Source organism: Rhineura floridana, chromosome 15, assembly GCF_030035675.1.
Source record: "Rhineura floridana isolate rRhiFlo1 chromosome 15, rRhiFlo1.hap2, whole genome shotgun sequence".
In the NCBI taxonomy this organism is placed as follows: domain Eukaryota; kingdom Metazoa; phylum Chordata; class Lepidosauria; order Squamata; family Rhineuridae; genus Rhineura; species Rhineura floridana.
Genome location: NC_084494.1, coordinates 28,058,812 through 28,127,929, shown reverse-complemented (window position 1 = coordinate 28,127,929; position 69,118 = coordinate 28,058,812). Strand labels below are relative to the sequence as shown.

At 45.0% G+C, this 69,118-nt stretch overlaps 2 protein-coding genes across 5 annotated transcripts; both read right to left on the bottom strand.

The window, feature by feature from the left end:
* Positions 1-616: 616 nt before the first annotated feature.
* On the bottom strand, positions 617-19,600 carry ETFB (electron transfer flavoprotein subunit beta). Its single transcript, XM_061596427.1, has 7 exons — positions 19,496-19,600; positions 15,791-15,949; positions 6,774-6,932; positions 4,696-4,758; positions 3,505-3,663; positions 2,921-3,108; positions 617-825 (listed from the first exon to the last, which is right to left on the bottom strand). The coding sequence occupies exons 1-6, from the start codon at positions 19,556-19,558 to the stop codon at positions 2,938-2,940; spliced, it is 774 nt and encodes a 257-aa protein (XP_061452411.1). The 5' UTR covers positions 19,559-19,600; the 3' UTR covers positions 617-825; positions 2,921-2,937.
* Positions 19,601-33,887: 14,287 nt separating this feature from the next.
* Positions 33,888-56,176, bottom strand: LOC133370360 (protein NKG7-like). 4 transcript variants are annotated; one of them, XM_061596566.1, is made up of 7 exons: positions 56,077-56,176; positions 47,089-47,235; positions 45,658-45,735; positions 41,448-41,682; positions 39,694-39,840; positions 36,992-37,126; positions 33,888-35,682 (listed from the first exon to the last, which is right to left on the bottom strand). In XM_061596566.1, the coding sequence occupies exons 4-7, from the start codon at positions 41,620-41,622 to the stop codon at positions 35,624-35,626; spliced, it is 516 nt and encodes a 171-aa protein (XP_061452550.1). In that variant the 5' UTR covers positions 41,623-41,682; positions 45,658-45,735; positions 47,089-47,235; positions 56,077-56,176; the 3' UTR covers positions 33,888-35,623. The 4 variants fall into 4 exon arrangements, with proteins under 4 accessions (XP_061452550.1, XP_061452552.1, XP_061452551.1 ...); XM_061596568.1 differs by lacking the exon at positions 56,077-56,176 and adding an exon at positions 55,773-55,994; XM_061596567.1 differs by lacking the exon at positions 56,077-56,176 and adding an exon at positions 55,668-55,753.
* Between the last annotated feature and the right edge of the window lie 12,942 nt (positions 56,177-69,118).

Below are 69,118 nucleotides of genomic sequence, written 5' to 3'. Positions count from 1 at the left end.
GGTACACTCCCGCAACAGTTTTAGCACTTTTTGCTGGTGCTAAGAATCAGGCTTTCATTGTAGCAACAGAAGCAGAAGCGACTCCCAGATACCAAATGCTAGGAGAGCTACGTCACTCTCAGGTAATCATTATTTAACGGTTGAGTCAAGCAGCACCTTTGAGACTCATTTTAAAAGAGCATAAAAGTTTGCACAGGCTGCAACCTCCTTCTTCAGATGCCAGAACTGTTGGCAACAGAAGGCAGTTAACAGAATGTCCTCAGATGCAAGAGGTATCCTCATGGAGGTGCAAGTAGACAGAGAAGAGGGGGCCTATGCGAGTTCTCCCTGTTCGGGGAGAAAGGACCCAACGCTGGGCCTAAACACACCATGCCTGTGAATACGAAGACAATGTAACAAAGGAAAGTTAAGTCAGAAAGTTCGACTAAGATTTGCAAGAGCAGATGAGCTATTCAAACGTCATTTCGACAAAGCACAGGCCATTAGAGACACAATTATACCATTCCAGATGCCCACGGCAGATCACTTCTAGCAGAGCGACCGAAGCAATTAATTGAGAATGCACATACACACACAAAAACCCAATAGCAAGGACATGACACTTGCTCGGAGCACCTCCAAAAAACCACAAGACATTTATTGCAAACTGACCCATCATTAATGCAGAAAATAAAATTAGATTCTCATTCAGCTTTCTTCGGCGGCCAGCTGGGCTGGAAGGCAGCATGGTTACGATCTCCGAGGGACCGGATCCCAGTGAGGTGGAAGACAGATACACTCTTCCCTGAGGACCTCACTCACCTTGACAGTTGCAGCTCCAGGCAGCTGAAAGGTGGAAAGGATGGGTAGTTTACATCTGGCATCCTAACAGCATTTGGCATAACACAAACCAGAAATTTGAGGTCTATTTCAAATGATTCCTAAGAACTTGTGGCTTTACTTTTAATCTTTGCAAAGTATTAAATATCGGCACTTTATAAACAGTATGTAGGCCGACATAGCAGGGCAGTCAAAGCATTCAAAATTTGACCTCTGTTCCAGTTGAGGTTCAACCAGAGCCGACGTTCTCTTTGGTTTGGTTCAGCCTCGTTGTACTAATTATAACCACATGCTTTCAAACTGGTTAAGGTCACAAGCTCTCACAACTGCAATACTAACTCTTTCAAAATATATACAATATCGAAGTAAAAAAGAAGTATTTCTTTGAAACATACTATTTGCTTGCACTAATACTACATCCTCCAGAAGTCTTGTTAGTTATATTTGACCACAGATAAGATCAAATTTCTGTTTTCATGTGTCCTTTCAAGATTGATTTGCACAGCAGAGAAGAATCCAAGTGTTCCCTCTCCCTCTCCCCTCAACACACCACACACACACGCAAAACACACACACGTGTCCCTGCTGGAGTTCAGCTATTATCAAGGGTGCTATGACCTTTGAAGAAGCATGAGTACAAGGTGAAAGGGACAAACGAGCTAAGTGGAAGGCACATCAAGCAAATCCTCATCACGACAGTCTTCCATCTGGAAACCTATGTCCTCACTGTGGGAGGCTGTGTGGATCTCGGATTGGCCTCCATAGTCACTTATAGACCCACCGTTAAAGACCTTATCTTGGAAGACAATCTTACTCAGTCATGAGTGATCGCCAATGATGAATGAATGACATATATGCATGAACACTGTACGCACACACCTGCCTTTCTGGCAAAGAACAGCAATCCTAATGCCATTTATTTAAATCTATGGTACAGTCACATTTGGAGCATTCTTGTTACGCAGTGTGAAAATCGTCTGGAAACCTGTGAAAGCAAGTTCCACTGAATATAGTTGAGAGGTGTCACTATATGCATCAGACTGGGCTCCACAATGACCAAGGGCTTGGAGCATTTTCCTGTGAGGGAAATACAAACTCCTAAAGGAGATCTAAACAATTGTGAACAGCTGGGGAGAGAGCAAGAGGGTGCACACAGGTATTTTGTTCCCTCACATGCAATACCAGCAAGTTGGAGCACTGCTAATTATTGGTAGTAGGTTCAGAACAGACAAAATAAGCTGGGATTCCCCTGCACACCCCTAGGAGATAACTTAAAACTATGGAACCATAAGATGTGATGGCCATTTGCATAGATGGCATTTAAGAAGAAATGGGTCATGGAAGACCAAGCTATCAAAGGCTATGACCTGCAAGGAGTTAAGTGGAACCTCCCTGTTCAGAGGCAGTTTAACTCTGAACACCAGATGCAGGAAGCAGAAAACGAGGGGCAGCTATTGCTGTCATTCCTTGCTTCCAAAGGGCAACTGGATGACTGCTGCTGAAAACAATGCTGGACTTGACAGATGTTGGTCTTTTCCAGCAAAGGCAGCTCTTATGCATTCTATTTTCACCTTTACTTGAGATGAGGCTCACTGGCAAAAAGAATCCAAGGAGGGACCAAGAACAAAGCATGTGGGCTTTGCTTTTGACCATGTGTCTCTTTTTGCTCGAATTCTCAGACGCAAAAAGCCAGCCTCACTCAGTTCAGATACAAGACCTTAGAAATCCCAAAGTCAGCCCACAGTTTTGTAAGATTAGCTTTACTGGTCCTCATCAGGAAGAATCTGCACCTTGCATGACGGTAAGTGCTAGAAAACATAGAACTAACCTTCTTGTTCCTAATCTCTTTCACCTCCCTCTCTGGGACGGAAGAAGAGAGACACTGTTTTCAGCATCCTCAGATAGATTTCCTGAGCTTCTGAGTAGCAGCAAGTTGTTTTGAACATGTTACTTCCTCCCCCCCCCCATTTCTATTTCAGGTTTAAGGCAATAGATTTTAGGTTTGGTTTCAGTTCCATCCTTTACTGTCGGTCATGCTGACTACGGCTGATGTGAGCCAAACTCCATCAACAACTGTAATTAACATGTACATTCTCCTTACCGGAACCATTTCAGGATTCAGATCCGCCCACTCTCTTTGAGCTTAGCAACCAGATCTTCTACTGTCTCTACTTTGAGTCCAGCCTTACGCTGAGGAGGGTCCTCCACGCTCACCGTCTTCACCCGCGGGGTAAGGTCGACACCGAGATCAGATGGCTTCACCACTTCAATCTTCTTCTTTTTAGCTTTCTGGGGAAAGAGAGTGGGGGAGAGAAAACCCCCGACACACTTTAAAAAAGAAAAACAATCAACCCTCCTGTGAAATTCAGGGGAATTTATTCCCTGCCAGTTTTATCATCAACTCTTGATGAAAAGCTGAATGACCAAACTGGTTGGACAGTCAAGGCTTTCGCACAAATTGTGAGCCACTATTTTGTTCCAAGAGTCCTATTCTTGTAGTCCATAGGGATGTAGAGATAGTTCCAAAAGGACTGAATGCAAGATCTAGGAGGCCATTTGGTTCCAAGAGTGCTCTGCCATTACCCAAGACAAGGGCTTCCCATCAGCTTAAGAGCTGCACACTCTGTACTTGAGAGTTTGCTGTACCAAATACACAATACCCTATAAACCATGTCAGGACCATACCATGATGTTTGGCAGGGTGGCATAGCGGGGTTCATTCAGTCGTAGGTCAGTGGTTACCACAGCTGGTAGCTTCAGACGCACTGTCTCTAGACCCCCATCGATTTCACGCTCAACCTTCAGCCAGTCCCCATCCACCGTCACTTCTGAAGCAAACGTCCCCTGCAAAATGGGGAGAGAAGGGCTGCTGGATGAAGAGCAGGATGGGTATTACACTACACCAAATTTTACAAATGCACCCTCAAAAGAGAGTTTTGAAAGTTGACATGCTAATTGCAAACACTTCAAATACTCATCAGCTGTTTAAAAACAACCAAGGTTAACAGAATATTGAAATCATATGGGGATTGGGTTGTTAAGAGGCTTATTATGCTGCCAATCACCTATGTACCCAGGGCGGTATATCAGGGCACCATCAGCAAACCCCAATGCAGAGGGGCAACAAAATACCAGATACACTAACTCATCTCAGGGAAACCTCTGGCACACTGAGGAATAAGCAGAGGCTGCCATGACTGGCTGATGCAGTCACAAGGCAAGCCCTGGGCATCTCTATTCTGAGTTACTGGCACCCGTTGCAGAACAGCCAGGGACGCACAACCCCAGGGCTTAGGCAGGGAGCCATTAAATCGTTTGAAGACTGCATGCTTGATATATTTTTGGAACCCTGGCCCAGCGGCCAGGGATGTGCATGCGTCTCCTGGGAAACGTGGCAACTTTGCGTTCGGAAGATTTCAGGCAGTCATTCCCTTCCTAGCCATGCCAGTGTCCCATCTGCATGTTAGTTAGGCCATTAACTAGGGGTGAATCAAACCAAACAAAAGCAGATTATTGGTGAATGGTTCATGTGGGATTATGACAACTAGACCAAAGGATTCCTTCCTTCAAGAGCAGGGTGGGCAACCTGCAGTCCTCAGCTTAATGTCGTGTGGATGGCAAGAAAGGGGAAAAAATGAGGCAGAGAAAAATGGGAAAGGGGAAGAGAAAAAGCAGCGCCCACCCACTTTGCCTCTGGATCTACCCACCACTGGCCAGCCTCAACCCTGGACCATACCATCACCATGGCCTTCTGGATGAAGGCCCTTCTTCAGGTGACGCTTCCCAGTGTACGGAAATTGATAAGCCACCTCCTCTCTGCCCACCTGCCCTGCTGCTCACTTCCATCTGTTCCTCATAACTCCCCCCAAATAGTACCTGAGGCCAGTCAAGAAACGCTGCAGTCATCTGCCCTGTCTGGTTACAGTCGTCGTCGATGGCCTGGAGAAACAAGCAAAGTGGGGGAGGTGGGACAGGACAGTGTCAGTAGAAGAAAGCTCTGCTAGTTTCCCAATGTTCAGAGAAGAGGGTCTTCCCCGTTCAGGAGACAGGATAGGCTGAACTCAATCTGGGATATTACCCAGGACTCTGCAAAAGTGCCAGCTGGCCCAACCATCACAGCCAACATACAAGTGGAGAACAGCTATATCATGGGACGGACTGGCTGCACTGCAAAAATTCTCGCAGGGAGGCTCACGTCAATGCCGGCTAAGAGGACGCACGGCCACAAGGTGGTGATGTGTGGCCACTTCGGCCTTGCAGCAATGGCAAAACTGTCCCCCGAAGTGGATAAAGTCCTTGCTGCAGCATGAAACCAGAGCAACAATCCTTTTGTCCAGCCCCTTCAAAAGGAGACCTCGCATCCTTCAGGTTGAGGAGACATGGAGGTGGGGAACCTCAAGAGAAATGTCTCTATCATCACTCTCCACAAGCCCTGGAGACATCTCTCACTGCCCCTGTCCTGCACCATCCTCAGCTGCTTTTTCCTGGCTGAAATGCCTTCTTGAACTATGAGAATGCCTCTTGCTTAGAGATGTGAAGCCCCAAGGGAGAAAAAATGGAAAATCTGACAGAAACCCACCCTCCAAAGATCTTTTTTCTTGTGAATTTTTCTATCCCCCCCTCCCCGGCCTTGACATCTCTACTCTTGCTTGCCTAGATGGAGGAGTGTGTGCAAGTGTTCATCTAGAAACCTCAAACCTTTGCATGTGTGGAATGCAGCCAACTGTACTATATGAGTCACAACGTTTGCTCCGTTGACTTTTGCTTTGGGTCCAGCCCACCGCTGACATGCGGCCCCGGAGAGTTGCCCACAAGCGGCCCTCAGGGTGGAAAAGATTTCCCACCTTTTCCTTAGCAGGGGATCCTGAAGCAGCAGCAACTTTTCCACATATAGTTGTTCCGCCTCTCGAGTCTAAACTGTCTCCCAGCCCTGCCTTCCAATTGGCTCAGAGGACGCTTCATAAACTTCCCTGGATCAGCTTTGGTGCAGATATGATGTCGGCAACCTGCCACTGGCAACTCAGACCTTTGCTCCCTTTGGCCTCTGTTAACCCTGGCAATGCTCTTGCCTGTTCCTTTCCCTCTGCCTATGTGCATTGAATTATAAGAGGCCATGCTTCTTCGGCTATGCTAACTTCCTCACCCTGGAGAAGGGCTGCAGCTTAGCGAGAGACCATTTGCCTTGCACAGGTAGGGTCCCAAGTTCAGTATCTGGCATCCAAAGCTAGGGCTAGGAGGTAGGGCTATGGAATTTGCTCCCAGGAGAGGCAGTGATGGGCACCAACTTGGATGGCTTTAAAAGAGGATCAGACAGATTCGTGGAGGAAAAGACTATCAGTGGCTACTAGCCATGATGGCTATGCTCTGCCTCCATAGTCAGAGATGGAAAGCTCCCGAATACCAGTTGCTGGCAACCACAGGAAGAGAGAACACTCTTGCACTCAGGTCCTGCTTGTGGGTTTCCCATGGGCATCTGGCTGGCCACTGTGAGAACAGGATGCTGGACTAGATGGGTCACTTGCCTGATTCAGCAGGCTCTTCTTATGTCCTTGAAGCCCACTCTGAAACCCTGGAGAGCCTCTGCCCGTCAGTGTAGACCATATTGAGCTAGATGGACCAACAGTCTGACTCAGTATAAGGCAGCTTCCTATGAAAACGGTGTGACAGATACAGGACTCATCCAGCTCAGTCACCACCCTTTGTGCTGCACCCATGTAGAAAACTGTGTGCTGTGTGAGTCCCGATGCAAAACGGCACAAGTTGAGACTGGAATCTAATAGATGCCAGCCTGTTTATTCGTCTCTGAAACCTTGATGGCTAAAAACTTGTTGCTGGGGGCAAAGGCCAAGATTCATAAGGACATAAGGATTCATAAGGGTTTGCATGCATTTCTTTCCATACTGCACTGTTCACCTGCGCAAGACCACAACTGTTCCCCCTCCAGTCTCTCTCACCTGCTTGCCCAGCAGCAGAAGGTTTATGCCCTCTTTCTTGGCCAGTGCAGCTAGGATCTTTGAAACCTGAAAGGGCCCAAGATTTTCATAGTCCTTTGCAGGGATCTCCACATGCAGGCCCCGGTCAGCCCCCATTGCGAGGGCCGTGCGGATCGTCTCCTGTGGACAAAAGGAGTGTTGAAGAAGCAAGCCTTGAAACTGACACACACATCTGCATTCCACGGAGTTTTAAGCATAGTTTATTCATTGGTATCCTAGAAAAGCCCCTGAGGAAGGCCCATTTGGGCCAAGATGCATTGGACATTAATAGAAAGTATGTTACTTTCCCTCCCCTTAAATGTTAGACAGGTGCCATATCTTTTCAGCACTTTTTGAAGACCTTCCTCTTTCAACAAGCCTTTTAAGTAGAGACCTTATCCCAGTCTGTGTCTGTGTTGGAATTGCTCTTTAAGGTGTTTTTAAAGATGTTATATTATGTTTTTAAAGAATTTTTGTTTTAGTATGTTTTGAAGTCTTGTTTTTAAGATGTTTTAAGAGTGCTTTTAGTGTTTTAATTTGCTGCCCTGGGCTCCTTCTGGGAGGAAGGGTGGGGTATAAATTACTTAATTAAATAAATAATCAGCATCTTTGATGTTGGCTCTTTTTTGTCACCATCCTCAGAATAAGGGCCAGCCAGGAGAGAACCTTCCTCCTGCTGTACCTACTGAAGCCCAAACATGGGCTTCTCTCTATGCTGATCTCGCAGCAAAAGCAAGAGTCTGACAACAGCTGATGGCATACAGCAGAGAAATTCTGGAACTTGTACTAAGCTGATTTTGGATATATTTTCAGCTTGGCCATCAACCAGACTGAATGACAAGGTGTTTTTATTCCAGCTAACCTCTGGATGGACAAAGACAGGAAAGGGTAAGGCTATCACACTGGATCTACCATGTGCCCTTCAGATGAGGCAAGCTTCAAAAGTCCAGTCTAATACAACAACAAGAAGGATCATTTTATCATATGTGGTGGTTGTGTAAACAGGCAAAATCATTCTGGGCACAGATAGGTACGATGATGCAAAAATTTTTAAAGATAAATATTCAGTCAAAGCCAGAATTTTTTTTATTGGGTTTTATGGATAAACAAACAGAAAAGAAATATGGAAGAATAATATTGTATATGATTACGGCAGCAAGATTATTATATGCACAAAAATGGAAAATGGAATCAACACCAACAATGGAAGAATGGTTATTGAAGTTAATGGACTTAGTAGAGATGGATAAATTGACATGCTTAATTAGAGAAAAATCGACAGATATATTTCTTAAGGAATGGAAGCCTCTCTTAGACTTTTTGTTGAAAGATAAAAATGAAATGATGATAATGGGATTTGACGATTAATTAAGATAGCCTATGGAGAAAAGTGATCTTGTATGTATTAATGGACAGGTTTGATATATATTATATACTTATAGCTGATCTGCGACAAATCGGAAGTCAAGAAGATTTTTTATTGTATTATTATGTTTTTGTTGTTTGATTTTGTTTTGTTTGTCTTCTGAAAATTTGAATAAAAATTATCAAAAGTCCAGTCTAATAAAAGACACACACATATACCATGAGTGCCCTTGGACAGTTGATATCCGGCAGCTCAGAGTCCCTCATTTTTAAAATAGAAGCAGTGGCCTGTTCCACTAGGCTTGATTTAACCCACACTTCTGCTGAGACACTTAAGGCAGCATGCATGGAGCAACTCCCATTTTGTCTTCACAACCACCCCACAATGGAGGTCAGGCTGAGACATAATGACTCCCCCCACACCACCCAGTGAGCCTTGGGGCTAAGAATCTGAATCCTGGTCTCTTTGGTCCAATGGGATCGGACACCACATTGGCTCTCTTGTAGCTGGATGCTTGCAAGCACTTGTTTGGCCATTTGCATAAGGCTTTTAACATACAACCAGCTATGGAAGCATCACCTAGTATCCTTGTGCTTGCAAGTTTTATGCTAGTATCCAGGAACATCCTAAATATCCCCTAGAACAAAGGTGGCTGGCCTTACTGGACCCAAGGACTGCATTCACACTTAGCCAACCCTCCAGAGGCTGCGTGCCCATGGTGGGTGTGAACATCTTGCAAGCACATACATTACATGCACGTATACACGACACATAGCCCCCCACCCCCAACTGATCTGATGACTGGGAAACAGGCAATTTGCATTCCCAGTGTATAGCCTACTTTATATATATATTTTCTTTTGGCCAATGCTGCCAAAATTGCTGGTGTCCTGGGAGGAAAAGCGGAAATCAGGCCACCGGGCTGGGAGTTGGCCACCCCTGCTCTACAGGTCTGGAAGATTCATAGTAAAAGGCAGCTTCCTATATTCCTGAGTCAGACAGACCATTGGTCTATCTAGCTCAGAATCGTCTAAAATGATGGGTAGCAGCTCTCCAGGGTTTCAAGGCAGGGGACATCCCCCGCCCTACCTGGAGATGCAATTGAACCTGGGGTCTTCTGCATGTAAAGCAGGTGCTCTGCCACTGATCTATAGCCCTTCCCTGTATGTCTGCATGTTCTCCTCCTCCTGAATGCTACTCTGGATGGGAGATACACCACCAGAAAGATGAAAGAGGGGAGCAGAAGGGAATCGAAAGCCTTTCACTTGGCAGCAGCGATGGCTGGTGCCCCTTGAGACTGGTGGGGCAGAAGGCAGGGAGCCCAAGAGTAGGTGGAGCCACAGCTAATGACCGGTGGAGCCAACCAATTCTAGTTTTGTCCCCATCCTCTGCTTTGCTGCGTTCTGTAAGGGCAACACTGAAACAGAGGAGGAGGATGAAACTGACAGCCAGTGCCATCTCTTGGACTGGCTGTAAGAAGGCAGGCAAGTAGGGGCTAGCTGACGGCAGACAGAGGTTGGTGGGGCTGTGCTCCACTAGACCAGCTTCCACTGCTTGGGAGAACCCCCCTCCCCAGTACCCTTCTCTCCTAGGAACTGCACACCAGAATATCCCTGCTGGACACATATGTAATATCAGCTGCCACTACACCAGTCTCCAGCCTCATCTCAGACCTATTTGCTTGTCCAGCAACCAAACATACCTTACCCCAGAGGCCATCCAGACATTGCTGGATGACAACCGCCCCCATCCATGACAACTGGCCATGCTGCTCAGGGCTGGTGAGAACTGGAGTCCAACAGCAGCTAGGAGGGCCATAGTTCTGTGGTAGATCATAATGGTAGACTTGCATGTGGAAGGTCCCATGTTCAATGCCCGGCATCTCCAGGTAGGGCTGGGAGACTCCTTCCTGAGACCCTGGAGAGCCACTGCCAGACAGTGCAGCAAATATTGACCTAGATGAGCCAGTACGAGGCAGCTTCCGATGTTCTGAGGAGGCCACAGGTTCCTCACCGCTGCCTTACGCCAAGACTGTGAAGCTCAAGAAGCCCGGCAGCAAAGCTCAAGAGTGAACATGGCCATCAAGAGGTCACAACCAGCGCACCTGCTCCATACACTTCCTTTATTTGTTTGGTGGCAATCCTGGAATATTTATCCTATCCCTGTGCAGGACAGGTAACGGAAAGAACCTCGGATGCCGTGTTTTAATTATACACGATCCGGGCACAAAGGAATCAGAGAGCTCTTTTCCACTGCTGTTAATAACAACGATAATAGCCTCTATAGAGAAGGGCGGGGGGGATGCCTGCCCCACTGGGAACAGAGCCAAGGCACTACACACACCCCATCAGACGCAGCTGCTGAGTTAGCAAGAATAAGCCCATCTCAGCGCCAGCCAGTCTCCTTACACAACCGGAGGCAGAAGCTGGTAGAGGGAGGGCTGAGGGGTGAAGAGAATCTGAGAAGAGAGAGAGAGAGAGAGAGAGAGAGAGAGAGAGAGAGAGAGAGAAATCCCACATTTCCCCCCCAATCTCCGAGATTGAGGAATGTCAGCAGACTGCTGCTGGGGGAGGGGAAGTGCTGGGGAAATAAAAGAGGGGATGTGAGAGCAACACAATGAGTGAAGGTCACCAGGAAGCGGGGGCAGCGGTGCAGAAAATAGCTGGCGAAGGCAGGGCTGTCAGGAAGCCGCAGCTGAGAGAACAGAGAAGAGAGGCAGGACTGGGGTGAGGCAGGAAGAGAGGCATGTCCAAACCGGTTATTTGCCCAGGATGGAGCTGCTTACGGATGCAGTGTGTGGGATCAGGAACAGAGCAGGAAGGGTCCACCTTGTCCTGCCAGCCCCCCATGTACCTTTTGGGAGCCATGCAACAGCAGATCAGAACGCTGGGTTTGGCTGTGGAAGGGCCATGCTCCAATCTGTGCCGAGCCATGAAACTCACCCAGGCGGCCATTATCTGGGAGGAAGCCCCACTTGAACACAACAGGATTTACTTCTGAGCAAAGACGCACAGGGCTGCGCGGTCAGCAGCCTTGAGGGAGTCATGCTTCCCAGCCTTCTCCCTCAGGAAATTCCGAGAGGGAACTCTGGCAGAGGATGCGGATTCTCATTTCTTGTGTACGGCAAACTGCATCCGCTGAAAAGTCTCTCTTCTGCGCAACTATTAATAATGCAGGGGCCTTTTTCTCGCTCTGCCTTTAGGCTACCCCAAGATCAGGAGTGGATGGGAGATACATTAGGATCAAACTGTAGATTGCTCAATGATTTTCAATAGATTGGAAAGTGTTTCCAATTTGCAATTATAGCAACCACAACCCCCCCCCAAAAAACAAAACCTCACACATCTACTATAGACAGTAAGAATTCCTGCTCTGTAGTAACTCAGATGCATACTTGCATATGCAGGTCATCCCACCATATGGCTCCTGGCTGCAGGAGCTAATTGCCTCTGCGCCCAAGCCATCATTGGGTCTGGTCCTACCCACAGGGCACTCTTTTGTGCCTAGCTCCAGTTGGTGGCCCTCAGGGTAAAAAAATAAAAAACAGAAATGAAACTTTGCAAGCTTGAAGTCTATTCTTGCCTAGCCTTGTCTGATAGGCCTTAACACACTTTAAACACAGCCCCTGTGCTTAGCAACCCAGCACAGTGGCCAGATGCGTAGATAATGGGGTTCATGCACCTTTAACAGTGTAACCTGCTGAAATCCCCTCTTCTGCACAACTATTAAAGGTACAGGAGTCTTGTCCTCTTTTGTATCTGGCCACTTGACTACCCAGGCCCTTACTTCTCTCTCAGCTGCCAATAAAACAAGAAAACCACCATTCATGTCCACACTGACCGTGCCCTAATCCAGATGAATACAAACCACATCCTACCCCTAGCAGGCTATGAAAGTCAGATTTCTCTGCTGCTTCAGATGTGAAACGGTTTTAGCTTCAGCGGCTTCAGCACACTGCTCTCAAGTGGTCCACAGAGCTCTCTGGTGGGCTACTGGTGCCGCCTGGTGGCCACTGGCCTCTTTAACAGCGGTTAATCCAACCCTGTCTCGTGTCTCTTCATGCTCAGCCTCCCTGAGCTATATAAAGCCCTTCATTTAGAATTATTTCGATCACAATCCACTCAGTAAGTTGGCAGAGAGGCAGAAAGGAGGCTGAGCACCAATTTCCCCAACAGAAATTGGAGAAAGGAATTTAGGGCAAGCGATTAGGAGGCTGAGCACCAATTTCAAACACAGACTGAAGAAAGGAATTGGGGACAAGTGATTCTAACCACCAGAGGAACTTTTAGTTAGAAAGGTTCAGAAAGCTGTCCTCGGTGTCACAGGTCACACAGGACCTGTGAGGTGTCTGCTTTGCTGTGATTTGTTTTAAACTGTTTTTAATATTGTATTTTAAACTGTTGTAACCTGCCCTGGGACGTGATGGTGAAGGGCGGGTAATAAATTGAAGAAATAATAATAATGATAATAATGATAATGATAATAATAATAATAATGATAATAACGTAAGCCTGTTGCAGCAAAATTATGAAGAGTCTTGCAGCACCTTAAAAGCAAAAAAATATATTATGGCATAAACTTTCCTGAACAACAGTCCACTTCATCAGATGTATCATGCAGTCAGACAACTGCAGTCCATTAAAGCTTATGTTACAATAAATGTGTTAGGTGCCACAGGACTCAAATTTACTCAACCTGATTTTTTTTTTGGGGGGGGGGATTTAGGATTTATTCACCTCACCTCCATCCTCCCAAGAAAAGGACACTTCTAAAAAGACAGCTCAAAGGTGCAGTAGAGGTGCTTCCGAGAAGACCGTATTTAACAACCAGCTTTTCCTCCACTGGCCACATTTGCACAATCGAACCTCGGCTTAATAAGTCGAGATGTCTGCAAGCTTCATGCAACTGCGCACAAACCCTTTGCTTCCGATTTCATCCTCCTTTTCTACAAACAAACCGTGGTTAATCCAAGCTTGCCTTTACATCCAGACTGGGAACTTCCAATGACTTCCTAATTACGTCAGGATCTGGAAGCTAGCTTTAAACCACAGCCTCATATTCCCACTTGTCTGGAAGCTGCTAACCATACTTTCCAGTTTTGACTGAGCAGGAAGCTACGGCCACCTGTGGTTTCCTGGCTTGTTCTGCCACTCACACAAAGGGAAGAGTGAAGTGGCTGCATGTGGATCCCTGAAGTTCAGGTGTCTCTTGGCTTCTTAAGCCAAGATTTGATTGTGCACATGCCACCTATTTGTTGCAGACAAGTTACAAATACAACCACTGCTTGGTTGGCTCAGACCCCAGCATTCTGTTTGGAGTTATAGCCAGCCAGGTGCTCCAAGGAGGGCATGAAGGCATTGGCTGCCCCCTGCACCCAGTATGCACAGGGCTTATACTGGGTGCACTCTAGGCAGGAACTAGGTCATTTGTGCTCTCAGCACAGCCTTTAACACACTGCTGGAACAGGGAGCAGCAACGGAAGAATAAAGAGGCACATGTAACAAAGCATTTGAGTCTCCTTGATTTGCCCAAGTTTTCAGCTCATGCTCCTTATGTGTTTCTACATGTAGCTCAGCTGAAGAACAGGTCTAGTTCTGTACTGGATCTGATGTTGTCCAATAACACCACCATCCAACTGCAAACTATTAAGATCTTCAGTTAATTAAGAGCAGTACAGTAATACATCTTACGAAGCAAGCTGTTGCCAAGGTGGTTAAGAACTATTTAGGAGGTTGCTCGTTACATTTTACAGCCTCTAGAGAGCTCCCAGAGAAAAATTACTGGGTCCTTTTTTTTCTTTTTTGGACAAAATGGTAGGCTGGTCATTGCTGAAGAACTTAATAGATTCTTTCAATGAAACAGATAATGACACAATCATTTTAAAAGTTGCCCAGTTTGCTCTTTTCAGCAGCTAAACTTAGATAAAGTATGATGGACAGGAATATAGAAAACTGCAATTGTTGGGATATCTTTCCTTCACCACTACCACCTCAATTCTTTTTGTTTTTGAGCTAACCTGTCATTATAGAAAACAATGTGTATCGCAAAGGCTTAATTGTTCGCAACAAACTATTGACAGCCAATGCATAGCTCGACAATCATAAAGAGAAGTCATCAGACTTGGGGCTCATCCAGACGACTGCAAAATGTGTGACACGCCCGCTATGTGTGTTCATTATTTTTCAGACATCCAAATGACGTCTCGCGCTGTTGCGCATTTTCGCGAGTTAAATCCACTCCTTGCAATACCGGCAAAAATGCAATTTGCTCTTTAAAATCGGGAATCATCCGCTGTGCCTTCAGGAGTTAGGATGCAATACCGGGAATTTACAGCTGATGGGCGGTTCTTGGGCATTTCCCCTTGCCCCTTCTCCTCATTCCAGCCAATCACGTATCTGCACTTTTGCGCATGTGCGAGAATAAGCCTGGGAAAATTGAACCAATCATCGCAATGGTGGGGTGTTGGGGGGGGGTCTGCAACTACTGCGCAGATGCATTTTATTTTTTGCCAGCCTGCAAACTGGGCGGCCGCTCTGGGTGAGATCTGCAATGCACAGCAAGCGAGAAAGGGGCTGCTGTCAGTTTCACGTCTGCCTCCAGAAAGCTTTGTCAATTTCATTCTCAGTGGGAAGGAAAGGGAGGAGGGGGGGTGACAGTTTCTTGCTTTTTTGGAGAAATAAGTGCAATTGCCAGCGTGTGTATCTCCTTAAATATCAATAAAGGCAGAAAAGCATACATTCATTTAAGCATAATATGGCAAATACAAACAAGGCCGGCGTGAAACCGACCAGCAGCCTTTCCTTCCTAGGCGAGAACTCCTTTACAGCCATATTGTGCTTCCTTGCAAAGGGGGAGAGGAGCATACGTAATTTTTTTGCTGACCAATTGGTTGATAGGGGGAGGTTTTAGAGGCAGAGCTTGGAAAAAGCGAAAAGAATGTAGGGGTCTTACCGCTGCGTGTGCAAAAAAGCATTTTTTTTAAATTGGGAAAGAGTGAACTAAAAGGAAAAGTGAGGACTATCAGATGACAAACCGAATATGGAAACCGTGGATTATCCCGCTCCGTTTGGATAAGCCCTTGGTTAAATACTTCCAGGAATTCAATTCTACATCAGATACCAAATGTCATCCAAACAAAGTTTTGATAAACTGAAATTAATGTAAAAAATGTGGGGGGGGGGAGGTGTAAAAGTGCATCTGGGGAGAAAATCTGGAGTGGGGGAGAACAGCAGCGGTTTGGGATAAAGTAGAAGCGAATGAAACATCTGGGTTTGAGACACCATTGAACTTGGGTTTGAGATACCATTAATGGGATGGGATCCGATGTAGAGGCCAGACCAATAGGACAGTGCCCCACCAACCTCAGGCTGTCCTCATCCATCCCCCACCTGCCTGGCTTCTTACTTACAACCAGTTAGGAGGTGGCTCTGCATCTCATTCGCTCTGGCTCCACTTACTGTTGGGCTCTCTGCCTTCTGCCCTACCAAGTGCAGTGGACACCACCACCACTGGTAGAGCCTACAGCTAGCTCTGGATACTCAAATGAAGGTTCTGGTTACACGTGTCTCTTGTTCAAGATGTCCTCTGTACCTTGTCCTACATCACCTCCTCCTGTAGGGGGAGTCCTCCTCACCTGGCACTGCTGAGGACCACAGCTTACAACAACCACCTCTGAGATAAGCTTCTTTTCCTTGAGGCGCACGGCCTCCTCCACGGCAATCTCGCAGAAGGGGTTCATGGAGTGCTTGACTCCATCGGTCACCACGCCTGACTTGTCTGGTTTCACCCGCACCTGCAAGAGGAATAAAGCGATCAGGGAGGCAGCCCAGGGCAATCCAGATTTCAAATAATTTTCATCAATTTATATCAATTATACTGTCTTCTTAATAACGTAAGAGGAGCCTGGGTGCTGGGTCAAGACTAAAGGCCATCCAGTACAACATCCTGTTTTCACAGGAGCCATCCAGATGCTCGCAAGCACTACCTGAAATCAAACCTCTTAACCAAGACAACACTCTGCATCTTTTGCCATCCACCAATCTTGCCACAAACACAAGGCAACAATACAATACAGTCCTTATGTGCAGTCTTCTCGGGGATTGTTTGTTTATTTTTAGCCCGCCTTTCAATCATGTTAGATTCTCAAAGCAAGATGCAATTAAGAGATTTTGACAATACCAATAAAATGGAAACAAAAATGACATGGAGGGGAGGGCAAGAGATTCATGAGGTCATTTTCAATTATGATTGTCTTCACATGATTATCTTTGGGCATGCATGGGAATGAAATTACACAGAGAAAGCTCTGACATAACCCAACCGTACACGGATATGCTCAGCAGTGATTTCAGCAATCGGGCTGTGTTCCAAAAAGTGTCACTAAGATTGCAGAAGTCCATGCACATCCACAGACTGCCAGGTTCACATGATGCCAATCTCTACACTGTCACTTTCCTGGGAACAGTACATGTGAGGGAAGCAGGGGGTGGGGAAGAAGGGAATGAGAATATAAAAAAATGAACAGTATGTTACTAGCTTTTTGTCTAGGAACCATTCACCCCTCCCTTTATGCCTCGGCCAGATTAACTTTGGGATATTTGCATTGATTCTCCCCTTCTCCCCCTCATCTTCTCCTCACTAAACTTTTATGAAGGAATGAGCTGGTTCGCACATAGTGCTTAAGCCAAACTATGGCTTAACATGAATGCACAAGTATGCAGGCTCCCAGAGAAAGGATTGCAGTCACTGAGCTGCTGTGAGCTAAGCCATGCTTTGTCTTAGCATGTCATTCAAACCTCCACTCATGGTTTGTCTCTTCCAGATAAACCACGAGCCTGCATTCAGCCAACATGCTAAGCCAAACCGTGGCTTTGCTCACAGCAGTGGAGCAGCCCCCAAGCTCCTCTCCAGGAACTCTTATGTTTGTGCATGTGCACTAAGCCATAGTTTGGCTGAGCACGATGTGCAAACCAGCTCAATGCAAAAATATATTGGATTGGGGAAAGAGTTTCTAGTTGCATTCATAAACAAATAATACAACCGTAGCCATATCTACTCCGAAGCAAGTCCTCCTGAATTCAATGGGGCTTATTCCCAGGTAAGCAGGGTGAGGACTGCAGTCAAAGTACAATATAAAAGGACACAAGAAGTGACAGGATGCACACAGCCGATGGGGACTTTAGGATACTCTCAAAAGGCTTCCCTAAACCTACTCTCTGAGAGAAACAAGGCATTAAAAATAGGAACAACAGGAATGCTCAGCTATTAGCACCAAAGTCTCCTCAATGTTTATGAGTTAAAGTGCTTTGGGAAAAGCTTCTGTTTGCATAGGAAAGGCCAAGACCAAATGCTTACTTCTGCACAGCGATCTAATAAACACAGACGAGAGTCAGAAAAAAGGCTATTTGCACACTTTTAAAAAAATAAGAGACCACTGCAGCGATTCAGGGATCATGCTCATACACAGCTGCAGAAGAGATACTGGAAGAAGAAGAAGAGAAGAGAAAGAGCTCCTATCCAAGCCTTCCCACATTCAAAGCCCTCAAGCCTTGTTCTGCATGGTTTCCCTTCACACCAAAAGCATTCCCATATAGAAGAGGTAGATGAAGATTCTCATGTTCAAATATCACATATGCATGATTGCATATATATGCTGGGAAGCAGTTTCCCAGCATATATGCATTCAGTAAAAGACACGCACATCTGAGTGCCTTCACAAATGTCAATCTGCACACAGCTTCCAAATGCTTTCCTACACAGAAGCACTTTCCACATAAGACAATTAGGATGTCTGAAGAAACCCTCAAAGTCTTGATTTTGTGGAGCAGCAGCTAGCACTGGGTTGGGCAACCAGATTCAAATCCTGACTCAGATGAAACTTGCTGAGTGGCCTCAAGCCGGTCACCATCTCTGAGCCAAACCTATGAAGATACAAGTTAATCCTTCATAAGGTATCTTGAACTCCTTGGAAGAAGCACAGAATACAAGTGTGATACCCAAAGTCAAACCTGCAAGGCAGATCGCTGTTATTCCCATTTTACAGAGTGTGTATAAGAGAAAGAAATTGGCCAAAGACACCCACTGAGTTTAGAAATTTAACCCTGATCTTCCAGATCCAAGGCCCAGCTCTGAATTTCTTGAATTAGATAAAAGGTTAACAAATCGACCGAAGAATATAAATATATAAGAAAGCTGATAGTAAGAAAGGCTTTCTCAAGTAACTCTGCCCACATGGAACTGCCACGCTAAACACCTCCATGACGACACCTCACTTACTTCCCTCGAATCCTCCGCAAACCATACTTTTGGTGAAGCCTTTGGCACAACCATTACAATATCTTACTTGTCCAGAGCTTGGAAAAGTTACTTTTTTGAACTACAACTCTCATTAGCCCAATCCAGTGGCCATGCTGGCTGGGGCTGATGGGAGTTGTAGTTCAAAAAAAGTAACTTTTCCAAGCTCTGCTGTAACCAAACTGAAGTGTAAGGTATACTGGATCTAAAAGAGGATTACACAAATTCAAGAAAGAAAAGGCTATTAATGGCTACTTCTAAATACCAGTTGCTGGAAACTGCAGGAGGGGAGAGTGCTCAGTGCACTCAGGTCTTTCTTGCAGGTTTCCCATGGGCAACTGGTTGGCCACTGTGAGAATAGGATGGTGGACTAGATGGGCCATTGGCTTCATCCAGCAGGCTCTTATGGGAGGATCCATATTGCTATTACAGCTAATAAGCCACCGATAGATCCCACTTCCACAAAGTAATAACACGTTTGTATCTTCACTAAGAAGTGCTGCTCGAGGTTCCCCCTTCCCAATCCCCTTTCCTTTCAGGTCATGTCCTTTAGTCAATTTGACAGCAAGGGCTGTCTTACTGTGGATCGTTGTAAGTCACCGTGAGAGCCTTTTTCGGCTGAAGCGTGGGGTAAAAAAGTTTCCAAAAATACATGGTAATAATCAGCCAGGGCCGCGGGCAGAAGCCGGCAAGATCACGGAAATGCCTCTAGGAAGCCTACAAGAGAAAAGCCCCCCGTCCCCACAGGATCTGATGTTCCGAGATAGACTCCTCCTGTTACAGGAGATTCAGATAACTATGACGTGTAAACCCCATGGAAAAGTGTCTCGTTACCACACGCCCCGCGTCACTATAACGTGCTCGTGAGAAAGAGCGAAGGGCGGGTCTGGGCAGTAAGACGGACAGCAAGGAGAGGCCAGATGGTGGGCGGAGGGGAAGCGCTTTCTATCTTGGGGGGTCACCAGGCAGGGAGGGGGGACCCGGGTTTCTGGGCGGCGGCGGCGGCGGCGGCTCCTGCTCCCCTTCCCCGACTCCCCGCGCGCACCTTCACGGCGTAATCAATGACTCGCTTCACTCCCACCATCGCCCTCAGCCCGGCCGCAGCCATCTTGCCCCACTTCAAAGTCACTCTCTCAGCTGTTACGAGCTTCCCTGCCCGCCCACTAGATTATCCCAGCCAATTGGAAGACGCAGGACGGGCCAATGGGGAGTGATGTAGGTGTGTCTATAAGCTCTACAGAAGGCCTGGCGCGTCAGCGACCCCGGAGCCCAATCAGAAGTTTCCACAAGCCAATCGAACAATTCGGGATGAGGGCGTAAGGGGGCGGGGGCAAACCCTAGCCTTGCCTTCCATATGATGAATGATGTATCGTTTTAGCCAATAATAGCATTGGACGCGGGAGAGCGTGTGAGCTCATTCCAATCAATAGTCAGCATTGCTTGATTTATACCCCACCTCCAAGTCAAAAGACAGCCAATAAAAGTTCAGATCCCCCCTCCACTCCCGACTGCAAGGGAGGGCTGATCAAGGGTAAATTCTGAGCCTTCTCTAGGAATGTGGGTGAGAGGGTATGACGCGTGTCATGTTCGAACCAGTTCAAATATTAACGCATCCCGCTGAAACGTGCACATCGTTATTCTCAAGACTGGCTTACTCACCTGAGCAATGTACCGGGCGAGTGCTAATTCAGACTTTATTGCACCCTGCTGTGCCTCGTATTCTATTCGTGACACGAATGTAACGTCTGAAGCAGGAAAACAGAAAATCGCAGTGACACGTCCTGATTAGAAATAACTGTCAAATATACAGTACTGTTTTTTCTTTGTCATGTATGAATGCACTGTTGTATAATGTACTGATATTTGTATACCAAAAATAAATTAAAACATTTTTGAAGAGAAAATAAGAAAGAAAATAAGTAATTGTAAGATGATTTTCCTGCAGTCTCTGCGATCTCCCAGTCTCTGTGTCCTGCTAAACAGGAATGGAACGAAAATGTCAACACCTTGAAATGGCCTCTGCACCTTGGAATTGCAAAAACAATGTTGCTGCTTCCAAGCACATCAGCCAGCAGGAGCAGGGTGGCCAGATCCAGATGCTCACTTGGCTCTGGTACCTTTAAGAGTTGCCTAGAGCATGCATAGTTTAATACAGTGAAAGTTCAAGAGTAAGGCTGCTTCTTTTAACCGATACAGTTCCCTATGATATAGATACCCAATATGTCTAATCTGTGGCCCTTCCAATGTTGGACTCCAACACGTCCATCAGCCCCAGCCAGCATGGCCAATGGTCAGGGATGGTAGTCCAGCAATATTTGGAGAGCCACTTGTTCTCCACCCCTGCTTTAATAGGTATTCCCACAGTGGCTCACAAAAAGGATGCAAAACAACTTTTTGTCAATTATTAAATTAATTGGTCAAATCCCTTTCAGTTAATTAAAGTGGCAACCCCAACTTATGGACAACAGCTTGAATAAAAAGTCAATTATTTTTAATATAAGCACTTACACAAGGTGCAGATAGCAGGTACCAGATCAGAAGAGTCATTGTTTCACCTTCATGTACACAGAAGAGGGAATGAGTCTTCTAATAGGGTTTGCATGCACCATGTAAAACTGAAGGATGCTTTCTTTTTTCAAAACGCTGTTGTATTTGTCTTTTTTCCTGCAGAAATGCATGCAGACTTCCTTGATTAAACTTCACCCAAATAAGTGGCTAAGATTTATTTAATGTCATGGTGGGCAAATCTTGTAGTCTCACACACACAAAAAACATATTGACCAGCGTTTGCCAGGCTAAATGTAAATGTACTGCCTTCAAGTTGATTCTGGCTTATGGAGACCCTATGAATAGGGTTTTCATGAGGCAGAGGCTGTGACTGAGCCAAGGTCACCCAGTGAGCTTCATGATGTGGGGATTCGAAACCTGGTCTCCCAGGTCATAGTCCAATACCTTAACCACTACACTACACTCCAAATGTTTTGGATTACAACTCCTATCAGCCCCTAGCAATCAGAATCCAAAATATCTGGAGGGTCTGTGGTTGTCAAAGGCCAATCAAGGTAAAGCTGTTAAACTACCCTAGACTAATAATAGAGGTATGGGAATAGTTCCAATTTTTGTTAATACCCTGCAGTTTGCTTGTGTTATATAGGTCTGAGTGGCGCAAGACTTCCAGGGGTTACTGTGTTTACCCAGGGCTTGGTTTCCTTGGAATGAAGGTCACTGGAGACGTGTCTTATAGGATGTATGGTAAGTTTACACATATATACAACCTGAGTTTAAGATGGAGGGGTTCTCAGCATTAACAGTCCAACAGATGTTGCTTCCCAAAGCCCATAGCTTTGGGGTTCAGACACAGGTCTCTCTGCGTGTCTTCCCAGTTTCACCTAGAATAACACTAAAACACAGAAACTACTTCCTTGTTGCTGGGTGGGGAATCACTCTCCTCCAAGATTTCTTATGTCAACTGGACTTCTTTGGACCACATTCTTATATATACAGATTTGGTCCATCCAGCAAACAAAGACACTGGCCATCATCATCATCATCATCATCATCATCATCATCATCATCATCATTATTATTATTATTATTATTATTTATTACATTTATTAGTCACCCATCTGGCTGGTTTACTTATGAATGGAGGTAGCCTGACTTAAGTTCCTCTGCTCCAATTCCACCTGTACAGATTCCCAATTCCCGATCAGAGGCTGGAAAGGGATCCAAATAAATCATCCATTACAACCCTCAATCCTATAACAATATTTTTTGTTTGACTGGCGGCTATAACTTCTGTGGTGTAGTATGATTATGTGTAGTGTGTGTGTATTACACACTTTAACAAGCTTAACCAGAGGCATCTGAGGAAAACCCCTTGCTCCTGCTTGTCCATTGTTAACCTTTAAGCAGTAGTAGTGCAGGCCATCTTTGGGGCCACCTCACCCTTAATGTCTCTACAAATGTGGCTGGACTACAATCCCATCATCACTGCTCCTCACAACAATGGCTTAATTCAGGCATTCAAAATGAAGTTGCGGGCTTTTATGCATGGCCTCCCTTTGCAGTTTAGCACTGACTTAAGTTTCCTGTGACGTTTGAATCAGCAAACGATGGTTAGTCCTTGCCCTCCAAACCTAACCCACTTCCTGTAAGGAGAGAGCTAGGGGCTCTTCAGAAGATCCCCCTCTCCCCACATCAGGTCTCTTGTAGGAACATAGGATCTGCCATTTTATACCAAGTCAAACCATTGGCCCATCAGGCTCGGTACTGTCCACCAGGATTTCAGACATAGGACATTTGCAGCTCTACCTGGTGACACAGGTGACTGAACCTGAGCCCTGTATACAAAGCCTGTACTCTGCCACTGAGCTATAACCTTTTCCCCTTGTGAAAGCATTCACGCTTGATTGACCGCCACTTTAGTCTCTGACACGGGTTGAGAACTTGTGGCCTCCGGATGTTGTTGAACTCCAACTTCCATCAGGGATGATGGGAGTTGTAGTCCTGCAACATATGGGAGGCCACTGGTTCCTCATTCCTACTACAGCATCTATCAGAGATAGCTGCAGGTTAATCCAGAAGAGCAGAGACATAGGATGTGCATGTTAAAGGAGTTTATTAAGGAGGAATACAGAACAAAGAAACAGCATATATGTGGCCAGAATGACATCACTGTACCTTGATGTCCTCATCCATCACTTTTTGCCTGGGGGCAACTGAATATGACACCCAACATAGGGACATGAGCATATCTCCAAGCATGGGATGATGATGACATATGATGTTTGCTACACTCTGAGGGAATCTGTTGTAGCAGAGATCATCTTGTTACATGTCTTCTCTCCTAATCCCCACAACTCAGATCCCATTGGGTGTCTGGAGGGCACTTCGGCAACACACACCCTTCCCACCCCAACTTGACACCACTTATATATCTCGCTGAGTGAATTCACAGAGCTATCTCAGATTCCAGTTTCCACCTCCTCTTCTTCCTGAGGGCGTATTGAGAGGCACTGTCTGCCATGCAGTCCTCTTGCAACGTCAATATAGTTGTGGCTGCGAGAAGGTTTTCGGCAATTTCGTCCTCCTCCCACCTCTTTGCCACCAAGTGAAAAACTCCTGCAAGGCAAAAGAAATTTATTTCAGCGTGTAAGCCCTCCTGTCTATCTGCCTGTCTGTCTGTCTGGTTGCTGTCAATCTGACCATACACTTGTAATGTATAACGGTAACTCCGCCCACTCTCTGGCATTGGCCCCATCCACTTTTGGACTGTGGCTCCACCCACTTTTGGAATGCAGCTCCTGGAAGGTTTCCCATGAGGCAATGTGGCCCTTGGGCTGAAAAAAGTTCCCCTTCCCTGGTTTATATTAAGATCTTCCTCAAAGGTTCTCTTCTAGGTTCCTTACCATCTGAATGACATGAATGGCAAGAGGGGAGAGGAAATTCTTTCCTTACGGTGTTGTCTTTCGGGTGCTTGGCAAAGACCTTTTAATTTCCCCAGGGCTTTTTAAATATTTTTAAAAATATCCTGCCTTCTTATTTAGGGCTGACTTTTACCATTTGAAACGGCTTAATTATGCATTATTGGCTCCTGTAAACCAGCCAGGAAAATGTTTAATTGAAAAAATGAATTGAAAAATTGTAAGAGATACATAGCAAATAATAAGGCTGTCCGCTGCACTTGGCCAAGTTCCGGACCAAATCGGGCTGATTCAGGTGTCACTCGGGTCTAGCTGACACAGCCCTGGTTAGCTGCGCGATGGGATGGTGGCTCAAAGTGATCCAGAGCTGTCAGAGGGCGGGGTGTCAAGCAGGAAGGAGATATAATCATTGGATGGGAAAAAGGAGGAAAACCATGCTGAGAGCAAGGGACCTACCTTGACTGTCTGCTTTTTTATTTATTTATTACTTTTATATACCACCCCATAGCCAAAACTCTCTGGGCAGTTTACAATAACTAAAAACAATAAAAACAAATATACAAATTTCAAAACACAAAAAACAATTTAAAAACACAATTTAAAAAATATCAAAAACAATTTAATTTCTGGGAGAAAGTTTTTTCCTGCTGGGCATGCTTCCGCCAGGCTTGCTTCTTGCCTGGCCTCTTCTTCCTGCATGATGCCCTGCCCTCTGAAGCAGGACTTACAGGCTGGTAAACAGAGGGTCCAGTCCTGTGGAGCGCATGTTGTGTGTTGCTGCTGAGGGGCTTCCTTGCAGGGAAGTCACTCACAAATGAGCAGACAGCACTGAGCTGGATGGACCAATGGATCTGACTCACTTTAAGGCAGTTCCTATGTTCTATATTGGGCTCCTTGGGGTTTATGTCCTGGCTGTTCTAGCTTAACCTCTTACGTGGGCCCAGCATCAGGGTATGGTATTCTTGGGCAATTGCTGAAGTTTGAGAGCCCCAGCTGGGCAGGCCCTACCATTAGGCAAAGTGAAGCAGCTGCCTCAGGCAGCTGGTTTGGAGTATAACCACAGGGCACTGCATTATAATTATGCCATTGACTGTTGGTGTATTTTCACTGCCAGGGAGGCGGAGAGGCCCTTGCGGGATTTCCTGCCTCCAGTGCCTGCCTTAGGCACTCCACACCTTGATTTGGGGAGGGGGGTACCATTTGCTCCACACTGCCCATCACAGATGTGGCCACTGGACAGAGCCCCCTGAGGCTACACATTCTGCATTAGCCCTGCTATATGCGCCTAGTGCTCCCCTTCTACCCAATCAGGAATTCTGATTGGCCAATAAGACTCCCAATCAGCTGAAGAAACTGTGCAGCTGCAGGTCCTTTCTCATTAATTCAGAATGTACAGCCACCAAGGTGGTATGGCCACTGGGTGGGCCAGTAGTGTAGTGGCAAATACAGAAGTGTGGGGTCCCTTCATGATAGTCACAGCTACACCCTTCCCCCTTTTTTTGCTGCTGAGTTGAGAATGAGATCTTTGTTAATGCCTTCTCCCACAACATCAGATGTCCATAGGAACCAATAAGCATGCAAAGGGAGAGTGTTAGCTGCTGAAAAGAGTATTCTCAGCAGCTGACTCACCTCCTTTCACTCTGATTGGCTTCAAACAGCATGAAAGGACAAGGAAAGTTAGAAGACTTTTCTCAACGGCTAACACACTCATGCTGATTGGCTCATAGGATGCTGGAGAAATAGGGACCCTGCTGGGACTCTGGTCTCAAAAACGTAAGGGGTCTAAGACACTCTGAGACCCTGGATGACTACACCCCTGGGGTGGGCTCATCTGTGTTAAGGATGCTTGGCCTGTGGGCACAATCCCCATCCCCACTTATGTGCTTATTGAACTCATCAGTGAGCTCATCCTACTTAATCATGCACACTGGTGTGTTATGCTGCTGCCAAACTTCAAGCAGTGGTGGCTGATGCCCACTGGGACTACCAGGTTGGAAGGCAGAGAGGCCAACAGTAAATGGAGTCAGAGCCAATAACAGGCAGTCAGCTCATTCTAGCTTTGTCCCGACACTCCTCCTTGCTGCATTCTACAAGGGCAACACTGAGGCCAAGGAGGAGGGAGCTGACAGCTAGGGCCAGCCTTAGATGTAACTAAGAAGGCAGGCAGACAGGGAGTGGCTAAGGGCAGAGCAAAGTTGGTGGGGCAGTGCTCCATTCGCCCTCACAGACCAGCCTCCTCTGGCTTCAGGGATGGTTACCTTGCTGTTTTTCAGGATCCTGAATGGAATGTCCCAAGGTACCAGATTTCATAACTGGGGTTGCAATTAATTATCTAGCATACACTGAGCCCTGTCCTTAGCCCTTCCCTGCTGGGATTCAGGAAGCCTCCTTCATCTAAGTCCTGCCATCTTTCGACAGCCCCCAGTGTTTTAAGCATCTCATACCTGCCATGGATACCAGAATGACAGAGAACCACCCTGGTGCCAGGGACCACGAGAGGAAAGTGTTGGGCTCCTCGGTTGCTGATCTCATGAAATTGATCAGGCCCATCCCTCCAGTGAAACCTGAAGGACAATAGGCAACGAGAGAGCAAGAGTCAGGAGATCAAGGAATTGGGTTCATTACCGTCAGTTCCAGAAGAGGTCAGGGAGTTTGCCCTTTGGTTGCTAGGCAACTGCCACCTTCTTTCACCAATTCTTCCCCTGGATTTGGCAAAATGGCCAGCCAGGCCCAAAGGGGAACAACAGTGCAAATCTGCGTCAAAGCGAAAGACTCAGATGTGTGGACACAGAAGGGGCACTTTCATTTTTTTTTTATATACACAAGTTGGATCTGCAATAAAATGTTGTGGCATGGAGTGCTCCTCTTCAGGGAGCCAGTCAGCCATGCTCTTTTCCATTCCGTTCCCCCTCCCTCTGGTTTTCCACTGCCACCACCCCAGTGGTCGGTTAGCATTCAGTCCTGGACTCCTGACTGAGCATGCTGAGTCCTCAACATTGGGCTGAGGATTTTCCCTCTTAAATTTTCTGTACTTCTGCAACTGTTAGGGTTCCCCCAGTCCTCTTGTGTTTGTGGATACTGCCATTTTGGCTACCTAGGGATGCACACTCAGAGAATGAGATAAAAAATAGATCATTATTTTTAATATACGTAGAAAAATGGCAGCTAGCAATGTGAAAAAGAGGTATTGCTTCTTGAGTAAGAGGTAATAGGATTGGCTCTTCTGAAAGTAGCCCCGCTCCTGAACGGAGTTTGGAATAGGGACAACATGTTACGCAGGCTTAACTTAAGCCGGCGTCAATTCTGAAGGCTTCTTATAATTAGGATTGCTCTGTTCATCATACTTAGAGTAGCCCCACTGAAATAGGTGGGGCTTAAATTAGTTGTGACTAACAGCACAGTCCTAACCATGTCCTACCACAGAAGTAAGCTTTATTAAATTCACTGGGGGTAACTGTCAGGATGGCAACCTCAGGCTGAATCCAACCCATAATATCAGAATCTAAGAACTGTCTTGCTAGACAAGAACCTGCCTAGTTCACATTCCCTTTCTAGCACTGACTAGCCATATGCCATTGGGTAAACATGGAGAGCAAGACACACAGGTGACCGCCTTGTTGCTTTTACCCAGAATCAGATACTTGGAAGTTTAGTCTTCCCTTCATCATAGAGGCTGTACCCTCCAAACTGTCATAGATGAAACTAGGGGTGCTCCTTGTGCATAAATGGGTGAGGCAAAGCAGAACCAGTCAGGTTTGAGGGGGCTCTCAGCAAAGTACAAGCAAAAAGGAACCTCTTAAGGTTGGTGGGCCTTGGGCCTAACTAGAGGCACCAGCAAAGCTGCGGTGCCAGGTGGCTTTCAGCCGCCTTTTAAATTTCCCACAGTGCCTCAGGACAGCCCTACGGTAGGAGCGTTGTGGGAAATGAAAATGAACAAGCAGTTCCCCAGATCTGCCTGCCTGAGGGTGCTGCCAGAGTTGAAGTTAATGTAGTTCCTTCCTGAAAATTGGGCTGATGGGAAAGTAGGACTTTCCCTAGGACAGGGCTCTGGGGAAAAAATAAGAAGAATGAGACTAGCCCGGTTGAAACAGAACAGTCGGAGGTCTTTTTGGTTTTACACTTGTTATTTTACCTTTGGTTTAGCTGTTTGTGAATTGTTTGGGTATTGTTTGTCAAAATGAAAGGTTGCATATAAATTGCTATAATAATAATAATAGTAATAATATATCCAATGTAGTAGTATTTATGCTTGCATAATAGAACTTCCCCTCCCTTTTCCTCCTGCTGTGTGCCCTCTAAATCTGCTCTGGGAGTCCCCCAACCTTTTGGCACATATTTGGGGAGGGTGCAAGGTGTGCACAAGGCGAGGAGGGGGGAGTTCCATTGTGCAGTCATAAATCCTTGTGTTAACAGAATGTGTAACTGCCCAATAATTGGTTCCATTAAGCAAACTAACACAATTGTTTAGAAAGGACCGCTATGGAATATTCAAATATTGAATTTCCATAAAACTATTTCACCCTCTCTCTTTTTCGTTTCGTCTAAGCCATTGTTCTTCAACCTTTGGGTCCCTAGATGTTGTTGGACTACAACTCCCATCAACCCCAGCCAGCTTACCAATGGCCAAGGATGATGGGAGTTGTAGTCCAACAACTTCTGGGGACCCAAAGGTTGAAGAACAGTGACCGAAGCAACACTTCCTTGAGAGTGGTCTAAAGCCAGTCAGGTGCTATCCCTACAAGGTGTTTGGGGGCAACAAAAGACCAAGGGGAGGGTGTAGCAGGAAGGTAAAGAGAGTCAGAAGATGGTTCCTCTTACCTGAGGTAAAACACAGGCCAATGGTAAGGATGGGCCACGATGTTATTACCTTCTTTGGTGCTGGGAAGGGTGTGAGGCAAAGAGTCCCAAAAACCACAGACCCATAGCAAGTCACAGCAGAGACCAGCATGAAAAATATGGAGACAGCAATATAGGCTGGGGGCGGAGAGGGAGGGAGGAAGAGAGGAAACAGCCTGTGAAACTTTATTCTGGCAGCCCTCTGTTTGTTGCCCCGTTCCCTCATCTCAAATCTTGGCTCCCCCTCACACACAGACCGTATGTGAATCGCTCCGCAAGATGAAGACTCAGTCACATTTGGGATGGAAGGATCTGTCGATTTCGGTTCTCTCAGTTTCTCATTTTTCCAATCTTAAATTCAGTTCTCCACATTTCTGTAGCTATTTGTGATATTTTTTTTAAAAAAATCCTCATGAAAATTCATTAGTGAAATTCTCCTAATAAACACATTTTTCTGTGCAATTTGAACTAGGGCTGTGCACTGGATAGGCTGACGCCGAGATCCTGACCAAATCAGGCCCATTTGGATGATTTGGGGCCTCAGACAAGTTGGGTTCTGAAAGCCATGGATCACTATGGGTCGGAATGGATGACCCAGAGCGACTCGAAGCTGTCAGGGAGTGAACCATCCTGCCTGAGCATAGACCCACAGGATCGCTGACTCTGCTCATCACCCTCTGGGGGTGCAGGTGTCCTGCAGGAAAGCCCCTTACAAACCAGCATTGTGTAGGATCGCTCCCTCTGCTCATCAGCTGTTGAGGTAAGGGAGCAATCCTGCAGTGTGTGTAGTGGTGTTTTGCATGGGGCTTTTTTCCTGCAGAAAAAAACCCTTGCAGACCAGCATGGTGCAGGATCATTCCCCTGGCTCAATAGCTGATGAGCCCAGGAAGCAGTTGTGTGCCGAACTGACCCCGCTTTTGGTCAGGGGGAGGGAGGGGAAATGTAACACAGAGGAGGGCTGGGATCTCTTCTCCATCATCCAAGAGAGCAGGACACAGAATAATGGGCTCAAGTTGCAGGAAGCCAGATTTCGAATGAACATCAGGAAAAACTTCCTAACTGTTAGAGCCATACGACGATGGACCCAATTACCTAGAGAGATAGTGGGCTCTCCAACACTGGAGGCATTCAAGAGGCAGCTGTACAGCCATCTGTCGGGAATGCTTTGATTTGGATTCCTGCATTGAGCAGAGGGTTGGACTTGATGGCCTTATAGGCCTCTTCCAACTCTACTATTCTGTGATTCCCCTGCCCCCTTCCGGCCATATGTTTAATTAGGGTTTTTAAATATATATATATATATAATCTATCTATCTATCTATCTATCTATCTATCTATCTATCTATCTATCTATCTATCTATCTATCTATCTATCTATCTATCTATCTATCTATCTATCTATCTATCTATCTATCTATCAACGTAATTGTGATTAACAAAACAGGTTTTTATTGTATTAACAAAACGTTTCAGCTTCCGCCTTCATCAGCTGCTAACATACAAATGCTGTTACCAAGGTGGCAGTTATAGAGCTTTGAGGATGGAATGTTCAGAGGGGCTTCATTTGCAGAAGCTAAGTAGTGGTGGTACTGTCCTCCAGGTTCAGGCCATGTGGTGCCAATGTATATATACATTGGCAAGCAATTTCCCCTAATATAATGCATTTCAGTGTGTTAATTTCTCTAATATGTCCATTTTATTCACACCTTCCCCTAATATATGCATTTTTGTAAACATTGTTTGGTTGAAGAAAGCCATTGCAAAATTCAGATGAGTGTGAGTTTTGAAAGACCCACCCTATTCCTGCGATTGTAATTTATTTTAACTTTTTTTCATATAGAATTTTAAACTTTTGTAACCCACCCCGGGACCTGCTAGAGAAGGGTGGGTAATAAATGTAAATATAAATATAATCATCATTATAGTCATCATTATCATTATTTCCCAGTAGAGGCATGGAGTGTCACTACATTGGAAGCATTGTAGGGAATCAAAATTGTATCTCTCTGTCTGGCACTGATTGAACTGCCACCCCTCCTGCTCCCCACCCTTTTCCAGGTGGGCCTTCACCATTGTAGGAGAGGGCTTACAAAAAGGTACTTTGCCAAGGGCTCCATCAAAACTGGAGCTGGCCCTGCTAGCAATGCATGAGAACAGGAGAATGTTAGGCATGTTGAGGGTGCACTCTCAGTCCACACCAGCTCTCTCTGTGCATCCTCAGTCATGCACCAGAATCCTCTGCAAGGCACAGGGGTTCTGTCACTGATGTCCAGGGATTCCCCAACAGAAAGGGGCATGTGGAAAGGAATCCTTCAAGGCGGAATCTTTAAAAAAAACCACTGGCTAAAGTCTGGGAGGGCATCATTGATAGTCCAGTTTCTTTCCTGAAATGTTATGAGATAGTCAGCAGATGGAGCAAAAGGCTAATACAAAATCAGGCCTGATGCAGGGAGTAAAAAAAGAGGAAGGCCAAACAAGAGATGGATTGATTCCATAAAGGAAGCCACAGACCTGAACTTACAAGATCTGAACAGGGTGGTTCATGACAGATGCTCTTGGAGGTCGCTGATTCATAGGGTCGCCATAAGTCGTAATCGACTTGAAGGCACATAAACAACAACAACAACAAGCTGGTTTTAGGATGAATATAGGTTGTAAACACACTAGTCGGCAGATCAAAGCTTTTCCATTAGCCACATCCAGAGGGGAAACGGGTTGACCTGCCTTTCAGCTGCAAAATCTCTTTGAAGCTGAATTTTTGTAAAAATGCACCCAAGCTGCTCCTACCAGGTTCTACAGTAAAAAAAAAAGGGGGGGTGAGTAGTGTTGTGTGCCCTGGTTTTCAGAAGAAAGACACACTGGAACTGGCAGAACAGTGAGTGTGTTGCTACCCGCAGAATTTAACAATCTTAGCGGGTTTTCCACTGCATGATATGAGCCCACTTTGCACTTGAATTACCGACGTACATACCCACCAGCATGTTGAGTGCTGGCTGAACCCTCTGCCATGCCCTACCTTTTGTACACAAAGGAGGGCTGAATTGCCTTGACATTATTAAGCAGCGTATGTACGTCCAGCTTTTTGAACAGTTGGAAAACTGCCCTGGGGATCTGCAGGGAAGGTGTGTTGGTAATACTATGGGCACTAGTTGTTTTTTATCCTCATTCAAGTCAAACTACTTTGAAAACCTGCACAACCAGTCCCCCCACCCTCAAGTTCAGATAATAAGAATTGAATGGTTTGTTTGTTTGTTTACAGAGAAGCAGAGGTGTTATCAAATTTCCTCTTCCGCTTTTTAAATGTTACATCTGTTTTCATTCTCACTGGGAGGATTAACTCCTGGGACTCAGTATTACAGAAGCAATACCAGGACTTCTATAGTGATCTCTTGTTCAAAGTTTGCCCTTACATGGCATTTTTACCAGATAGGTGCACTTCCCAAGAGAGCAGTCCTTCCACAGTCCCCGGAACACAAAGATCCCCCGGACAAATCGCTTGACCCAGTATTCCGTTGAGATCACTACTATCACCAGAACAGTAGCCATGCAAGAGAGGGCGACACCACCCAGGCGAAGCTGCCCAATATCCTTCAGGTTCTTGAGCCATACAAACAGACGCCATTTAGAAATGGCAGCGATACTGTGATCCACAATTGGGGGACAATGGAGGCAGTTAAACCACGTAAACATCTTCTGGCCCTGGGGCTCACTTCCCTTGCGAAAAAACTGGATTGAATGTCTGAGCTCTACCCAAAGGCTCTCTTCATGAAGGATGGAAAACCACTGCTCCCATAGTAACTCTAGCATTCTGGAACCTCTCTAGATTCCTGGTTGGCTCTTCCACTTCCATGTAAAGAAAATGAGGTCCCAGTTTGATCAGTATCACCTTCTGTCATTCTGTTACGTACCCTATATGCAGTCAAGGTCATACCCCAGTGTGTGCATTGGTCTGGATTCCACGAGTTGTGGCCAAGTCTATATTAACTGCTTTTCGCACAGATACTTAAGAATAGAACTTCTACAACTAGAGGCAGTATAAATACACCTTGCTGGGAAGTAAGTCCCATGACCTTAATCCCCAAGTCCTGCCTTGACAGCTAGGTGATGGTGTGATTAGGGATGGATGAATCCGTCAATTTCAGTTTCTCATTTTTGCAATCTTCAATTCAGTTCTCCACATTCATACATCAGTTTGCAATTTTTTTTAAAAAAGTCCTTATGAAATTTCATCCACATTTGGTGTGAATCCCTCCTGATATACACATATCTCTATGGAATTTTCCCTAAAATGCATATTTTTGCAAAGGCATTTCCCCTAAAATAATGCGTTTTTGTATGTCACTTATACATGCATTTTTATGAACATCTTGCTCCAGCAAATGCATTTTTGTATATATTACTTGGCTGGGGAACTACATTGCAAAATTTGGAGAACTGTGAATTACAAAGAATGGCTAAGTTTCAACTCTTGTTTTGGAGCAGGTGGCTTCGTTAAGTTCACCTTTAAATTCGAACTGAATCAAATTTCTCCCCCGTGTCTAGGTGTGATAGATATTCTGTTTTGACTTCAAGGATTAAAAGACAAACTTGTTCATGGATTGCATCTTCACAATTCATTTACTTATTGTGCATCATATTGTGCATTTATTTATTTATTTAATTGTGCAATTATTGTGCATTCTTTGTCCAATACTCCTGTTTTCAAAACATTTGGCATTTATAGGGTGAAAGACGAGAAAGGAGGGCAAGGAAGGCATGAATGAATATGGTGCTTTTGGCCAGTACAGTGAGATGTGAATGGAAGTCATGTAAGATTGCAAGAGCCGCTGAGAGCCTTAGTGGCTCATCTCTTGATTAGTGGAAGTCTTTGTCAAGCAATTACCGATTTAAGAGCCTTTAATCAGAAAATGCCCATTAATTTTAAAGCTCTTCTATCAAACCATAAGGACTTAGAGCATGAGTTGCACTTAGAGCCATTTAATGCTGTGGAGGTATGGCTTTTTCCACAATTAGCAGAATTAAAATGGAGGTTTGGCACACTACTCAATACAATGCTATATTTTCCAGCTATGCATTTCCTAGTGGCCAACCCTTTTAGAATACTTACTTGGAAATATGTCTCAATCACCAACAATCCCTTCCAATGTTAATTAAAACTATTTCAATATATGAAAATGAATTTTAAAAAAGCTTTTAATAATTAATCTGATCTACCACCCATATTGGCAACAGGAACTGACATTAGAGGACATTTACAAGAGGCAATTCAAGGTTATTCAACAACAGTCTTGCTGTTGTGCTCAACAGGAAGAAATGAAAGAGTAGTACTTGCAAGGAATAACCTTTTAATTAACAGTACGGTACCTCCCCTGTAGCACTTTGCCAAACTCCACACCAGATAAGCTAGCATTGCAATGTATTATTAAACAAAAATAACAGCAACAGAGATAATGCGTGGAAAAAAAAGTAGGAGGGCAACACAGAAAGCACTGGGATGCAGTGGCTTGTCAAAATGTCATTCGGACACTGCCTAAGAAGAAAGTGAACAAAGGATGGAAGCTCCAGAGAAAAGCACTATGAGTACAACGTTGTTCTGGAAGCATTAAAGCCAGTTCACAGGATATCAAATTATGTGCCAGATAACAGATTCCGTGTGGTTATCTATGTGCGTATGGTATACCACGCACCCTGGTCTTTTTTTTCTAAGTGGGGGGAACAATGCCTCTGATCCACACTTCTACCAATTCTCCTTCAAGGCAAGGAAATGGTTTGTTACTAGGGGCAGGCAATATTAGCTCTGTCTCCTCATAAGCAGTGGTTTCCAATCTGTGCACTGGGGAAAACCCTGTGGCTCTCCAGAAGCTTATTAGGGGTTATTCCAGGAGAAGATCAGTGGCTGAGAAGATTCCCTGAATGACAGTGTAACTCCTGCTACCACTCTTCCTTCGCCATGCATAGTGGAGTGTTGGGAATTTTCTTCTGGACCACAGAAGTGACAGCAACAGTGGAGAAAATTCAAGGGGCTGCACATAGCCTGTAGGCTGCAGGTTGCCCACTTGCGAGAACATAAGAAGAGCTGTGATGAATCCGACTAAAGGCATATTGAGTCCAGCATGCTGTGGTCAAGCAGTGGTCAAGCAGAAGCCTCTGGGAAACGCACAAGCAGGGCATTCGTAAAGTAGCACCGCCTCTGATCCTGGAGGTAATATAGCCACCATGACAGGAAAGGACCAAGAGCATCTGCTTTGCATGCAGGTCCCAGGTTCAGTCCCCAGCATCTCCAGGTCGGGCTGACAAAGAGTCCTTATCTCAGGGGTGGCGAACCTTTGGCACTCCAGATGTTGCTAAACTACAATTCCCATCATCCCCAGAAAGCATGGCCCATGGGCAGGGATGATGGGAGCTGTGGTTCAGCAACATCTGGAGTGCCAAAGGTTCGCCACCCCTGCCTTATCTGAAACTCTGGAGGGCTGCTGCCCGTCAGTGTAAACAATACTGGGCTAATGGGCCAATGGTCTAACTCAGTATCAGGCAGCTTCCTCTGTTCCTGTGATGAGTGTGTTGTAGGGCATGTGTTCTAGGGCAAGGGGACAGTGCCCTGAACTGAGTGCATCTAGAACATCTCTCTCCCAGCATCCTGCACAAAACATCGTTTGCTCACCACAGGGGTTCCATGGCAGACACTCAGCGGGTTCCTTAGCAGACAAGCCAACCCAGAATGAGCTCCTCGGAGACAGACAGCCTGCAAGCCCTATAGGAGGCACTGTAAACGACTGGGGATGAAAGCACAATTGGGACTGTTGTAGGGTTAGGGTTTCGCTGGCATGGGAGAGGGAGGGGATGGGCTTCCCCCATTTTTTTGTGGTGCAGCTTCACTGCAAGGTCGCCTTCACTTCTTTGGAGCCAGGTCCTCACAGACTGTCATAGGCAGACCTTGAAGAACACAGGTGGGCAACGAGGCTGAAGATACCTGGAATGCGGGTGAGAAAGAGGGTGGAAAATTAAATAAAAGTAGAATGCTCTCATGAAATGAGAGCCTGCCTTACATTGCAGTAACACCTTCTGTTAATGCAAGTGTGACCCCACACTCACCCTGGGACTGAGTGCCTCTCTGCGGTGGTGGAGAGTTTGTTTCTGTCTAATGGAGTTTGTTTTTAAAGGACCTATGGACAAAGGGCCAACCAGCATGTGCAGAGTGCCTTTCTTTTGTGAAGGGAATGCTTCCTTGCTTGTCCAGATTGCCTGCAGGACTGTTGCTGCAGGATGCAGAATCCTGAACCTCAGCTAGCTTGCCAGGGGAGCAGTGTCCCTGGACAGTTTGCTGTCCTGGGAGGGAGGTTGCAGGCAGTAATTTGGATGGTGGAAAGAAGCTCCGGCTCTATTCAGTGCCTGGCAGGCTGTTTCACCTTCACAAGGGCTGAAAGACCACCATACATGTCACACATGTGGAACGCTAACCTGGTGCCACCTGCCTTGCATGATCCTTGTACTAAGAGGTTGGGTTCCATGTGCCAGCACAAAGGCATGTGCATTAGCATTTACAATGCACAGCCTACACAGCACACACATGCACATTGTTACACATGTGATACCTTAGTGCACACAGGTGTGAGCAAGAACAGCTTAAGTGTAATTTTTCCTCTTGCTTTGCAGAACCTCCTGTATGAACTTGCTCAGGTTCTAAAGTGATTCAAGAAGACCTTTTTCAGAGACTTGCTGAGGTTAGTAGGGTGGCAACTGCCTATCAGGCCTTCTCAGTGGTGGCTCCCCATTCCCAAACATGTGGTCAGTGTGGTGTGTGGCCATGCATCAACTGCAAGTGGTGGAACTAGTCCATGTGGCCCTTCTGCCTGTGCTTTGAACATGCCCTATTGGCATAGCCATACATTAGACTTTTATTCAACTTAACCATCCCCTTTTCAGTCCATGGGCTCACCAGTACAGGTGAAGTTTCAACTTCTCCGTTTGTCATGAAAATTCATCCACAAATTTCTGCTAATATACAGATTTGTATACAATTTTGCATAACATACACATTTTTGTAAAGCAATATTCTGTAACGTAATGCATTCTAATGTTATTTTCACAAATATATGCATTCTCTTTGCATGCTTTACCCTACCCTTTATGCATTTTTGTACAGATTACTTGATTTGGAGAAGTGTACATTTCAAAGGATGGCTGCACTTCAGTTTCCTGCATTGTTTTGGAAAGTGCACATTAGATAGGTTTGCCCTTAAATGCAAACTGAATCAGATTTTTCCCACATCCCCACTCACCAGTCAATAAGAGCATGGGAAATGCTGACCAGGCAAGGTAGAAGGACCACTCAAAGGTGAGCTGGATTTGAGGGTCCTTGTTCCTCCCCCAGGATTCAGCAGTGAACACGGCTACAGCAACGAGCGTGAAGATTCCTACAAAAAAGCAGAAAGGTCAGGGCAGCCAGCACAGCACTGATCCACACATGTGCTTTTGTCACCCGATGGCAGCATAAGGGGAGGGGGTTGGATGTATGTTGCAGATCTAATCAGTGATGGCTGGTGCCCACTGGGCATGATGGGGAGGAAGGCACGGAGCCCAACAGAGCCAGAACCAATGATAGGCAGACCCAGAACCAATGGCAGGTGGAGCCGACTAATTCTAGTTTTGTCTTCATCCTCCTCCCTGCTGAGGTCTATGAGGGACAACACTGAGACTACGGAGGAAGCTGTTGTACTGCCCGCTGGACTGATTGTAGGTAAGAAGACAGGGCGGGTGGGGGCTGGGGTAGGCTGATGTTGGTGGGGCAGTGCCCTACTTGCCCTAATAGGCCTTCCTCCACTGGATTGAGCACTGCAGAGAGAACTTTTGTACCACCTCAGTCACAGAACTTCTCAAGGCAGTCAGTTCAAGCATTCAAGGGCAAACAACATGTTATGCTAAAGGTGCATGGGTACAGCTACATCTGACTTTTTTCTTGCTTTAATTATGGGTGCAGGGGTGCCAACTAACATTAGGATTGCAGAGTAAAGGGAGGTTTATCCCTTTGCTGTTGGAAGTGGGGCAAGAACAACTCCTGTTTGGGTTCTTTTGTTTGTATTCCGGAAGGAAGATAGAGTCCGGGTCCTCCAGCTGGCTAGGCTTGCCTACCTTTATCTGTGCTGTTCTTTACCTTCCTTCCTTCCATTGTAAACTGATATGCTCAGGCCAGCGAAGCTGACCTGCCTCTCCTTCCTTTGTCTTCTTCCTCAACTGTCCGAGGAGAGAGGAGACATCTTTGTCTTTGCTCTCTCTCCTGATCCATGAGAGCAATACCAAAGTCTGGGCATTGCACCTCCAGCTTAATTCGAACTAGGTATACCTTTCCCATCTACTATGTATTTCTATGAATAAAGTAGCTTTTCTTATTTTACTCTTAAGTCTCAGTGATCTAAATGCAGGGTAAAAGCCTACTTCTAAGGGAATTACACACACTGGCACACACGCAGCTCATACACTAAAAGGTAAAGGTAAAGGTGTCCCCACACTTATAGTGCGAGTCGTTTCTGACTCTTAGGGTGATGTCTTGCAACATTTTACTAGGCAGACCATATATATGGGGTGGGTTTGCCAGTTCCTTCCCCAGCCTTTCTTTACCCCCCAGTATATGCCGGGTACTCATTTTACCGACCACGGCTGGATGGAAGACTGAGTGGACCTCGACCCCTTTTACTGGAGATTCGACTTCCTCCATCCGTTGGAATCGAACTCCAGCCGTGAGCAGAGCTTCGGCTGTGTTACCGCCGCTTACCACTCTGCGCCACAGAGGATCATACACTATTTCTGGATATTTCCATAACATTCCCAACCATGATCCTCACAAAAAAATCCCACCCCTCCTCACAGCTATGAGACATAGTGGGGGGGGGGACTCCAGTTGACACCAATAGACACTGTGCCCGTCCTGAGGAATGGCACATTGAATGCCCCTTGATCTAAGGAATATGGCCACAGTTGAGTGCCAGTTATCAACAAGATCCACAAAAATGCAGGAACTCTGGCTTTATTGAGGCTTTGACCCTTAGCCCAGCCTCACACTCCCTTCCCCAGGTAATAGAGCTCAAATTCCCCACAAGATAGCAAAATAATAGTAAGCCCTTTTCAGTGACTTCCACCTTGTCTTGTTCTGGACTGAGGTTCTCTCCCAAGACAGCTGCTGTAGACACCCAGTCTGGTCCCAGTGCATATAGCAGATTGGTGATAGAGTCTTCGCCAGCTACTAGCCCTGCAGCACTCCATCAAGCCCTTTCTCTGGGCTATGGGGCTTGGGATATGACAAGTCCAGCAGTCCTCTTGCTGGCCTCTTCTTGGGATCCCCTGGGTCACGCTCAGTGGGTCAGTCCCCAGAGGGTTGGGGTAGCAGGGGAAGCCTGTTCTCAGGACCCCCTGTGCCTCTCCTAGTGGTGTGGGAGTGCCCATAAAGCATCTTGAAATATTTTAATCTTCCAGGTTAGCCTTACAGGATAAAAAAAAAATCTGGGTTGCGTATCCAACGTAGCATTAACTTAAAGTCACTTAGCAGTATACTTGCTCTGCTGATGAAATGTTTTGCACCAGTGGAACGTTGTTGCACATGAGAATGCATAAACAGATTAAGAACTTAAGAACACAGGAAGGGCCTGGTGGCTGGGTCAGGCCAATGGCCCATCTAGTCCAGCATTCTGTTCTCCCAGTGGCCAACCAGATGCCTATGGGAAGCCCACAAGCAGGACCAGACGGCTGGTAACTTTGTTGCATAATCTCACAATCTGTTGTGCAAGGAGTTTCCACTAGCACCACTGTTGCTTTAGATTCCTCTGGTGAGTAACGGTAAATCTCACCCGTCTGCTAGAGCAAGGGCCTTTTCCTTTTACAAGGTCTCTCTCCCAATCCTTGGGCCATATCACGTCCCTCCAGATGGTGATACTCACATCCTATGTAGCACAAACATCCATGACCAGCCTCTTCTCTTTGGCACACCTACCGGCTATGAAGGCAGCGATGGAAGTAACGAAGGGCCCGCTGATGGTGCCGCAATCCCAAGGCATGATGGAGGGAATAAGAAAAAGGACCAATGCCAACGCCACCAGGGAGGCCAAGATCAGGAATGCACGCGTGGCAATAATGTATTCTGCGAATGAAGCCATGAGTGCAAAGGGTTATCTGGGGACTTCATTCCTCATAAAAGTAACCCACCAGAAACCAACAGCCTCCAGAAATAAAGAGATTGGTTATATTCTCAGAGTAGACCCATTGTAATCAATGGCATTAAGTAGCTTGTCCACTGATTTCAGTGGGCCCATACTCGGAGTATGACTAATGCCGGATATCACCCAAGATATGCAACCTTAGCTTGAAGGTTAGTTCGGGGATGGTGAACCCCAGGCCTGGGGACCAAATGTGGCCCTTCTGGCCTCTCTGTGTGACCTGTGGGACTAGGGTTGCCAGGTTCATGGCCTGAGACTGATCCTGTATCTTTAGGAGAAGAGAAAGTCAGCCAAGTACAGGTGTTTTTGCAACCCTGTAATGGGAAAAACCACAAGGTGGAATTCTCCCTTCCCCTGCACAACTTTTAAAGATACAGAAGACCTCTTGGAGGCCAGACCTGGCAACAAGGAGGTCTTCTGTATCTTTAAAAGTTGTGCAGGAGGAAGGGAGAATTCCACCTTGTGCTTTTTCCCATTACAGAGATGCAAGAACACCTGTACTTGGCTGACTTTCTCTTCTTCTAAAGATGCAGGATCAGTCTCAGGCCAGGAACCTGGCAACCCTACGTGGGACTCTCTCTAGGCCACACCCCGTGTCTCCAGATCATGACCCTTTCTGGCCATGCTTCAACCCACCAAGTATTTCTTGATCAAACCAGGCCTACCTTTTGGTCTATATATTGTAATTGTTTATATTAATGTACGTCGCCTAGAGTGGCCATTCGGCCAGATAGGCGACTCACAAATAAAATTTTATTATTTTATTATTATTATTATTATTATTATTATTATTATAGCTTCCATTGCATCTGTCTGTGTAGCATCAACATCTGCTACTACAAGCAGGACTGGTGCAAGGCATGGTAGCACCTAAGGTGAGGATCTGCAAACACTCTCCTCCCCACTGCTCCTCCTCTCCCTTGCTTCTACTCCTACTCCTCTCCCCCTTACTTTTAAAATGCTTTGCCTCTGCTAATGCAGCCACATGATCCCTCCGTTTCCTCTCACCCACCTAAAAGCATTGGAGAAAAGCAAGCACTAGAGAAATGGAGTGAAGACTTTTTTTCTTCCCTTTTCATTTTATCAGTGGATTGGGTTAGTACAGAGTTACAGGGGGGAAACTGTGATAGCTTCTGTTTGTCATGTGAACCATGCAAATTTAAAGGAGATGTGAATAGCACCAAACATACAGTAAACCACTGTGTAGATGAGCCCTCTGTGAGAGGGTTTTCTAACAGCTGCCAGCACCCTTAACAAACTATAGTTCCCAGGATTCTGTGGGGGAAGCCATAACTATTTAAAGTGGTATGATTCTGCTTTAAATGTATAGTGCAGATGGAGCCAGCCTCTTGTGCATTGTGGATTTGTGAGGGGATATTTACTGAGATCTTTTGGGAGCACCACAGGAGGTGCTGTCAGGCATGCAGGGGCTCATGGGCACAACATTGGTCACCCCTGATCTCTAACCCTGGGGACTGATTTACAAAATTCTGCTCCATCATTGACAGTGCCTTGCCGCCATGCTCCTTACCATTAGCCATATCTGGCGCAAAGCAGTGTCCATCTATGCACACTTGCCAGAGGCCACTGTGGACGATGCTGCTTGGCCCGTAGGCCACTAGCCAGTAATTGGTGGTCAGTGCAATCAACAAAAGGACAATGCTGATGGAAGCCACCAGTATGCTGAAGATTCTGCAGGGCACCATCCTTACAATGGTGGTCTTGGGAAATTACCCCTTTTGGCTGGTTTCTTGCCTGGAGGAAATCTGAGGGGAGGAAATCAAGAGAATGGGATTTAACACAATAGCAGAAAACATGGAAATGACATTTGGCTAATAGGTGCAAAATGCAAACAGCCTGCTGCCAAACAGAGAAGCGTCAAACAAATGTTGGGTTGTAACTGGAAATGTGGAGACAGGGAAACATGACTCCACATTAACAAAAGGGGGAGAACAGTTCACAGTGATGTGAGAGAGGCTGGGTGGCTCATTTGCACCAAACTATTATTGGGTTGGTGGGTGGGTGGATGGAAAATACAGTAATACCTCAGTTAACAAATCCTCCGGTTAACAAATTGTTTTTGGGTGCGGGGGGGTGCACACTCTGATATAGTCAGAATGTGGCTCCTTGTCTACTGGATTGTGGCTGTTGCAGGCAGCTCTCTGACACATGGCTAGAATGGCCTCCTTGCCAGGTGGTGCCGATACCTCCATAGTAAACAGTGCTTCGGGTGCCTTGGAAGCACTGTTTGTTGCAGACGCATCTGCTCGAGTGTAGGGGAGGATGGCAGAGAGAGAGAGAGACCAAGCACAGGGTGGTGGTGGTGGTGGTGGTGGTGGCGGTGGCAGACCCTTGCCTACGTGCTCGAGTGTAGCAGGAGAACTGTGGTCAAAGCTGTAGATTCCTATAGCAATATGCTACATGATAAAAGAAATAAGGCAAGGCAGGCATCTCTGGATGCATTTGGGAAGAAGCCCTCAAGTGATCAAGGCTTACATGACCTGGTTGTTTCGTTTCAGACATGCATATTGTTAGATTTGAATAAATAGTTTGCTGAAATATGTTGCTCTTCTTTTTTTGTGGTGTAGGAATCTATCCCTGTTCTTTCCACGTTATTCCTACCTCTAGTACCAAGTTTCTGTTAAAGAAGTAGTGTCCAGTACTTCATTCTGAAGTATTATTGTAGTATCAGTGGCCTTTTTTAATCTGCAACATGCTGTAAGGTAGGGATGGAAAACCAAGGGCCTGAGGGCCAAATGCAGCACTCCAGGCCTCTCTATTTGCCCTCTGGACTTTTCCCAGGCCACACCCCTTCTCCAGAAACACCCCCTCTTCCCAGGCTCATCAGGTCTTACACAAGCTCTGATCTTCCCCTGCAGGGGTAGTGGATAGATTAAGATGGTCCAGCCCCGGAGACTAATAGAATCCACTCGATTCCTGAATGCCCTGAGGGAGTTCTCAGTAGACACAGTAGGTGACCCTGTTGAAGCCCTTGTCACACTGTGGAACAGCAAGGTGCGTCGGGCTCTTAACATGATTGCCCCTGAGTGCCCTTTCCGGCATTGTGGACCCCAGTTTTCACCTTGGTACACCAGTGAGTTAAGGGCAATGAAACAGGCTGGATGACAGCTAGAGCACAAGTGGCAAAAGATGTGATGTGAGGCGGATCAGCCTTGAGTAAAACATCATAACTGTGCCTACTGTGTGGTGGTGAGGGCAGCAAAGAAGGCCCACTTCTCTGCCACCATCACATCGTCAAGTAGCCATCCAGTGGAGCTTTTCTGTATTGTCAGAGGTCTGTTGACATCTGCTCCAGGAAATGGAGTTTTAGACCCTTTGGAAGCCCACTGTGAATTGTTTGCAAGGCACTTTGAGGGTAAAGTTGCTTGCCTCCATAGCAATCTTGATGTCCCATCCACATCTACTGTAGGTCTCCCAGTGAGATGTCCAGTGCAACATGTGGGCTCTCCAACACTGGAGATATTCAAGAGGCAGCTGGACAGCCACCTGTCAGGTGTGCTTTAATTTGGATTCCTGCACTGAGCAGAGGGTTGGGCTCGATGGTCTTATAGGCCCCTTCCAACTCTATGATTCCATGATCCTTTCAGGGATGTTTGTCTGCATCGAAAATCTTCTCATTCAGGAGCTCCCAATGAGATTTCAAGGAACCCCAGTTTTCCCCTTGCATGTGTGGCATCAGCATGTGACATCCTTGGGCAGTTTTCAGAGCCCCAGCTTGGAGCTATGGGAGTAAAGTACCGATGCTTGCAACAAGTAACTTGAACCAGTGGGAGGCTTTACTTCCTCCCTTCTCTTCCTTTCTTTGTTAGTCAGAGATAAGTGACTCTGAGTGCAAGTCTCATGGCTCTAAAATGGCCCCATGTACTGTATATCTGCAGTCAGAATGACTTTAATTCCCAGTAGTAATAAACCTTACGTTTCTTTATTCTGTCAACTACCAGTCTTACCGGACTATTTATTTCTGCACTCTGCTGTAATACATACCAAATTCCAGTAGGAGCCACTGTTTAAATTTCCCACAATGCCTTGGAGCAGTGCTACACAGCTTGCTGCTGTTACACCAGGTAAGATCAGGCTGCAGGCTCCGACGTAGGAGGGAGCCCACCAGATGGTGCTTGGCCGAGGAACCCCTCAGCTTTGGAGTTGCCTTTGCCCAGGGCTCCCCAGGACAACGTTTGAAAGCCACTGGCTGGAGGGGTATGATATAAATGCAATCAACAAAAAAACTGGCTCGTTCTGGAGAGAATGAGGGGGTTTGAGGCTGGTGGTTATGGCAGCTTGCAGAGTCAACTTTGTGCTGAACCTCAAGCCACTTCCTGGAACATTTTCTGTTCACACCTATGATGTCTGGATGACATCAACAGAAACCTGAGCCTGACACCTGATCTCCGCATGCAGCAGAATGTGGTGATGGAATGGACTGCAACACTTCAGACCTCAGGTGAGGTGGCAGGGGTGCAATCACACTTCTGAATACTCCCACTGCAGTCAAAAGTCCCTGCAAGCAGAAAACCAGCATGGGCAGGACTTTTCCTCTTGAAATGCTTTTTATAGAATCATAAAATAGTAGGCCATCGAGTCCAACCCCTTCCTCAATGCAGGAATTCAACTTAAAGTGTACCTGACAGATAGAATAATAGAATAGTAGAGCTGGAAGGGGCCTAAAAGGCCATTGAGTTCAACCCTCTGCTCAGTGCAGGAATCCAATTTAAAGCATATCTGACAGGTGGTGGTCCAGCTTCTTCTTGAATGCCTCCAGTGTTGGAGAGCCCACCACTTCCCCAGGTCATTGGCTCCATTATGGTACCACTCTAACAGTTAGGAAATTTTTCATGATGTTCAGTCAAAATCTGGCTTCCTTGAGCCCATTATTCCGTGTCCTGAACTCTGGGATGATCAAGAAGAGATCCTGGCCTCTGCTCTGTGACAACCTTTCAAGTACTTGAAGAGTACAAATAGCTTTTTAAAAATGTAAATAAAAAAATATGTGCTAGCATTCAAAAGTGATATTTGTCAAGTGAAGTGGTACAGTCCTGCCATGTCTATACACGTAAATTATACACTGCATCCCTAGCCTTGGTTAGAGGCACTTACACATCACCAAAAGAGAAAATATGTAGTAACCAAAGGGCGGGGGGACAAAAGAGGACATCAATCTCCATAAAAGCTGCATATGTGTGTGTGTGTGTGTGTGTGTGTATAGAATTTATTCGTCGCCCATCTGGCTGGCTGTCCAGCCACTCTGGGTGACGTACAGAATAGGCATACAATACCTAGGCATTAAAAATCTAAAAACAATGAGGATAAAATCTAGCCCACCCGAAAAGCCTGCCTGAAGAGCCAGGTCTTCAAGGTCCGGCGGAAACTCATCATAGAAGGGGCATGGTGGAGATCATTTGGGAAGGAGTTCCACAGGGTGGGGGCCACAATTGAAAAAGCCCTCTCTCTAGTCCTCACCAGTTTGGCTGCTTTGACTGATGGGATGGAGAGAAGGTCTTTTGAGGCTGATCTTGTTGGGCGGCATAGCTGATGATGCTGGAGGCGCTCCTTTAGATAGACTGGGCCGAAACCGTATAGGGTTTTAAAGGTCAAAACCAACACCTTGAATTGGGCCCGGTAAGCAACTGGTAATGTATGTGTAATGTGTATGCTAATGTACGTGTATACACCCATATTTAGAAATGATTACAATAATTTCAGTAGAATACAATACATCTCACCAGAGAGGGGGAAGACTGTGAAGAGGTGCCTTCTGTGTCTGCTCAGTCTGTTGTCTAGATGCTGCTGTTGATGGGCAACTTCAAAATGCAGGTGAAGGAGAAATTCAATTTGGTTCGCATTTAAAGCTGCATTTCTCAAATGCACAGTTTCCAAAACAATATGAGAACTGAAACATAGCCATCCTTCAAAATCTGCAGTGACAGATCTGCCATGTCATCTCTGTTTAGGGCCTGGGTAACTTTCAACAAGGCTGAATGGGCTGCGGGAGTGCTGTGCACTCAGCTCGTGTTTTGGCACTTCACTGAATTTTGTGACAGAGTTCTCCAACCAAACAATGTTTTTTAAAAACACCTATATTGGAGGATGGGGATGTACATAAAATTGAAAAGATTAGTGGAAATAGCCTACAAAAATGCATTATATTAGGGAAAACTGATCGCAAAAATATGTACATCAGTCTAAACTGCATGCAAAAATGTGTTTATTAAAAGAAATTCACACTAATATACTGATGAATTTTCACTAGGTTTTTTTTAATTGCTGTAGAAATGGGGAGAACTGAATGTAAGATTAAAAGAATGAGAAATTGAGAGGAACTGAAAATGACAGATCCATCCATCCCTACTGAACATTATTCTCTTCCTCTCCAGCTCAGTTTTAAATGGCTTTAAAGGTGCTGAAAGGAGGCAGGGGGCATTGCAAAGCTTAGGATTGCCAGGTCACAACCCAGAGTCCTTTCCTTATCTTTTTAACAGCTCTGCAGTTTTGGAACAGGCATCCTCACCTTTTTCTACTCCAGTCCTACCCCTCCTTCACTCTATTTGTGGAGCAATTCTCTGCACTCTGGCAGGCAAAGGCAGTAGCGATGAATTGGACATTTGGAAAGGAGGAGAGATCTATTGCATTTCTAACAGTTGTGCCGACAGAGCAATTCTTCTGGCATGGATGGCATCTCTCTGTTCTGCAGTGACAAGATTTTGACACTTGCCAAAATTGCCTCTTCTATACCACTAATAAAAAAATGCAAGAGACTTGTCCCCCAATGTATACAATCAAGTATGGGGCAAAGGATGGATGCTAGGATGCCAGATCACCACCTTTAGGGCTGTGTGGAGCCATTGAAGAGAGATGAGAGTTCTCTGGGTTGCTAGCTAGCAACCCTAGCTGAATTGGGGTTTGGGAACTGGGTAGCAATGCTTCTCTATAAATGCAACGAGGAAGGAATATAAGGACAGCATCCAAGGGGCTCACTTACTGCCCTTGGAATTCTCCCCACTCCCCAAACCTTATTCCAGCACGGCCATGCTGGCTGGGAACCGATACTAATTGCAGCTCCAAAGTATTTGGAGGGGCAACAGCTTGGGGGGAAAGGCTGCCTTATTGTCTACTAAGGGAGGATTAGAGAGGAACAGAGTTGTTGCCATCCTTACCTGGCTCTCCTTGCAGAAAGAATCTCTGTTTGGCCAGATACTGACAGTGATAAGCCCAGAGCAGGAAGTATTCTGTAGGGAGGGAGGTGCTGGTCTGAGGTTGATGGTAGAAAGAAGGGCTCGGGGGTCAGGAGAACAGAGCTGTGGCTGCAAAAGATGAAACGAAAGGAGCTTTTGAAATTGAGGTTAGCTTCCTTCACACCCTTTGTTGGCCTTCTTGTCTAATCTGCCTCAGTTCAAGTGAATATTTTCTTGTGTTCTTTCTCTGTCCCTCCCCTCTTTCTTTTTTTCCTGTGTTTGACTCCCCTGTGTGCCACGTCACCCCCACCCTTTTTTTTTCTTATCACCCATCCTGGGGAAGCAGTGTTCATGGGAAGATTAATGCATATGTGGTTTCTGTGGGAAGAAGCTGCCATCTTCTTAGGGCCAGTCCAAGACATGTTGCTCCGTGAGCCAAAGCGCATAATCAACCTCATCATTTCATTTTTTCCCCCTATCCTTCACCATCAGGTCCCAGGGTGGGTTACCACCGTTTAAAATTTAGTATTAAAAGCAGTTGAAAACAAATGACACTCAGAGGAATAGGGTGGGTCCAGAAAATATATATGTTACTCTCAGTTGTCAAAGATCCAGGTAAAGAGGTGCACCTTCAGCATACAGTGGAAACTATATAATGTAGGTACCAGACACACCTCTGTGGGGAGGGAATTCCACAACTTTGGGGCTACCACAGAGAAAGCCCTCTCCCAGGCCACTACTCCCCACGCTTCTGAAGGCAGTGGAACTACCAAGAACTACCCTGTGCTCATCTTAACATCCCCCGAGTCAGATTCCACATATAAAAGCTGACTGGGTTGGCAGCTGAATCTGATTTCAACCTTGGCACTGGGACACCATTCTCCCACTGTGCCTGAGGGTTGAAGGTTAGCTTAGGGGGTCCATGGCAGGCTGCATGGTACACAGAACTCTATCTTCCAAAATTTTGTCACCCCTCCCAGAATCTCAAGTCAGTTGCCTTACTCTGCCCAATGGTAGGGCCGGCTCTATATCATCTAGCCCATTCTTATTAAGGGCAGCATATTACCCTCATTTCTAGGGATGACAACTATTTTTTTAAATGGCCTTGCACTTTTGCTTTTAGTATCAGCCTGACACACCGGCTGACATGAAGATGGATCAGCATCACCTGTTTATTGCCTGCACATAAGGACAGAAATATCTCTCCATTTCTCATTTTTCTAATGTTGAGTTCTCTGTATTTCTGCAGCAAATTGTGTTGTTGTTTTTTAAAAAAATCCTCATGAAAACTCTTCAGCATTGTAGTGTGAATTTCTCCTAATAATCACATTTTCGTATGCAGTTTTGACCAATGTACACATTTCTGCAAATAATTTATCTTAATATAATGCATTTCTGTATGTTATTTTCACCAATATATTCATTTTTATGTACATTTTCCCCAACACATACATTTTGTATACATTTGTTGGAGAACTGCATCTCAAAATTTGAGTAAGTGCAAATTTGTTTCAGAAAGGGCAATTTTGATAGATTTGGCTTTAAATGTAAACTGAATTGAATTTCTCCCTCTCTGCTCACTAGGGTGCTTTTTCAAGGCAGAGGAGCAGAGACAGTAAAAATGTTGACATTTCTATCCACTATACAATCAACAATGAGATTTGTCGCTTTCTTCCCCTGACAGGGCTCCCGTGCCTTTTAGAAATCTAACAGGCAACAGTATCACAAGTATCGCACATCCATCATGCTGGGAAACACTTAATCTGTCACATTTTTTTGGCTGTTGTGCTGTTGCCATCTGCTTTTTCAGAGCAGGGCAGAATCAGTTGGTGGTGGTGTTGACCATTGAACCGCACTGTGACTGAGTCTGTTTTCCATCAAGTCTGCAAAACTGTAACTAGGGGGAGTTATGTCTTAGCCCAGTCTGGGAACGGACTGCCAAGGCCGTTGCTATGGTAACCATCTGATAGACTGGGAAACTTCTAACAGAGTCTGTAAGTTGTGTTTTCTGTGTATTGCCTCTGAACTGAGAGGTTCTCTTCTGTGTACCTTTGGAGAGAGATGTACCAGAAGGGGGGGTGACTGAAGAAACTCTACATGTATTTACTCTTAAGCCTTAAGCCATAATGTGTTAATAAAGACTCTTAACATGCTCTATTGCTCTGAAGAAGTTTCTTTTTTTTTTGTAATAATTTTTATTATTCAATTTTTTATAAAACAGACACAACAAAATCAAACAAGAAAAACAATACAGCAAAAATAAAAAGAGAAAACTTGACTTCTGATTTGTTATAGATCAGCTATAGGTACATAATATATATCAAACTTGACCCCTAAAACATACAAAGTTCACTTTTTTCCATAGTCTATCTTGATTAATCATCAAATCCCATTATCATCATTTCATTTTTTTCTTTCAACAAAAAGTCCAAAAGAGGCTTCCATTCCTTAAGAAATGTATCTGTCGTTTTTTCTCTGAGAAGGCATGTCAATTTGTCCATCTCGACTAAGTCCATTAGTTTCAATAGCCATTCTTCCATTGTTGGTATTAATTCCATTTTCCACTTTTGTGCATATAATAATCTTGCTGCCGTGATCATATATAATATTATTCTTCCATATTTCTTTTCTTTTTGTTTACCCATAAAGCCCAATAGAAAAAATTCTGGCTTTGACTGAATATTTATCTTCAAGATTTTTTGCATCATCCTACCTATCTGTGCCCAGAATGATTTTGCCTGTGCTCAGAATGATTTTGCCTGTGCCCAGAATGATTTTACCTAGAAGTTTCTTGCTCAACTTAACTCCGTAATGTATGCTGTTTCACGCAACAACGCACACACGTCAACAGGGGTTATGGGCCCAGATCCACAGCGCATTACACGGGAGTAAGTTGCTGGTCCGAACGGCAGACGGAGTTCCAGAGAGGGCAGCTTGATTGATTGTACCAGACGGAGGTGAGCAACATGGCTGTAAACCTGTCTGGGGGAGGCTTGCCAATGGAACGGCTTAATGAAAAGAATTATGGCAGCTGGAAGCCGAGGATGCGGGCTTTGCGGATAAAAGAGGATTTATGGGACACAATAGATGGACCCACTCCGGCGGTACTGACTGCGGCCTGGACGCGTAGAGATCAGAAGGCGCAGGCTTTTATACTTCTGGCTCTATCTGACTCTCAACTGCTACACGTGAGAGATGTTACAAACGACAAACAGATGTGGGACGTGTTGGAGGCTCTTCATGTGCAACAGACTGCGGAATCTAGATTGTGTTTGGCACGGAAGCTTTATCAAATGCGCTTCACGGGTGAGTGCGAAATGAGTGAGCATCTCACGGAATTCAGACGCCTGTTTGCTGAGCTGACGGACTGAGGCGTCGAACACTCTGAACTTCAGAAGACCTATCTGATCCTGGCTTCGCTCGATGGGACTTGGAATAATATGGTCATGGCTTTTGAAGCCATGCCTGACGGAGGTCTGAACGTTGCATTTATTGAGGAAAAGCTGACCCAGGAATGGCAGCGGAGACAAGAGGCGAAAAGTGCTGAGGAAAAGCAAAGAGCCAAGCTGAAAGAAGAAAGCAGCTGCAGACAGGAAAACAAGCGGGAGCAGCAGCGGCTGAAGTCTTGTTTTGCCTGTGGGGCTCGTGGGCATCTCCAGAAAGACTGTGCAATCAAGTGAAACTCCAGGGATGGAGGCTTGAAGCAGGGAAGTGTGAACTTTGTTTGTAAACAGCAGCCACAAACTTTAGCACCTGTTAACTGGCTAGTTGACAGCGGGGCAAGCCATATATTAATCAAAGACAGAAGTTTGTTTTATGCTTCAGAAGAAGTGCAAGATTTTGTGCAACTTGCTGATGGATCACATAAATGGGTGGAAGCCCGTGGACTGGTGAGATTTAATAAACTTGGGATAATGTCAGAATGTTTGTTTGTTCCGGAATTGGCTCATAACATATTGTCAGTCAGAAAACTGGTGAGTTGTGATTTTTCTATATTGTTCCACAAAGACCAATGTTATATAATGAGGGGAGATCAAGTGTGTTTGCAGGGAAGCCTTAATGATTCACAGTTTGTAATAAAGAGCAGTCAAGCAGGGTGTGCTGTGTTAAACGCTGAGACACAGGTACATCAGGGCTGCGTTCATGAATGGCATCAAAGGCTGGGGCATGCAAACCTTGACACGATTAAGAAAACCCCCATGCATAGTGAAAACATGAAATTGAAGGATTGTGGACAGATAATGGATTGTGATTCTTGTCATAAAGCTAAAATGACTATTGCACCAATTAACCGGGAGGCTGAAAGAACCACAACAGCTCCCTACCAGCTAGTTCATGTTGATTTATCAGGGCCAATAAATGCTTCATGAGGAGGTGCGAAATTCTTTATGGTACTGGTTGATGATTTTACGAAATACACTCATGTTTATTTGCTTAAGCAGAAAAGTGAAGCTGAGCAAAAGCTGAAACTGTTCATTAAGAGAATCGAAACTCAACATGACGTCACTGTGAAAGCGATTCATTCAGATCAGGGAGGGGAATTCACAAGCAAAGCGTTAAGTGACTTCCTTGAGAGTAAGGGAATACGCCAGACTTTCACAGCTCCTTTTAGCCCGTTTTCCAATGGATCTGCTGAGAGAAAAAATAGGGTGCTTCAGGAAGCAATGAGAGCCATGCTGATGGATTGCAGTTTAGGGAATTCCTTCTGGGGAGAAGCAATTCTTTATGCGAATTACATTCACAATAGGGTATTACACAGTGCACTTGGAATGTCTCCTTATGAGAAAATCACTGGCAGAAAACCGAAAATACAACACATTCAAAAATTCGGGGCAAGGTGCTGGATCCACATTCCACAGGGAAAAAGGAGGGGCAAGCTTGCGCCCAGAGCACAGCAAGGTTTTGTTTTGGGATTTCAGAATGCATATTTCAGAGTTTGGTGTCCAGAAACACAGCAGTTAATTCTGAGCAGAAGCATTAAAGTCTCAGAAAAACCTTGGGATCAAAGGGAAACAGTTGTTCTTACAGGGTCAGATGACACAGAAAAACAATCATTTAAGCCAGATCTTGACATTAAAGTGGAAGGCACACAAATACCTCTCAGAGATGCTTTGAATGAGCTCATTTGTGCAAAACGCAGATCGAAGAAACGTAAGGCTGAGGAAATGGAAGCTCCTGCGCAGGCTGTGCCAAGCACAAGCACAGATGGGGGGGCCGAGAGAGCAGAGGCTCTGGTACCTTTAAGACATTCTACAAGATCAAATATAGGGAAACCACCTGAAAAATTCACAGTGGGGTTAGTATCCAGTCCTGGAATGCATAAACTGGTGGAAATGGATGCTGACACTTTGTATTTGACATGTGTACAGCCAAAGTTTGATTGAATAAAGTTCTAGCTAAATGTACAGAGATGTTCTGAAATGTACTGTAATGTACTGAGATGTAATTTTGAACTGTACTGAAATGTAAACTGTATTGCAAGATGTATTGGAGAAATGTATTGTTGTAATGAGTTACAGACATGATGGGAAAATGGGGGGATTGTTGACCATTGAACCGCACTGTCACTGAGTCTGTTTTCCATCAAGTCTGCAAAACTGTAACTAGGGGGAGTTATGTCTTAGCCCAGTCTGGGAACGGACTGCCAAGGCCGTTGCTATGGTAACCATCTGATAGACTGGGAAAGTTCTAACAGAGTCTGTAAGTTGTGTTTTCTGTGTATTGCCTCTGAACTGAGAGGTTCTCTTCTGTGTACCTTTGGAGAGAGATGTACCAGAAGGGGGGGTGACTGAAGAAACTACATGTATTTACTCTTAAGCCTTAAGCCATAATGTGTTAATAAAGACTCTTAACATGCTCTATTGCTCTGAAGAAGTTTCTTGCTCAACTTAACTCCAACGTAATGTATGCTGTTTCACGCAACAACGCACACACGTCAACAGGTGGTAGTGGTGGTTAGGAAAAAACCCTTTTTGTTGCATCCTGAAGGTCATCTAAGAGGTAGGAATGGTCACAAACACACCATGCATTTAAAGCATGTTTATGCTACTTTAAACAGTCATGGCTTCTTTCAATGTTTCTTGAGAACTGTAGTTTGTTAAGGCAGACCTCATAAGAACATAAGAACATAATGCCCATCACCCTTAACAAACTACAGTTTCTAGGATTGTCCATGACTGTTAAAGTGGTAAGAGTGCTTTAAATGTATGGTGTGGATGAGATGATTAGGATATTTTTTTTTGCTGCCATTTGGGCAAATAAATACTATTTATATCAGGGAGGTCCAAGATGGCTGCGAGGCAGAGCATAAGAACATAAGAACATAAGAAGAGCCTGCTGGATCAGGCCAGTGGCCCATCTAGTCCAGCATCCTGTTCTCACAGTGGCCAACCAGGTGCCTGGGGGAAGCCCGCAAGCAGGACCCGAGTGCAAGAACACTCTCCCCTCCTGAGGCTTCCAGCAACTGGTTTTCAGAAGCATGCTGCCTCTCACTAGGGTGGCAGAGCACAGCCATCATAGCTAGTAGCCATTGATAGCCCTGTCCTCCATGAATTTGTCTAATCTTCTTTTAAAGCCATCCAAGCTGGTGGCCATTACTGCATCTTGTGGGAGCAAATTCCATAGTTTAACTATGCGCTGAGTAAAGAAGTACTTCCTTTTGTCTGTCCTGAATCTTCCAACATTCAGCTTCTTTGAATGTCCACGAGTTCTAGTATTATGAGAGAGGGAGAAGAACTTTTCTCTATCCACTTTCTCAATGCCATGCATAATTTTATACACTTCTATCATGTCTCCTCTGACCCGCCTTTTCTCTAAACTAAAAAGCCCCAAATGCTGCAACCTTTCCTCGTAAGGGAGTCGCTCCATCCCCTTGATCATTCTGGTTGCCCTCTTCTGAACCTTTTCCAACTCTATAATATCCTTTTTGAGATGAGGCGACCAGAACTGTACACAGTATTCCAAATGCGGCCGCACCATAGATTTATACAACGGCATTATGATATCAGCTGTTTTATTTTCAATACCTTTCCTAATTATCGCTAGCATGGAATTTGCCTTTTTCACAGCTGCCGCACACTGGGTCGACATTCTCATCGTGCTGTCCACTACAACCCCGAGGTCTCTCTCCTGGGCGGTCACCGCCAGTTCAGACCCCATGAGAGTATATGTGAAATTCAGATTTTTTGCTCCAATATGCATAATTTTACACTTGTTTATATTGAATTGCATTTGCCATTTTTCTGCCCATTCACTCAGTTTGGAGAGGTCTTTTTGGAGCTCTTCGCAATCCCTTTTTGTTTTAACAACCCTGAACAATTTAGTGTCATCAGCAAACTTGGCCACTTCACTGCTCACTCCTAATTCTAGGTCATTAATGAACAAGTTGAAAAGTACAGGTCCCAATACCGATCCTTGAGGAACTCCACTTTCTACAGCCCTCCATTGGGAGAACTGTCCGTTTATTCCTACTCTCTGCTTTCTGCTTCTTAACCAATTCCGTATCCACAAGAGGACCTCTCCTCTTATTCCATGACTGCTAAGCTTCCTCAGAAGCCTTTGGTGAGGTACCTTGTCAAACGCTTTTTGAAAGTCTAAGTACACTATGTCCACTGGATCACCTCTGTCTATATGCTTGTTGACACTCTCAAAGAATTCTAATAGGTTACTGAGACAGGACTTTCCCTTGCAGAAGCCATGCTGGCTGTGTTTCAGCAAGGCTTGTTCTTCTATGTGCTTAGTTAATCTAGCTTTAATAATACTTTCTACCAGTTTTCCAGGGACAGAAGTTAAGCTAACTGGCCTGTAATTTCCGGGATCCCCTCTGGATCCCTTTTTGAAGATTGGCGTTACATTTGCCACTTTCCAGTCCTCAGGCACGGAGGAGGACCCAAGGGACAAGTTACATATTTTAGTTAGCAGATCAGCAATTTCACCTTTGAGTTCTTTGAGAACTCTCGGGTGGATGCCATCCGGGCCCGGTGATTTGTCAGTTTTTATATTGTCCATTAAGCTTAGAACTTCCTCTCTCGTTACCACTATTTGTCTCAGTTCCTCAGAATCCCTTCCTGCAAATGTTAGTTCAGGTTCAGGGATCTGCCCTATATCTTACACTGTGAAGACACTGTGAAGAGCAGATGTGAAAGACGCTGCTCCGTAGCTTAAAGAAAATTTACAAAGGAAAGGAGTTAGTATAACTGCATACCGGTACTATTTTTACATTTTTATCTTATTTACATAACTATTCTCTATTGAGAGAAACTTGGCAGAAAGTTGGACGCTTCGTACGTAAAACAAACAAGATAACGAATGCCTTCAACTTTGGAAGCTATGACAAGTAGATAAATAGAAACTGAAAACAAATAGAACTATTTAAATTTCTAATATTGCAAGTATGCCGGAGCTGGAGTAAGTAAAAGTTGATAGACTTTGCAATAGACTGGGTTAAAGATATACCCAACAATATGGTTCTCACCAGACAAAAATGCAAAGATTTAGGCATTACACCGGGTAAAGAAGATTTGCAATTGGCTAATGGAGGAAAGCAAGCAAAAATTACTTACTATTATCAACCAAACGAGAGTGTATCCAAGATAAAAGATAGGCAGAGTTGGAAAAAAAATTGATCCACGAAAGTCCAGCCATAGATTTTGCTGTAAACAACTTACCAACTTGGCTTCTAAACAATGAAGAGAACAACAGCTTTGTGAATTTAGATCAAGAAATTGAGGAAGAGGAGGGACAGGGAGCCTATCAAGATATGCCTTGGTATATGAAAGCGTTTAACTCGACAATAGGAACTGACGAGGGCTCAATGCCACCATTAGAATCCTCTGACTGCTACGAGGAGTTCAAAACCAGGCCGGTATCCATTGCAACGTATATGGAGGACTTAAAAGAACCAGAACAACTTATCCCACAAGTAACAACAATAAAGGATGATTGGTGCCAGATGGTGTCGCAATCACTTACCCAAATTGCTAAATTTGTGGCTGAAGCAAATTCTTTGCTAACGACGTTAACAGAAGTGACTGTAAAAAGGGATTATACCAATACAGAGTTAAAGACTATAAAAACAAGTACCCAGGCGTGTCAGACAACACAAGGGATAGATCTCCACCTAGTGGACAAAAAAGAGAAGAGTTTTAAGTTCCCAATCCAAGCCGTAAAAAAGAGTAAAAATGTCAAATCCATGAGGAGTCATCATAGCTGTCATATGAAATTTGAAAAACTTTTTAAGCTATTAGAAATACCGAAAGAGTCAACCAAAAAGAAGAAGAAAAAAAGGAAAAGAAAGAGAAAGAAAAAGAAATGTATGATAAAAACTAAAGATCTTACTGGAGCGGAAAACTCTCAATTAATCTCAAAAGAGAGCATACAGGGAACATCAAATAAGGAAGATAAGTCAGACAACTTTACTCCTATATTGCAAACTCAAGATGAGACTACACATGAACAGATAACAAGGAATATAGACAATATTAAATCTTCTCACTTAATTCATAACGATGGGTCATGGGATTTAATTTTAAGTGACAAAAAGTTGGCTATAATAAATTTTCCAAAACCGAAAGGATATTTAATGCAGAAAGAAAGAAAGGAACATCTAATAAAGATTGTGAATGAATCATCCCCTGGACTTATTTTGATGAAAGATATCGTAAACATTAGTTATCTCTTTTATAATTATATTAATGCAAGAGCTATTGTAACATTTCTGTCGAAAGACAAAACAAGTTCATTCTATGGTAAGAGAGAACTGCTATCAATGCACAATATACATATTGTAAGAGTTTTTGAAGATTTAGCCCCCCCACAAAGATTAATGGCACCTTCTTCTAATATTAACAAATTTCCACTTCTACCTAAAGAAGAAGTGTGGGATGTAAAGTCGATCATGCCGGATATAAAAGAGGAGACTAACAGTGATTCAAATCAATTCTTACCTGAAGAGCTAACTTTATTAGATACCTTTGCCACCTTACCCCTCGAGGCAAAGACAGAAATTTGGACTAAGCTTGAAAAATTAACGATAGCATTAAAATAAATGGAACATAATGATGAAACCCAGAATGTAGATACCCCTAGAAACAAGAAAAGTATAAATTATGTGATACCTGAGTTCACAGGGACCAAACAGGACACTAAAACTGAGAAAGATATCCCTCAAATTTATTTATTTATTATTTTATTTATTTTATTACATTTTTAGACCGCCCTATAGCAATAAGCTCCCAGGGCAGTGCACAGCATAATAAAACAGGTTAAAATACAAAAACACAATAAAACATAATTAAAAATTTTCAATTTTAAATTCAAATTTTAAAATTTTTAAAATGCCTGGGCGAAGAGATAGGTCTTTACCTGGCGCCGAAAAGATAGCAAAGAAGGCGCCAGGCGTATCTCATCAGGGAGGGCGTTCCATAGTTCGGGGGCCACCACTGAGAAGGCCCTAGCTCTAGTTATCATTCTCCGTGCCTCCCTATGCATTGGGACACGGAGAAGGGCCTTCGACGTCGAGCGCAGCGACCGGGTAGGTACATAGCGGGAGAGGCGTTCCACCAGGTATTGCGGTCCGATGCCATTAAGGGCTTTATAGGTAAGAACCAACACTTTGAATCTGGCCCGGAAACATATTGGTAGCCAGTGCAGCTGGGCCAGGACAGGTGTTATATGATCAATTTTTTTTGTCCCAGTAAGAACTCTGGCCGCAGCATTCTGCACCAGCTGAAGTTTCCGAACCGTCTTCAGAGGTAACCCTATGTAGAGTGCATTACAGTAGTCCAATCTAGAGGTTACCAGAGCATGGATAACTGTGGCAAGGTTCTCCCTATCCAGATAGGGTCGTAGTTGGGCTACCAGCCGAAGCTGGTAGAACGCATTCCGTGCCACCGAGGCTACTTGAGCCTCCAGTGACAGGAGCGGATCTAATAAGACCCCCAAACTACGGACCTGCTCCTTTAGGGGGAGTGTAACCCCATCTAGGGCAAGTCGGGCATCAACCATCTGGGCAGAGAGCCCTCCCACCAACAGCATCTCAGTCTTGTCAGGATTGAGTCTCAGTTTATTAGCTCTCATCCAGTCCATTATCGCGGCCAGGCAGTGGTTTAGTACATTAACAGCCTCACCTGAAGAAGATGAAAAGGAGAAGTAGAGCTGCGTATCATCAGCATATTGCTGGAAACGCACTCCAAATCTCCTAATGACCTCGCCCAGCGGCTTCATATAGATATTAAAGAGCATGGGGGACAGAACTGAACCCTGTGGGACCCCATATTGGAGTATCCAGGGACTCGAGTAATGCTCCCCAAGCACCAGCTTCTGGAGACGATTCTTGAGGTAGGAGCACAGCCACCGCCAAGCAGTGCCTCCAACTCCTAAGTCCGCAAGACGTCCCAGAAGGATACCATGGTCGATGGTATCAAAAGCCGCTGAGAGATCAAGGAGAACCAACAGAGTTACACTCCCTCTGTCTTTCTCCCGACAGAGGTCATCATACAGGGCGACCAAGGCTGTTTCTGTACCAAACCCCGGCCGAAAGCCCGATTGACATGGATCCAGATAAGCAGTTTCATCCAAGAGAGCCTGGAGCTGGTGAGCGACCACACGCTCTAAAACCTTGCCCAGGAACGGAACATTTGCTACCGGTCTATAGTTGTCAAGATTTTCAGGGTCCAAGGAGGTTTTCTTTAGGAGCGGTCTCACCACTGCCTGTTTCAGGCAGGGTGGTACCACTCCCTCTCGTAAAGAGGCATTGATCACCTCCTTGGCCCATCCGGCTGTTCCACTTTTATTAGCCATGAGGGGCAAGGATCCAGAGCAGAAGTGGTCGCCCGCACCTGTCCAAGCAACTTGTCCACGTCCTCGAGCTGAACCAACTGAAATTCATCCAATAAAACAGGACAGGACTGTGCTCCGGACACCTCATTAGGCTCAACTGCTACAATATTGGAGTCAAGGTCCCGGCGGATATTTGCGATCTTATCTTGGAAGTGTCTTGCAAACTCATTACAGCGGGCTATTGATGGTATTATTGCGTTCTGAGGACCAGAGTGTAAAAGTCCCCAAACAACCTTATAAAGTTCCGCTGGGCGGTTAGAAGATGACTGAATGGAGGCAGCAAAGTACTGCTTCTTCGCTGCCCTCACCGCCTTCACATAGAGCTTGGTAGAGATCTTCACAAGTGCAAGACCACAGCCGTCGGGAGTTCGTCTCCATTTGCACTCAAGCCGTCTCCTTTCTTGCTTCATCACTCTTAGCTCCGGGGTAAACCACGGAGCCAATTGAGCTCTGCAGAGGAGAGGGCGCACCGGGGCGATCGTGTCAACTGCCCGGGTCATTTCCGTATTCCACAGATTGACCAGGGTTTCAACAGGAGCGTCAGTTTTATCAGCCGGAAAACTCCCCAGAGCCTTCTGAAAACCTTCAGGATTCATTAGTCTCCGGGGGCAGACCATCTTAATAGGTCCTCCACCCTTGCAGAGGGGAGAAAACATTGTGAGCCTACACCTCAATAGGCGATGATCTGTCCATGACAGAGGAATAGATGTAAAATCCCTCACTCCCAGATCACCATCCCCTGCTCCAGTAGCAAAAATTAAGTCTAGAGTGTGCCCCGAAATATGCGTAGGGCCAGTAACAAATTGAGACAGCCCCATGGCTGTCATGGAGGCCATGAAGTCCTGAGCCGCCCCAGGCAAAGCGGTCTCGGCATGAATGTTGAGATCCCCCAATACCATAAATTTGGGGGATCGCAACACCAAACCCGAGACCACCTCCGTCAGCTCAGTTAGGGAGGCTGTTGGGCAGCAGGGTGGACGGTACACCAACAGTATTCCCAGTCTGTCTCGCTGGCCCAACATAATATGGAGACACTCCAGACCATTAGCTACCTGGATAGGGTGCCTAATGAGAGGGATGGAACTTCTATAGACCACAGCGATTCCCCCTCCCCGACCCTCGGATCTACCCAGATGCTGAACCGAGTACCCAGGTGGGCACAGCTGGGAGAGATTAATGCCTCCCAGATCGCTCACCCATGTCTCAGTAATAAACGCCAGATCGGCCGCCTCATCCACAATTAAATCATGGATGAGGGAAGCTTTATTATTTACCGATCTGGCATTAAGCAGCAGCAACTGGAGATCCGAGAGTTGGCTGATAGAACTACCAGCAATCCTGTGGATGTGGGGAGGACCGGAACAGGGTACAGCCACCAATTGTCTGTGCCGAGTTCCCCTCAACCGGCGTGTCCTCCTCACAACGCCATACCTCCCATTACCCGTCACTACGCTAACAGGGGCCCCCTCTGGTCCCCCCTCCCAATACCCTATCCTCCCGCCCAGGCACATAATAAAATAAAATAAAAATAAAATAAAATAAAAATACACACACACTCACAACATACAGTCATACAAATTCCAACAGGGGCTAGAGAATTAGAACTACAATTGAGTAAGCCAACTATACTGAGACAAAATAATATTCTCAGATTGACAGAGAATGTAAGTGCGGAGTTAACCCTCCTCGATCAAAGTAGCACATGACAAAATGAAAAGCCAAAACTCACCAACCTAAAGATCTTATCATGGAATATTGCTGGATGGGTTAACAAAGCTACTGATACATCGTGTACGAAATTTCTGGAGCAATTTGATGTATTACTCCTACAAGAAACCTGGGTAGTGGGTGAGATGGGGTTTGATGGATACTCGGCATACCAATTAGAAGCTATCCCCAGTCTCAGGGGAGGCCGCCCAAAAGGTGGTTTATGTACGTTTATATCAACTGTAATTAATGTTCCTATTATTAGGTGTGAACCTTTACCAGAACTGGCTATTGCTGTAATTTTAAAACTCCCGTGGCACCCTGTGATATTACTCAATGTGTATCTTCCCCCAAGCAGAGATAAAAAATCAGGCACTAATAAAATTGTCAAGCTGGAGGGATATATAGTCAATCTAACCTTACGATACCCAGATGCATTATTAATAATAGCTGGAGATTTTAATGCCAGAGTGGGTCCTACGGATGAAGCTCTGTTTACTAAATATCAAATGACAGTCCCTTCTCTGGTTGGCCCAACTCTCATACCCACAAGACAAGCAAAAGACAGAGGCATTAACTATATAGGCCTCCGCTTAATGCAGATGATACTTAAACTAAATCTAACCCTTTTCAATGGACGTACATTAGGAGATTTAGAAGGGGAATATACATACTTCTCAACTAGAGGAGCGTCCATAATAGATTTAGGCATTGTTTCTCAAGAACTTTATCAATCAATTAGTAGCTTTGTGATCATAGATTGACCTGAAAGTGACCATTCACCTGTAAATATATTGCTGACCTGTGGAGAAGGTCAAATATGTACTGAACCTCAAACATTTTCTATTGCAGAATGTGAAATTTGCCCGAGTAGGCTTAAGTGGATACCCAAGTTAGAAAAGGAGGCCATAGAAAGATTAAATGCCCCTGATAGCCTTGCTCTAAAGGAACTTATACTTTTAAACAATCAAACAAACGACCCTTATCCACAATTCCAACAGATAATAAAGAAGCTTCAAGTGATCTTGACGTTAAATATAAAAAATAAATCAAAAAATCAGACACAGAATTCTAAACCATGGTTTGACCATGACTGTGTGGAAAAGAAAAAATACCTAATAACTACCTTTAAAACATATAAGCAAAATAGGTCACAAGTTTCAATGCAGGTATATTGCAAAGCAAAGAGACAGTACAAACAGTTAGTTAATAGGAAAAAGAAACTAGGGCCCAAAGAAATATGGCAGCGCCTTACTTATGCATCCAAACTAAAAAATCCAACATTGTTTTGGAAACTAATAGCAAATAATTGGCCAAAAACATATAACAACCTAGACTGTTACATCCCTCCACAAGTATGGGAAAACCATTTTGCAAACTTATATAAGAATGATTTAGAATACCATCCTTGGCCTAATAGAAATAAGATATGCATACCCGAATGGGAACCCGTAACTGTAAATGAAATTTTAGAACTGATAACCAATTTGAAATCAAATAAAGCCCCAGGACCAGATATCATCCCAGCGGAAATTTTTAAAACTAACGCAGTATGGTGGGCTCCAATACTTGCGATTCTATTCTCTTATATTGACCACACTATGCAAATACCTAGTGATTGGGGTATGGCCATAATAGTGCCAATATATAAAAAAGGATCAATGTCTGATCCAGCCAATTTTAGACCTATAAGCCTATTAAATATAATTAGCAAATTATATGCTGCCCACCTACATAGTAAACTAAATACATGGATTGAAACTGAATATACTCTGGCCCATGAACAAGCAGGCTTCCGGGTGAGTCGTTCAACCATTGACCATGCTTTGGTCCTACAACATCTGGTAGAGAAATATACTGGGAAAACCAGGAGTTCTCTATACACTGCCTTTATCGATCTGAAGACAGCCTTCAACTCAATATCCAGAGCTAAACTCTGGGAAAAATTAGACAATACTAATATAGATGCCCGTTTGCTGCTATTAATACGGGGGTTATATGAGAATACTTACCTTCGGGTCAGATGTAATAACAAAGGCCACTTAACAAATCCTATACCCATGCATAAAGGAGTAAAACAAGGTTGTATATTGGCCCCGCTTTTATTTAACATCTATATAAATGAAGTAGTCAATAGCTTAGCATCAATTCTTTCCCACCCTCCAAGGTTATTGGAAACCCCAAGGTATATACTATTATATGCAGATGATCTAGTATTAATCTCGAGAACTCCTATAGGCCTAAAGCTTCTATTATCTGCTTTAGCGGGATTTTGCTCAAAGGAGCACCTTATAATAAACAATGATAAAACAAAAGTTATGATTTTTGGAAAAAATAAAAGAAGCCCGAAACATCTTTGGCGCTTGAATGGATTTCTATTAGAGCAAGTAGTAGCTTTCAAATACTTGGGGATAACTTTTCAATCAACTAATTCCTGGCAATTACACACGAAAATGGCAATCTTAAACGCGAAAAGAACCCTGAAAGCCCCATTAACCTTCTTTTATAACAAAGGGGGTCAGATTATACCTGCAGTCATTAAAGTGTTTGAGGCAAAAGTAATACCACAGCTGATATATGGTACACAAGCCAATACATGTTTGAAATTTACATCTCTTGAGGCAGTATAAAACTCTTTTCTCAGATCTATCTTAGCAGTCCCCCCTTGTGTCCCAAATTTTATTCTAAGATTAGAATCAGGATTGCCATCTATTGAATCCCGTATCTGGTGCTACAGAATTACCTTTTGGTTAAAATTAATATTTAATCCGGTAGGACTGGCTCCTCATACTCTAAGAGATAACTTCCAGTCCACATGGAAAAAGATGCTATTAGATAAAATATCAACCTTAGGTTTTTCTATTTCAACAATTTTAGATATGGGCTACACAAAGGCCAAGGTAAATATCCTACAGAGAGTTAGAGACATTGATTACCAACAACATCTGATGCTAGTTAGGAAGCATAGGTATAACTCTAAACCCTTGGCACTTATGGCATATCTATCGAATCTCACTTTACCCAAATGGCGCAGAGCATTCACACTGGCAAGACTTAATGTCCTACCATCGGCGCTACTAGAGGGCAGATTTTAAAAAGTGCCATATAATGACAGAAAATGCCCATGTGGTAATGACGAAGTGGCAACAGTTATGCATGTGCTATTACATTGCCCCTTTTACTGTGACCTTAGATATAAGCTAATTACTCCCATTTTAGATTCACTACCCGGTAGAAGTGAATCATTCTATGTGGAATTTCTATTGGCCGACCAATTTATTACTGTAACGGAGAAAATTGCTAAATTTTGCGCTATAGCTATTCAATGTAGGAAAACTCTGACTATCTGAATGTGATAATATAACAAAATTCTAATTTTTTAAGATGGTTTAAATTGTTTTAAATTATTTATGTTGAAACTAATATTTGTATGCTGGTATATTTTATGCTTTTGGTCTATGACCGCAATAAATCTTATCTATCTATATATCTATCTATTTATATCAGGGAACTGCAGTTTACCCTCACAGAGCTACAACCCTAACCCTAACCCTTAATATATCACAATTCCCAGAGTCCTATGGGGGAAGCCATGTGCTTTAAATGTATGGTGTGGTATAAGGCAACTGCCTAGATTCCTAGGTGCTTTTTCTCTCTTTCTACTCCCCTTTCTCTCTCTCTTTGTTCTATCTATGAAATTAGGTCTGTGGGCCATATGTGGCCCCCAGGCCACAGGCTGCCTGTGTTGCACCTTCACCTCTCTGTTCACCCACCAGTCCACCTCCTCCTTTTCTGTAGTAGCAAATGAGGGGGGCACATTATTTCTCCCCAAATACACTTTTATATAGCAATGCTGCTTTATTTCCTCAGCCCTTGCCATATCCACCAGGTTGACAGGCAAGCCTCACTCCACTGTGCCTCTGTGTATCCTTTCTTAAGACCACAGCTATGGGTTTGCTTGCCTATGGCCATACTACCCTGACCACGCCTGATCTTGTCTGATCTTGGAAGCTAAGCAGGGTCAGGCCAGGTTAGTACTTGGATGGGAGACCACCAGGCACCGTAGGCTTACAGGGAGGCAATGCTAAACCACCTCTGAATACTTCCTACCATGAAAACACTATAAATATATCCAAAAAAGATTCATAGGGTTGCTATAAGTCGTAATTGACTTAAAGGAGTATAACAACAACAATGGGTTTGCGTCCTTCACCAGCTACAACATACTGAGGTAATTTCACTGCCACCATTTGATACATTTTCACAACTCTTGTTTATATTTATATCAATCCTTATATGAAGCTGGCCAAATAACCAAGCTGTTTTGAACCAAAGTAATTTATTAAATAACAGATTTGAATATGAATAAGAATACTTTGTGCTCAGGTTCTTAAGCGTGTGGTTACAAATAAACGTTCCTTACTTCTGGATGAAGTACACTCATTAAATTGCTCTATCAACACCAATAGTAACATCCTGCCTAACTACCCACACTACAACCATTCTTCCCACCCTCTTCTTTCCAAGTCAAATCCCTATCTCCACTTCAATTGCGAGACATTCAAATACTGTACAAAACTCTCAATCCCCGTTCCCTCAACCAATCACAAACCAGCTTGCACCAACATGCTGTCTCACTCATTCCCCCCTCCCAACACTCACCACTTACCTTAATCATTCTAATAAAACCCACTTGCCATAAATAACTTAATACAAAAGCATACAACATTTTGGATTTACACCGTGCCATGCTTTTCATCAGGCCGGTGTTGAGGCTTATCTTCCCAGATCTAGGGCCCTTTATTTATACCAAAAAGACCCTCTGGGAGGGGGCACAGGTAGCACTTATATCTGTGAGATTTTTATCTTTCCCAGTGGCGTTTACTTGAATCTCACACCTCTGCCCTTTGTTTATGAGTCAGTGTCCTTGGATTTGTGCTAATCAGGGCTGAGAATACTGCTGTGAAGCTCATTCTCAGCCCCTGTCAGCATATGTGATGAGCTCATCCACTGTCTGTTTTAGCTAATTAAACAGCCTTTTCCCAGCTTTTGTTTTCAGCATAGTCAGAGTAAAGGCCTCTTCCCAGCTTTTTGTCAACATATGCAGAGTGGGAAAGCCTGAAAATTGAGCTTGCTGTCCTAAACAGAGCTTTTTAGACTACCGTACCATGCAAGCAGCCTGAGAAAGCGAAAAACAACCCTAAAGATCAGGAAGAACAGGGGTGTGAGACAAGAATATGGGACAGGGGGAATGGGGCATGCCACTTTAAACCTCCTTGGTACATCTGGATGTCTTGCAGGTTCATTTGCCCATACAGCAGTGACTAACCCAGGGTCACCCAGTGAGCTTCATAGCTGAGTGGAGGTTTGAACCCTGGTCTCCCAGGTCATAGCCCAGCACCCTAACCATTACATTACACTGGCTCTCTAGTAGAGAAGATGTGGTATTGAACAAAGAATTCTCTACACCTTCACAAAATGTCAATCCCCACCATCCTTTGGGGAAGCCATGACAGGTTGAACTAGTTTATTTAAACAGATCAGAGTTGAGGGAGTTCTAATCCTCCAGATGTTGTTGGACTCCCAACACCCATCAGCCCCACTGAGCATAGCCAAAGGTCAGAGATGACGGGAGTTGTAGTCCAATAACATCTAGAGAGCTACAGGTTCCCTATCCCAGTTCTCTTGGGTTGACTCCATTAATATTTTTTAGTAACCTAAAAAGAGGGGGGAACTGGTGTGTGTGCGTATGAGGGAGAGGGAGGGAGAGAGAGAGAACCACCACAGACCAGACATTGAAAACATGACACAAATTAATTGCAAGCATTGGGATTTTTATACATATATATACATATCAAACTTCGGAAACCATTTCCTTTAAAATACAGGAGGAGCAGGGGGGGTGGAGAACTTTTAAATTCTACAATATATAATAATAAAAAAATTAAAACAGCTGTGGTAAGGAAATGAGCTTGACCTTAATTTCCTGCACAAAAAACAGGTGGCATCCCACAAGTGGACCTGCCTGGTTGCACAGAAGTGGGTGCCAACCTCCAGTGAGGAATATAGAGCGCTGGCGATCGCATTTAGTAAGGCCGAGTAAAGTGTCAATGTAACGGAAAACAAATCCTGTTGTTAATTACCACGTCCAGCAAGCTATAATTCAGTTGCTTGCAATGAGTTATTTCTAAAATCAAAACCTCCAGAGGGAAGGGTCTATGTTGAATATCAGGTTGTTGGTGGAAAAGCTGTATGTGTACATAGAAAGCCACAGGGCAGTGACCATTGGACAAGATGGGGCATTTGTCCAAGGTTCCATCCTATAAAGGAAGCCTTGTAGTCAAGCTGCTCAATGCAGCAGCCATTCTCCCGGTTATCGGCCAGAGTGGAGAAGAGCAAGCTAGGTAAAGACAAGTCAGATTGGGCTCATCACCTCAGACAATCATGCTTCTTCCTCCAGCTTGATGAGCTGTTGGTCACTAGGCTGTTGCTAAGTGCTCTCCCTCAGCAGCTAAGGGTGACACTGGGCAGGCAAGAGCTGGAGCCAGTTTTTTAAGAGAGTTGAAGGTGGTTTTTATAAAAGCATTATTGCCCATAGTGCATACACCCTTGTTTCCTTGTCCCTCTGTCATTTCTAGTCAGACAGGTCCTGTTGGTTGTTGAAGTTCAATTAAAAGCTTGCAAAACTTGTTTGGCCAGAGATTATTGGAGGACGAATGCGCGCACCGTAGGAAATTGTGCTTCTTCCTTTCTACTTCCAGCTCCTTGAAACACAAAATTATCACCTGTATCCAGCCAGACATGCTGAAGCTCTACTGCAAGGATGGGGAACCTCTGGCCCTCCAGATGATGTTGGACTCCTAATCCCATCAGCGCCAGCAAGCATGGCCAATGGTCAGGGATGATGAGAGTTGTAGTCCAGGAATATCTGGAGGGCTACAGGTTCCCCATCCCTGGAATACACACTAGGAGGGGGGAAAACATAGCTTATTCCAGCAGGAGGTAGAAAAAAAGCCACACACTCAAATTATATGTATATATATATCTCAGCTGTGCTCTTATACCAAGGTGTGTCCATGTGAATATCCAGCTGAAGAGTTCAGATTATGGTTGAGTTCAGACAGATGGATGGGCCTGGGAAGGGATTTCTCACAGGGGTGGCTGCTGCTCCCTGGTCTGGGAGAACTGACAGCCCCATCACAGTGTGGTCTCCAGCTGCAGATTGCTGTGTTCCCCCCTCCAGGAGGATCGGATTGAAGTGCTGTTCGATGCCCAAGGCTGGGATCAGGAAATGGGTCAGCAGGCTAAAGAACCCTGAGGAGGAGAAAGAAAAGGGAACGACCAGATTCTTATTTTTCAAAAGCTGCGTTTGATGGATGGATTGCATTTTCATCCCACCTTTCCTCTTAGGAGCTCAGGGCGACATGCGTGTCCCAAACCTTTGTCCCCGCAACTGCCCTGTGAAGTAGGCAAGGCTGAGATGAGTGAGATGAGGCTGCCAATGGAACTTCATGGGTAAGTGGGGTTGGAAGCCAAGTCTAAATCTAGCACTCCAGCCAGGATGCCGTATTAAAGATGTGCAGTTGAAACTTGGCATGCTGGACTTGGGAGACCCAAGTTCCATAGGACACTTGCCAGGTCAGACTAATTGCTTGTCTAGCCCAGTATTGCAGGGGTGAGGAACCTCAGGCCCAGGGCCAAATACAGCCCTCCGAGCCTCTCTTTCTGGCCTTAGGGACTCTCCCCACGCTCCTTACCAGCCCTGCTTCTCACCCTCCTGAAGTTTCTTTGCTTGACCGGGATGTGTCTTTGAACTCCGATCATATCTCTTGCTTGTCTGGATGGAGGATAGAGAGGGGGGTGTATGTGTAGAAAGTAGCCTCCTGTCTAAATATAAAAATGTACATTTGTTGCTCTGCATATTTTTTCCTTGTCCCTGCCTATCACCGGCATGTGGCCCTCGGAAGGTTACCCAGAAGGAGATGTGGCCCCCATCCTGAAAAAGGTCCTCCATTCCTGCCATGTTGCTGACTTTGATTAGTAGGGTCCAGGGTCTGCAGCACAGCTCCTTGCTGTCACCTTCTATCTAACCTTTTTAAACTGCAGATGCCAAGGATTGAGCCTGTGACCTTCATGCCAAGCGTGGACTCTACCATCAAGTTATGGCCCCTACCCTCTCAAATCCCTGTTCAACCCTAGAGCTCAGTAGGTGGCCTTAGACATGTGCCTATCATGCAGGGTTGTTGTGAGGATGACACAGGATAGCTGCTTGGCTTAGCGGGTCACAAATTGTACAGGTCTAACACCAGCTCTTCTCCCTTCCACAACAGCAATTCCACTTGGATGAAGCAGATGGAGGAATGGGGAGCAGGGTCCTCTCCATCAGTGCTGCAGGGAGACCAGCTCCATTTGGCTCCTCCCTGCCATGAACATTCCAACTGATGATTACAAAAACTACTCTGTAGTT

Bases quoted from the DNA above. Each gene is read 5' to 3' on its own strand.
- LOC133370360 (XM_061596566.1), bottom strand. From the start codon at position 41,622: ATGGTGCCCTGCAGAATCTTCAGCATACTGGTGGCTTCCATCAGCATT. The intron at 39,841-41,447 runs GTAAGGAGCATG...CTTCATTCGCAG, and splicing joins TGCGCCAGATATGGCTAATG to AATACATTATTGCCACGCGT. The intron at 37,127-39,693 runs GTAGGTGTGCCA...GCTTTTTTGTAG, and splicing joins CATCGCTGCCTTCATAGCCG to GAATCTTCACGCTCGTTGCT.
- ETFB (XM_061596427.1), bottom strand. From the start codon at position 19,558: ATGGCTGCGGCCGGGCTGAGGGCGATGGTGGGAGTGAAGCGAGTCATT. The intron at 15,950-19,495 runs GTGCGCGCGGGG...TTCCTCTTGCAG, and splicing joins TCATTGATTACGCCGTGAAG to GTGCGGGTGAAACCAGACAA. The intron at 4,759-6,773 runs GTGAGAGAGACT...TTGTTTCTCCAG, and splicing joins TTCTGCTGCTGGGCAAGCAG to GCCATCGACGACGACTGTAA.